General features: G+C 37.7%; 3 protein-coding genes across 3 annotated transcripts; 2 read left to right on the top strand and 1 right to left on the bottom strand.

The window, feature by feature from the left end:
- Positions 1 to 14700: 14700 nt before the first annotated feature.
- Positions 14701 to 17227, top strand: LOC144701807 (purine permease 1-like). The gene is made up of 2 exons (XM_078573575.1): positions 14701 to 15393; positions 16895 to 17227. The coding sequence occupies exons 1-2, from the start codon at positions 14704 to 14706 to the stop codon at positions 17225 to 17227; spliced, it is 1023 nt and encodes a 340-aa protein (XP_078429701.1). The 5' UTR covers positions 14701 to 14703.
- A 3211-nt stretch (positions 17228 to 20438) lies between these two features.
- Positions 20439 to 21635, top strand: LOC144701806 (E3 ubiquitin-protein ligase ATL31-like). Its single transcript, XM_078573574.1, has one exon. The coding sequence runs from the start codon at positions 20555 to 20557 to the stop codon at positions 21518 to 21520; it is 966 nt and encodes a 321-aa protein (XP_078429700.1). The 5' UTR covers positions 20439 to 20554; the 3' UTR covers positions 21521 to 21635.
- Positions 21636 to 31171: 9536 nt separating this feature from the next.
- LOC144701805 (LMBR1-like membrane protein) lies at positions 31172 to 36923 on the bottom strand. The gene is made up of 14 exons (XM_078573572.1): positions 36616 to 36923; positions 34773 to 34849; positions 34262 to 34420; positions 33954 to 34167; positions 33768 to 33854; positions 33548 to 33687; positions 33392 to 33472; positions 33239 to 33303; positions 32952 to 33127; positions 32731 to 32861; positions 32559 to 32643; positions 32263 to 32476; positions 32039 to 32142; positions 31172 to 31970 (listed from the first exon to the last, which is right to left on the bottom strand). The coding sequence occupies exons 1-14, from the start codon at positions 36781 to 36783 to the stop codon at positions 31542 to 31544; spliced, it is 2130 nt and encodes a 709-aa protein (XP_078429698.1). The 5' UTR covers positions 36784 to 36923; the 3' UTR covers positions 31172 to 31541.
- Positions 36924 to 53824: the final 16901 nt, after the last annotated feature.

Genomic DNA, 53824 nt, shown 5'->3' with positions numbered 1-53824 from the left:
TGTTGATGAAAACCATCCTACAGATCGGCTCCCTTCCACCAGGGGCGTGAGAGACCACCGCGATGGGAGGGGTCTCGTTCATGGGTGGCTGTCATGCCGCCGTGATCAATCGGAGCTGCATAGGCCGATGCAGACTTCTTGATCTGGTGCACAACGCGGACCGTCCACGTTCCAGGCACTAGTAGAGGTCAGCGATGGGGCTCTTGGCTGGGCGTAGAGACTCCTTGACAGGGGGGGAACTGTCGGATGACTGGGGAAGTGGGAGGCCTCCCCAGGCTTCAGGCGTCACCCCTCTACCTCCTCTCGTCCTCCCCTCTTCTCCTCTTGTTCTTCCTTTTCTACAAAGGGGAGGTGAGACCAAGAGAGAGGATGCAACATAGGGATTTCTTCTTCTTCCTGGTCTAAACCCTTAGGGCGCCCCCCTCTTCCCTTATAAAGGGGGAGGTCAATTGGGTCCCCCCTTAGTGGGTCAACAAACAGAGAAATCTGGGTCCTTCCATTACCAAGTAAAAGGGGAAATTTTAAACATAAAGAAAAAGACAAAGGGTATGAAGGGAGGGGAGTCCAAATTGCTAAGGACCCCCTCCCACACCTCCACAAAGACACACGGTGTAGACGGGACACGTCGTTGTGCGACGAAAACAAAACAAAACCACAAAATATGACAAAGAAACGGTGAAAATCAAAAACGATAAGTGAGCAGCTTCACCCGGCTGCTGATGACGTTGGCGGGCGGCGCAGATGATGTCATTGATGATCCTTGATGGCGTGCGCCATCAAGTAGTTACTAAATTTGGATACCCAGTTCCCTCAAAACAACTAAAATCAAATTTTCTTCTTAATCTCTCTACTTGCCTCCTTTGATCCATTTTATTGGATCAAAGAAATCAATTTAGAGATCTCTGATTCTTCTAGTCTTCCCATCTCTCCTACCCTCCTTTCTAAGATCTTCATCTAATTAGGGTCATTTGTTCTTCATTGAAGATTAAATTAACTTTAACTAGGGTCAAATTATTCAAGTAGATCACTAATTGAATTACCTTACTTGCTTCCCTTGGATGATACCTTTATTTATCACTATACATCTTAAGTTAGGGTTTTATAAATTTTATTATTTAAGCTAAAATTAACATCGACAAGGGATTATAAAATTGCCTAGTTCGCCCCTATTTTTGGCTATCAATCATCTTCACATGGAGTAGAGATGAGTAATTTAACATTTTTATATGGTCATTATAAAAATGACACGAGATGATTACAAACTATGTAATAGTGAGATCAGGCAACTGATGAGGTAGGGAGGTGGTAAATAATACTTATAAAATATTAATTCGGTTAACAAGGTAAATAATGATAGTAGATAATGATGCAAAGGAAGGTGCAAAATATTAGTAAGAAAAACAATGTAAAGTGACAATGATGAGATAAGAAGGTAGATGAAGAGACTGATAAATATGGACGATGATGAAACACGATAGTGAAACATGAATCTATATCAATAGGTGTGTGACTATTAAGGTAGGTGATAGTAAAGAGAGAGAGAGATGCACAAAAAGTGAAGTGACAATGGTGGGATAAGGTGGATCGAGAGCTAGATGTATATGTGTATATATATTTATGTGGGTATGATAGTGGCATCATGATATGAAAAGGTGATGGAGGACCATCCATTTGAGCAAGTCCAGACTCGTCATCAGCCACGTCACGAAGCCCGAGCCGACATTAAGAACCCGAGTTTTTGTTACCAGGTTTGAGGAATCACCCTTCAAATTTTTTTATTCTGTATTTGTGTCTTCTTTGGTTTTATGGAGGCCCTTCCCCATTTACGGGCCCCCTCGAAGCGTCGTTTTGGTCTTACCTTGTCATCTCTTTTGACTGTAGGGAGGCCCCCTCCTGCGTGTGTACGGGACTCCCCAATATGAAATTTTGTGTCTTTATGTGTTATTTTTTACACCCTTTGGGGGAAGCCCATGCTTGGCTTCTCCCGCTCAAGGAGCCTATTAGGACACCCATAAGCCCCCCCTTTTCTTTTTACTATAAAAGAGAGGGGGAGGCTCACGATAGAGTAGACACTTTGAAAGAGAAACTTTGAACATGAGGAATGGTTTCGTTATGTTTTTTTCTTTGAAAATTTCTATTGTCCTTGAACCCTAGTCGACCCCAGTTCACTCTCGTCATACGAGAGAGGAAGAGGAAGGCTTCCCATGCAGCTACTTTGACCACCGGCGTGAGAAGAAGAAGGCGCCACAACATCGTCATCAGGGGACTCCCGCAACACCTCCATTGGTGAATGAATACTATCTGTTAATTTTAGATCAACACCTTCCTTGGAGCGCTCCGTCCAGGTCCGATGCATTCACCACCTTCTGTGAGTCCCCGTTGGTCTCCTTATACCCGCCGCGAGGTGGTCGAGCTCCTTCGCCAACCAAGCACGCCGCCGTGGCAACCGTCCAACTTGTACCTCCGACGACGGACACGTTTGTGACATCCAGGCATCAAAGGCACCCGATGGCCCTTGACGCCCAGTTTCTGCCCCAGCAAACACCTGTCACGTTACATGGTCTCGTCCCTTGTATTAAGGAGTTTTACTCGTCTCGCCATCCGCCGAGTCAAAGCTGATGGAGTCAGCGAACTCGGCGCCTCAATGCAGTCAGTGAACTCGGCGATCTTCTGTTAAGGACTTAAATCAAGATTAGTGATGGGGACCATCTCACCATCAACCGACGCCAACAACCTCACCAAGCCGCTCGAGCCGACGCCGTCGATGTGTCATTCAAGTACTCCGCAAGAGGATGGAGCCGCACGTGTTTTCATTATTTATTTTCTATTGTAATTTCTTTGCTGAATTGTGGACAAGGCTTATCATGTTTTGGGCCTCGTCCTTTTCATTTTATTTTTCATCATTTTGAGAGAACCGCTCGTCTCGAGATGGTTCCCTCCAGTTACGGCCAATTGGGCATTCCTTCGACCCTATATAAGGGTCGGCATGCCCAAGAGGACAGATGGATTGGACTCTCATAATCAAGTGAGTTTATTTTCTTTTTTCTTTAGTTTCCTCTAGACGTAGATAGTCCGTAGAGAGAGTTCGTGGGACACGTGGCCTCCCATCCACGACGCACTACCGTGGAGAGAGTCGCCAGCCCAGTTCCCTTGCTGTGGTATTCACCATCTGCACCAAGACCCCGTCCTTGTTTGTTCTTGCTCAAGATTCGTCAAATATATTCAATCTTGGAGAAGTCTTGGAGCTTTGCCCATTTTTCTGCGCCGACAGACTCGCCATCATTGGTGGATCAGTTGCTAGGACGGGTTATCATCGCCAGTTCATCATCCTCCTGTTGTCGTACACCGACCATTCTGCCCGCCACTCGTTTGGCGTTTGTGCAAGAACGTCCAAGATTCATCACTTCTGGGACCGCCCTGCGCAAGCTTTGCCCACCGCCATTCTTAATCATCTTCGGGCATTGAGCGACTAAGCATTCCGCCATCCCTCGAAGATTCCTGCGTGTGTTTGGGATCTTGGACCTGCCGCCTCACCGCGACTCTCTTGCTGCAGGTCGCCCTCGCATCCGCGGTTCCATCGTGCACTGGCTGCCCAGCCGCACACTCGCTCCACCGCGTACGCGCACGCCAACACCGCTGCCAGGCTGTGCGCACACCCTCCGCGGCACTCGCGCGCGCGCGTCCCCGCCGCCGCACGCCACTCTGCACGGCGCACACATGCACTCGCGCGCGCCTAGCGCCCTGCTGGCGGCCGTTCTACGCTGTTCACACGCGCACGGTCTCTACTCCAGCCGATTAGGTTCATCGTGCTCTTGCCCGAGCTGAACGTCATACCCACCTTGCTGGGCTGACGTGCCGAACCTGTTCGAAATTGAACATTCTGCTCTGCCCCGATATCGACGGGTATCTACCCTTAGGTTCTGTCGTCTCCTCTGTCTACGCAGTTCTTTATTTCCTTTCAGTATTTGTCAATTTACTTCCGTGCCTGAGAATTAGGAACCTCTTGTTGACTCATCTTAACACAATTTTGCGAGGGGATAGGTTTAATTATTGCGGTAAAACTCTAATAGCTTATCGACGGAGATTGGATGCCGACGGGTAGTACGACTATCCCTAATCTTACACGTCGAATTTGGTCCAAAGGGACGTTGGGAAGTCGATTTTGATCTAAATAGAACTTCGCCAATTTAATTGATTGTTGGACTCTGTTAGTTACTTCTTCGTACTTGTCGTTGTTTTCCAAAACTGACATCATATCATTTAAGATAATTCGTTGCATTTGTCAATCCCTGTGGTGTAATACGCACCGATCGATCCCGGCTGACAGCGTATTACATCAATTAGTTAGTAAAATAAAATATATAATATATACTCATTAAAGATCTAGAAAATAGGATTAAATATAATTTCAAAGATACAATAGGATTAAATATAGATGGTCAGGATCAAACCATAGGTAGTTATAACGGTCCGGATTAAGTCTGGATATATCCGTTATATAGGATGGGTCTATGGCACCGATCAATGGCTGTGATCGGTGCACCCAAGTCATTATAACGGTCAGGATTAAACACATACAAGATGGGTATGCGGCACCGATCAATGGTTGTGATCGGTGCACCCAAAATGTTATAACGATCAAGATTAAAACATATTTTCAAAACTATATATCCGTTGTAAACTGTTACAATAGATGTAAACGGAAATTACTATTTTTAACTATACTTACGCGTATAAATACACAACCAATGTTACATTAATTCCTTGCGGGTTAATACAACGATCTTGATCTACATATGTGTCTTCTTGCCATCTTCTTCTCCACTTCTCTTCCTTCTCTTCTCTTCTTCTCTCGTTTCTACATTCTGTTCTTCCGTCTCCGGATATGACCATTCGAGAAGATCAAACATGGTATCAGAGCCGTCGGTCATCAAGGCAGAAGAAACGATCGTTGCTGCACCATCCTCAATCGTCACGTCCTCAATGAGGAGCATTGTCACCGCTAGACAAGTCCCGGTGAATATCCTGCCAGAAGCGACTATCTTAGTCAAGCTCAATGATGAGAATTACCAGTTATGGAAGACTTCGGTTCTTCCCATTCTCAACGGGTACCAGATATGGCTCTTTCTCATCATGATTTAAATAAATTTATAAAATTTAAGTGATTAGGATAGAGATATATAGAAACTGGGAGAAAACATTATTTGAGAGTGATTTTAAATAAATATTGGACCTGGGAAATGTAGAATGGGTTTTATAACAGTTCATAGATATTTTTGAAATTTAGGAGAATGAGAACGAAATTCATATTAATCTGTCTTATACTAAGACAGATTGATTTTAAGATTGAAGTTAAATTGGTTTGTAATTGCGAAAGAAGGTGTAAGATTACGGGAAGATTTGAGATTATGTGAGAGATTTATTTGACGTATAAAATAAGTTAAATATAAATTGAAGGAGACTCACCTAAAAACTGAGAGAGTAGGAGTTTGCGGTATTGGGATGAATAGAAACTGGGACAAAATAGATTGATGTTAATATAAAGTGGCTATATATATTTAAGGAAAGGAAATTGTGTTTATTAAGATTTTATATTGTTAGTTTACATGTATAAGGTATGACGTAAGTGATAGGTCAATTAAGTTCTTTAAATTTTATTCAATCCAATTTAATTAACTTTGTGAGATATGTGGTCTACCTATATAGGGAATGATATAGAGAATTGGGTAGACTCATTTTTTTTAGACAGCTTATGCTACTGCTTAATGATGTTTTGGGGATATCCAACAAGGGTGGTAATAAGTCATCACTGATTTTGTGTGAATTACCCCCAAGAAAAACAATTCGAAATAAGGCATAACAAGGAAACATGTAAAAATATGGTCAAGCTCTATTGTCTTCAAATCCTATAGTCGTCCACATAATTACAATGCTTGACCTCCTTCAATTGAGCCCCCAAAACCTTCACCTAGTTGACCCCAAAAGGTAACTAGGATCCACCTAAAATATGTTTATGGGATTTAATCCAAAAAAAAATCACAGATGCAGATAAAATAATCCAGATAGATATTCAAAGATATTCAATGAGAAGTAACCATGGTATATATTTCATAGTTCTAACTTAGTGATGTGGCCCATTGACCGAATGGGAGAATCATATGAGAAAGGTGTTCATCCAATGCATGCGTGAATTGCATAAGTTTGAACCATATGAAGTCAGTTATGTTCATATGCATGCTTCCTGTTATGAATAAACATGTATGATCTGATATCAAATCCATTGACTGAGAGTTGACTTGGCATACTCCACTTTGATGATTCATAAAAAAAAATTTTGGGCACTAAAATTCAGTTAGCCTAAATATTCCTATCTCTAATGCCAAATGTTTTAGCAGAGATAATTTTGAGAAAACAAAAAATAACTTGGTGAAGAAAGTAATAACTAGAGGATTTCAATTAAAGGTTGCTAGACGACAGTCTGAACGTGTTGATCATCTCTCTCAATAAACGACGAAAGTAATAACTGAACGTGTATATCATTGCATCAAATATTCACATTGTCTCTCTCAGAATGAAATATTCCAGTTTTGCTTCTAGGAAATTACCAACCTGATCGAACGTAAACTTCATCAAACAATGATGATGAAACCAATGAAAAACAATTTGGTGCAGTTAAAAGTTCCTTGGAATGATTGAAAATAAACGCCACATTGGGTGCCTGTTGTAGAGATTATTCGGATTTCTCAAACTAAGAAGAAGTAGAAGAAAGAAAGAGAGAGAGAGATGGGAGGAGGAGGAGGGAACACAGAAGAACAAGAGAGATGACCGTTAAGATCGTTATATTCCACAAGTTTGAAAATACATGTTGGTTCTTATTTATAGTAGCTTATGTTATAACAATACATGTTATAATTTGTTCGAACAATCCTAGCCATTATAACAAGCTTTAATGGATACATTGGATTATATCCTAACCGTCTATCTGTTATCCTATCTATGTTGAATCCTAGCCGTCTATCTGTAATCCTATTTATGTTGAATCCTAGCCGTCAATATTTTTCTATATTTAATCCTATTTTCTAAATCTCTTAATGAGCCAGGAGTAAAAGTCCTCAATACCTGCAGTGCCATCTAGGGAAGATCCAAATGTGCGAGGTGAATATTTTCTTTGCGTTTGTGCTCTGAGAATATGTGCGAATGTGCGGCTATCATAATTTGAATGATACTTGACTATAAATGCAGTTCTATCATAATTTGAATTCGTTTGAACTGTTCTATCATTTCTATCTGAGTTTGTTTTCCGCTCAGTTATTCACGATTACACGATTATTTATTTCAACTACGTCTACTCGTCCCTTTTCTCATCTCAGGGTTACGTTCTGGGAACTAATTGGGGGATTTATAATCTTGCAAGAGTTTTCTTTCCAAGTCAGGCTCATCATCACTAATGGGTTCCTTCATTTAAATGTAGAATTTTGCTAACACTAGTTAGAAAAATAATGATCAAATCAAAGAAATTTTTCTCTCAAACTTGTGTTCTGTTCTAGATGTACGTAAAGTTTTTAAACTTCCATAGATTGTTCCTCTTCTTCTACTTCTTCTTCTTCTTCTTGTTCTTCTTGTTCTTGTTCTACTTCTTGTTCTTGTTCTTGTTCTTTCTGTTGTTGTTCTTGTTGTTGCTGTAGTAGTAGTAGTAGCAGTAGCAGTAGTAGCAGTAGTAGTAGTAGCAGCAGCAGCAGCAGCAGCAGCAGTAGTAGTAGTAGTAGTAGTAGCAGTAGCAGCAGCAGTAGTAGTAGTGATGTGGTAGTAGGTGTGGTGGGGTGGATAGTAGCAGTGTGATGGTAGTGGTAGTAGTAGTAGTGGTAGTAGTGGTAGTAGTGTAGTAGTAGTGGTGGTGGTGGTAGTAGTAGTGGTGGTAGTGGTGGTAGAAGGAGTGGTAGTAGCGGTGGTAGTAGTGGTGGTGGTAGTGGTAGTGGTAGTGGTGGGAGTGGTGTGAGTGGTGGTAGTGGTGGTAGTGGTGGTGGTAGTGGTGGTGGTGGTGGTAGTGGCACTGGTGGCACTGGTGGCAGTAGCACTAGTAGCACTAGTAGCACTAGTAGCACTAGTAGCACTAGTAGCACTAGTAGCACTAGTAGCACTAGTAGCACTAGTAGCACTAGTGGCGCTGGTGGCACTGGTGGCACTGGTAGTGGCAGTGGTGGTGGTGGTGGTGGTGGGGGTGGTGGTAGTGGTGGTGGTGGTGGTGGTGGTGGTGGTGGTGGTGGTGGTGGTGGCGGTGGTGGTGGTGGTGGTGGTGGTGGTGGTGGTGGTGGCGGTGGTAGTGGTGGTGGTGGTGGTGGTGGTGGTGGTGGCGGTGGTGGCCGTGGTGGTGGTGGTGGTAGTAGCAATGGTGGTGGTAGTGGTAGTGGTAGCAGTGTGAGTGGTAGTGGCAATGGTAGTGGTGGTGGCGGTGGTAGTGGTGGTAGTGGTGGTGTAGTAGCAGTAGTAGCAGTAGTAGTAGTAGTAAGTAGCAGTAGTAAGTAGCAGTAGTAGTAGTAGTAAGTAGCAGTAGTAAGTAGCAGCAGTAGTAGTAGTAAGTAGCAGTAGCAGTAGTAGGAGCAGTAGTAAGTAGCAGTAGCAATAGCAGTAGCAGTAGTAGTAGGAGTAGTAGTTGATGGAAATATATGTGGCCGGCAAGCCAATCACACATTCCGCATCTCGTTCCATATTCATTAATAGAACATATTCATTATAGTGCACGTGTGATGCTCATAATGAAGTCCATGAATACATGATCGGACTTAGTGAATTATGATGAGATCGTAATACGGAGATCACTAGTCTTTAAGCATGTGTTCTAAACATTCCTATTCAAAGGATACGCGAGAAGGACATCAAAGTATCCTGATAGAATAACACTATCTAGCCTCACTCATATGATGAGTATGGCCGGTCCTGTAGCCATTAGTGTGGCGACACTAAGGATAGATAGTGGAAAGAGTTCACTGAACTGATGATGAACACTGAATTGATCCGTACGAATCCCTGAATGGTATTATACCGAACTGTCAATCAGGTTGATTCACGTCACGGTTGTGTAAGTGGTCCTTAGACCTGAGACACCAAAGACGTCTTGTGGACGGACGATTGTACTTTGGCTATGGCCAACGAGTCTCTAATCATGGGATTCTAAACGGTCTTAGTTCGGGTGCATCAAAAAGTACACGAAGGCGATTGAGTGGTCAAGATGGGATCGTCCCCCCTCGGTATAAGAGGTGACAGCTCGAGGAAGACGATGCAATAAAGTCCTTGGCCAAGGCAGTGAAATATCGGAGAAGAGTTCTCCGATGATTTCCGAATGCATCAGTACTAACTCGGATGACCGATTAGGGTTTGACAGTTGACCATACCCTAAGTCGTCCAAGGAGCGTCAAGTGGATGAGGGATTATACATACATGGTAACTGATGATGAACAGGTTCCATGAGTGAGTCGATACACACTCCTTTGTATCTTCTAGGACAAGAGGTGTAGCTTGGCACCCCACGTGCTGGAGTCTCGACCTATCGATTGGGTTAAATCGATCCGACGTTAATTAATCTATATGATGATGTAGTTAATTAATTTGGAAGGCCAATAAAGGTTATTGGGCCGTTGGAGTCGTTAACTAGACTGATACATGGGCCTAGAGGGTCACACGCAAATGGTCTTTTACACGTTGGAAGATATACTTAAGTTTTGGGGGTTTTTATGAAAATACCCACTTAGTATAAATAGGGGAAGGCCCTGAACGAAATTCACCCAGGCCAGAATTGTTCAGGGGCCTTTCCCCTTCTTCTCCACTCTCCCACACCCCTCTCCATCCCTGATGTGATCGGGACGGCGTAACGGCGTCGGCGGGCTCGAGGCTCGTCAATGAGAAGGAGATCCGGCGCCGAGGACCGCGTGGATACGTCTAGAGGCTGCACACTTGAGCAGCTCGACTCGTCTCGCTCCGGGATCGAAGAAATCACGAATGAGATTCGTGCAAGGTATGTCGTTTCAATGTTTTTGTTGATGCCGTTCGATTTGCAAAGAGTCTTCCGCTGCGCATCGTTTTGATTTGTTCATCTAGATCTAGGCCTCTAGAACCCAACAGTGGTATCAGAGGCCTAGATCTGGATAAACAAATCAAAACGATGCGCAACGAAAGACTCTTTGCGAATTGAACGGCATCAACAAAAACATTGAAACGACGTACCTTGCACGAATTTCATTCATGATATCTTCAATCCCGGAGCGCGACGAGTCAAGCTGCTCAAGTGTGAAGCCTCTGGCGTGAGCGTGTGGCTGGCGCCACGTAAACGCCTGCGCGTGGCGGTGCGATGCGATATCGATGGTAGGGCGGCGATAGCGTGAGCAGCGTGCGAGGCGTGGCAGTAGCGATAGCGATGGCGATAGCGATGCGATAGCAGTAGCATCAGCATTAGCAGTAGCAGTAGTAGTAGGAGCAGTAGTAGCAGTAGTAGGAGTAGGAGTAGTAGCAGTAGCAGTAACAGTAGTAGTAGTAGAAGTAGTAGCAGTAGTAGTAGTAGTAGTAGTAGTAGTAGTAGTAGTAGTAGTAGCAGTAGTAGCAGTAGCAGTAGCGATGCAGGAGCGATAGTAGCGATGGCAGCAGTAGCGATGCTTGAGTAGTAGCAGTAGTAGTAGTAGTAGTAAGTAGCAGTGGCAGCAGCGATAGCGATAGCAATAGCAGCAGCAACGATAGCGATGGCGATGGCGATGGCGATGGTAGTAGCAGCGATGTGGCAGCAAGTAGCAGTAGCGAGTGGTAGTAGTATGATGGTAGTGGTAGTAGTAGTAGTAATAGTAGTAGTAGTGGTAGTAGTAGTAGTAGTAGCGATGCGATGTGATGATAGAAGTAGCAGTAGTAGGAGTAGTAGTAGTAGTAGTAGTAGTGGAGTAGTAGCAGTAGCAGCAGCAGGAGTAGTAGTAGTAGTAGTAGTAGTAGTAGTAGTAGTAGTAGTAGTAGTGAAGAACATGGCCCATGCAATGAATGCATCAGAAGAAGAGAAGGAAGAAGAAGAAGAAGAGGAAGAAGATGATAAATAAAAGAAAAAGAAGAAGAAGTAGTAGTTGTAGTAATATTAATACTACTACTACTACTACTGCTGCTACTGCCACTACTATTGCTACTGCTATTGCTTTTGTTACTACTTCTTCTTCTTTTTCTTTTATTTATCCTCTTCTTCCTCTTCTTCTTCTTCTTCTTCTTCTTGTTCCTATTCTTCTGATGCATTCGTCGCATGGGCCATGTTCTCCATTGCTGATCTTATATTTAAAAGTTTTTTACTTATAAAGATTTGAAATCCTTTAAAAAAGTTTGACAAATAGTTTAAACTTATAATGATTTTTTTAATTTTTTTTGTTCCTTTCCTTTTGCTTCTTCTTCCTCTTCTTCTTCTTCTTCTTCTTCTTCTTCTTCTTCTGCTTCATCTTCTTCTTCTTTTCTTCTTCCTCTTCTTTTTTTTCTTCTTCTTCTTCCTTTTCTTCCACTTTAATCTTCTCCATTCACTTTTTTTGTTGAAATCAACTTTTGTGGGAACTGCTGTCATATTCTGATGATGCATTGGCATGATGATAAAAACTGTGATGATCACATTGTGTGACGATTTTGATTAGTATGTCCATAGTACTGTTATCTTAATATTTATTGATTTCTTGCAAGTTATTTGTTATTATTATCTTTAAATATTCTTTGATTATTTTTCTTTTTACGAATGCTTACGTCTACATGTCCACATTTTGACAAATACTTTTTATAATTCCAGCTAAAACTTAGACTGCTTGTCATATGTATATATATGTTTAAATTGCTTGATGATTGCCTCAATTTAAAAACAATATGGATGTCTAGCGTCATTCAATGTATGATTATTTGTGCCAACTTCTTAGGGTGTTGTTAATGTCATTCTGTGTGCACCATCCATTTATGAGTTCAATTCCTCATGAATTTCTATTCTTCCTTACCATCCACATTATGATCCTGCAAATTTTAGGATGGAAGTTGGTATGCCTTCACATGTTATGAAGGTTGCAGACATGTCTGCAGAAGAAGAATCTCACAGTAGCCCAAACACCAAAAAAGAAAAAGCCTCACATTAATGCATGTGATGCGCTAAGGCACTACACAGATTTGGGTGGGAAAAAATTTAAATGCAACTTGTGTGGCGGCACTGTAGACTGTAACAAGTATCAAAGCAGGACTCCTTTGTGGAGGCATTTGGAAAAGTTCCATCGTAAAACCTTTCAATCTTTGAAAGCAAAGCCAAGTTGAGCTACACAAGAGAGGTCAATAATAGACATGTTTGACGTTGGAGATACTAAGAAACAAAATTATACCAGTCGTACTGCAAAAAAGACCAAAGAAGAGTTGGTGCGGTTCATATGTCTGTCTTATTCGCCATGTGTTATGTGTTATTCGCCATCAGAGTGATTGATTATAGATGAGGATGATATGGCCAGTATGAATGATATAGAACATCGCATCACACTTGCTGCATTCACTACAGCTACACCGGGTGATGTCATACTCTGGCTCCGCGAGATAGTCACAGAAATAGCAATTTAACACAATGTGAAGAATACTATGCAGTGTTATGCAAACAATTTGGCCTACCTTACCATAGAAAGGTTCCCTTGGACTGCCCAAAAAGATGGAATTCTACTTATGCCATGTTAGTAGCTGCTGTCGACAAAAGGGATGTTATAGATATCATTGCATTGAACGTTTTAAAGAAACAAGTTTTATGTGATGAGGAATGGGTAATAATCAAGGAGTTTGCAAGTATATTGCAACCCTTTCAGTTGGCTATTACAGTCGCATGCTGATCAAAAGCCACATCAAATGAGACAATTGTTATCATCAGAGCAATGATGAGACACTTGAATGGTGTAATGGCTGGTATCAGATATGTCCACCCAGTGAAAGATGGTATGGCTTGTATCAAACACTTGAAGGAAGGATGTTACGAGTCAACAGTGTTATGTCCACCCAGCAACGGATATCAATGTACAAGGCTTGTGAGGCCATGAAGACCAAGATGAGAAGATATGCATCAATCCTCACTCACAACCTGACCTTCACTGTTGCTACTCTCGTTGATCTCTCCATGAAGCTACAGTTATTGGACTACGACCTACGGGACGAAACAATTGCATATGTGCAACACTTATTGCATTCCCCCCATATCACCAACAACAGAAGCGTCGTTCGTTCAGATTCTTCTGCATGTTTTTGACCGAAGTGGACATCTACAACTTTCTTTAGTGAAGTTGTGACCAGACAATGAGCAGACACCAACCCTTACTCCAGGGCATAAGCTACAAGTGTACATGAGCTCACCTCCTCTCAAGGGGACATAACCATTGCACTAGTGGAAAGTAACAGGAGAACATCCATATCCAAGGTTGGCAATGGTTGCGAAGGAATTCCAATCAGTCTCCGTGATGAGTGCGCCCTCCGACTTCTCTGCCGGTCGTGCCGTCATCAACTACAATCGATCCGGGTTGACGACAAAGAGCGTTGAAATACTAATGACACTAAAGTATTGGTGGCAAGCAGATGAGGATGATGACACTGATATCAAGTAAACAGACGAAGATAGCGATGAAGATCCCAGTGTTCATTAAGCTCATTTCTTCTCCCTTCAATTTTTTGAAGCACTTATACATTTATTGATGTGTTGAAACTAGCTGTGGCATACTAATTTTATATTTGCAAACCCATAACGGAGTAGATTTATGGGTCATTTCTTCTTTATTCACATCATAGAGTATCATCATTTTATAAAGAAAATGGTGTTAAATAATTGAAAGTTTTCTTGTTTCTTAGGGTTTATAGGATTCGAGCAACCAATTCCAGCAATTGTATTAGTCATCTTAAGATTCATATACGTCAACCATGAATTGTGCCATGAAACAAATAATAAAAACTCATGTTCTAAGTTTTTGGATTTTCATAGTGTCTGAGATATATATCTTTGAAGTATGAGTTGAACCATACTAATTAGAATGAAAAGTTGAACCATACTAATTAGAATGAAAAGTTTATATATTTACGTTCCATTTATTATTCCAAGTGAATGTCTGATTTTTCACTATTCCTTGTGAATTCACCAATTATACGAAATTATTTAAGCCTGGAATAACTATGTTTAGAAGAAATTGGCTGGTTTATATACTTAGTTTAATAATGATAATTAATATGGAGATGAAGTTATGAATTTTCTGAAATTTTATCGATTTTTCTTGGAGTTTATCGGAGGAAGGAATGATTTTTTTAAATACAAAAATAAAAGAAAAAGATACAACTATAAGTAAAATAGGATTTCCACGCCATTTCAAAATTCAGAGGGAAATTTATTAAATTTTCCTCGCATAAATACCATTAAAGAAGCTATATATACCCTGTGTGAATTTTCGCATATCACAGCACGCCCTTCTCTAGTGCCACCAAATACAAAGCCGCGCCGCACCGTTCTTTCATAACTTCTCCGAGCCCACGTCGCTCCCCCCACAAAACACCGCCACCGTTTTGTCCTTCTCCTCCGGCTGTTATACATCGCGACGAATTCCCTCACAAGAACCTAAGCCTCCCACTCTCCAATCGTACTCCTCCCTCTAACTATTAAACCCCACGAGACAAAGAAAGAAAGAAAGAAAGCAAAGGTCTAAAGAAGAAACGATGGTCTCATCTCAAGAACACGGTGGAAATACCAAACAAGCGCTTCTCGCGATCAACTGCACCCTCATCGTCGCCGGGGCATCCGCGCCGTTGCTCCTCCGCCTTTACTTTCTCAACGGCGGAGATCTCCTCTGGCTGTCGAGCCTGGTGCAAGTCGGAGGCTGGCCTCTTCTCCTAATACCCATCACTATATCTACTCTCTCGGGCGACAGCTCCACTTCCATAAGCTTACCTCTGTTCGCTGCGGCGTCAGGAATCGGCTTACTTATCGGCCTCGATAGCTATCTCTTCGCTGTGAGCTCCTCCGCCTTGCCGGCCACGACCAACGCGATTCTCAACACTACCCAGTTGGCCTTCGTCGCAGTCTTCTCCTTTCTTATTGTTCGGCAGAAGTTCACGCCCTTCTCTGTTAATGCGGTGGTGGTGCTGACGCTCGGCGCGGTTGTTCTGGCTGCGCCGGCGGCGGCGGACAGGCCGGCGGGGGAGACGAAGGGAAAGTATTTTTTGGGGTTCGCAGCGTCGCTCGGGTCGGCTGCGCTTTACGCGCTGACGTTGCCATTGACGGAGCTTGTGTTCAGGAGAGTGAGAGGGCCGGTGACCCATCGAATGGTGCTGGAGGTGCAGGTGGTGGTCTCCGCGTTTGCCTCTGTTGTATGCGTCGTGGGAATGCTTGTGAAGGGCGATTTTCAGGTCTCAGCATCATCATCTTCTTCTTCTTAATCATCATCGTATCCATCTTCATCATCTAAATCATCAGTCGCCATTATCCTCTTCTTCTTCATCATATCAACCATCGTCATCTATATCATCAATCACCGTCATCCTCTTCTTCTTCATCATATCAATCGTCATCATCTATATCATCAATCACCATCATCCTCTTCTTCTTCTTCTTCATCATATCAATCGTCATCATCTGAATCATCAATCACCATTATCCTCTTCTTCTTCATCTTATCAATCGTCATCATCTGAATTATCAATCACCATCATCCTCTTCTTCTTCATCGTATCAACCATCATCATCACCATCATTCTCTTCTCCTTCATCATATCAATCGTCATCATCTGAATCATCAATCAGCATCTTCTTCTTCCTCATCATATCAATCATCATCATCATCATCATCATCCATCTAAATCATGATCATTATCATATTCTTCATCATCATCATAATCATCATATTCTCCTTCATCGTTATATTCATCTTCTTCATGATAATCATCATATTCTCCATCATTATATTCTTCTTCTTCATCATAATAATATTCTTATTCATCATCAGGATCATTATATTCATCATAATATTCTCCTTCATCATCAGCATCATCATACTCTACTTCATCGTAATCATCACATTCTCTTTCATCATTATCTTCATCGTCAACATTACCATCATCTTATTATTCTTCTTCATCATAATCATCATAATTATCTCCATCATCAACATCATCTTATTATCCTTCTTCATCATAATCATCAGCATCATTATCTTCATCATCAACATCATCTTCATCATCGACATCATCTTATTATTCTTCTTCATCATAATCATCAGCATCATTATCTTCATCATCAACATCATCTTCATCATCGACATCATCTTATTATTCTTCTTCATCATAATCATCATTATCTTCATCGTCATCATCAACATCATCTTATTATTCTTCTTCATCATAATCATCATCATCATCATTATCTTCATCATCAACATCATCTTATTATTCTTCTTCATCATAATCATCATCATCATCATTATCTTCATCATCAACAGCATCTTATTATTCTTGTTCATCATAATCAGTATCATCATCATTATATTCATCGTCATCATCAACATCATCTTATTATTCTTCTTCATCATAATCATTATCTTCATCATCAACATCATCTTATTTTTCTTCTTAATCATAATCATCATCATTATCTTCATCATCGACATCATCCTATTATTCTTCTTCATCATAATCATTATCATCATCATTATCTTCATCATCCACATCATCTTATTTTTCTTCTCAATCATAATCATCATCATCATCGACAGAATCTTATTATTCTTCTTCATCATAATCATCATTATCTTCATCGTCATCATTATCTTCTTCTTGTTCTTCAATTCTTTCTGCAATCTCTCTCTCCCTCTCTCACTGTCTGTGATTAATCCTACATCGGATCTGGTCCCAGGAGGTGGCGAGAGAGTCAGGAGAACCGGATATAGGGAAGGTGAAATACTACCTCGTGCTGGTGGGCGGGGCAGTGGCTTGGCAGGCGTTCAGCTTGGGCTTAATGGGCACCATAGCCTGCTCCTCCTCTCTGTTCGCCGGAGTCGTCGTAGCGGTGTTGCTTCCCGTCTCTGAAGTCACTGCCGTTGTCCTCTTCCGCGAGCGTTTCGACGTCCGTAAGGGAGTCGCCATGGCCCTCTCTCTCTGGGGCTTCGCTTCCTACTGCTATGGCGATCTCTCTCAACCTCGTCCTTTCCTCCGCCGATCCACTCTCTTGGAGCTTCCATCCCCCTAAAAGAAACCAGCTCCAGACATTCCAGAGTCCACTTACAATCTCTCTCTCTCTCTCTCTCTCTCTCTCTCTCTCTCTCTCTCTCTCTCTCTCTCTCTCTCTCGCTCTCCCTCTCTCGCTCTCTCTCTCTCTCTCTCTCTCTCTCTCTCACACACACACACAGCATCTATCCCATCTCTGTATCTGTCTCCCTCTGTCTCTGTCTCCATCTTTCCGTCTCTATCACCATTCTTTTCCCCCGCCGGGCAACCCTCTTGGAGCTTCCATCCATCCCCCTTAAAGAATCCAGCTCCAGGCTTCCCAGAGTTTACTTAGAGTCTCTCTCTCTCTCTCTCTCTCTCTCTCTGTCTCCATCTTTCCATCTCTCTCTCCATTCCTTTCTTTATATCTACGTCTTAGAGTCTGTCTCCATCTTTCCATCTCTACCTCTATTTCTCTCTTGATGTCTACCTCCACTAGTCTCTGTCTCCATGTCTATCCCTATCTCTCTTTATCTATATCTTCCTCTATCTCTATATCCATCTGTCTCTATGGATTATCTATATCCCTATATTTATCATTAGCTCTAACATCTCTCTCTCTCTCTCTCTCTATATATATATATATATATCTTAAAGTTTTTCTGTATCTAGGTGTAACGGTCAATGCATCAATCTATATTTGAATTTAGTTCTCAATATCTAGCCTCCAGCAGTCCCTGTCTCCATCTCTATCTCTTCCTCTATATTTCGAGTGCCTCTACACTATGTCTCTCTCCATCCCTAGACCTAACCTCTGCCTCTACATTTCTTTCTCATATCCAGACCATTCCATTTCTCTATCTGTATATAGAGACATGGAACTTCTAAAATTTTGATCCCTATATCGTACTGTCTCCTCAACAGCAGGGATAAAGCATCCCCTTTCCATAATTACATACTGAAGTTGAATTCCAATCCGCCGGAATTCATTTCTCGCTCTTGATTTAAGAAGGAAAGTATTATTTTGACCAGGCTCCTTGCATTGTTTAAAGATTTTATCACTCGGGCTGTCACGCCGGTTCATTTTCATCTCTCTTTCTCTCATCCCTTATCTCTATATTTGTATCAATCTCCATCTCTTATCTCCATCGCTATCACAGCCACTATCTTTACATCTACAGCTTATCTATCACAAATACCACAAACTCTATCTCAATGACGGCCTCGGGCTTTATCCATTGGTCGATATCCATCTCTATGCTTCTCTCGTATCCATTAATAATTCGTTTCCTCTATCACAAATTAGTAACCACATATTGAGCCCCACGGTGCACTTTCCCCTCTCTATTACCTGCTTGAACCATCAATCTTGCATATCTACGAGCAAAATGTAGAACTACCACCTTTTCATCTCGCTCTACATCGCGAAGGCTAAATACTGGGCTGGTCTCTGGTAGATGACTAAATAGTAAATCTAATTCTAAGGTACGGGTTTTTACATCAGATGAGTAACAAAATAATAATTTTTTTATAGTTTTGTGTTTACCCACAATCTCCTCTCTCTCCATCTATCTATCTATCTATCTATCTATCTATCTATCTCTATCGATCTATCTATCCATCCATCGATATCTATCTATCTATCCATCCATCGATATCTATCTATCTATCTATCCATCCATCCAAATCTATCTATCCATCGATATCTATCTATCTATCCATCGATATCTATCTATCTATCCATCCATCGATATCTATCTATCTATCCATCGATATCTATCTATCTATCCATCGATATCTATCTATCTATCCATCCATCGATATCTATCTATCTATCCATCGATATCTATCTATCCATCGATATCTATCTATCTATCTATCTATCTGTCTGTCTATCTATCTATCTATCTATCTATCTATCTATCTATATATCTATCTATCTATCTATCTATCTATATATCTATCTATCTATCTATCTATCTATCTATCTATCTATGTATCTATCCATCCATCGATATCTTTCTATCCATCCATCGATATCTATCTATCTGTCCATCGATATCTATCTATCTATCCATCCATCGATATCTATCTATCCATCGATACCTATCTATCCATCCATCGATATCTATCTATCCATCCATCGATATCTATCTATCTATCCATCCATCGATATCTATCTATCTATCCATCCATCGATATCTATCTACCATCCATCCATCGATATCTATCTATCTATCCATCGATATCTATCTATCTATCCATCGATATCTATCTATCTATCCATCCATCGATATCTATCTATCCATCGATATCTATCTATCCATCCATCGATATCTATCTATCCATCCATCGATATCTATCTACCATCCATCCATCGATATCTATCTATCTATCCATCTATCTATCTCTATCTATCTATCTTTCTATCTATCTATCCATCCATCGATATCTATCTATCTATCGATCCATCCATATCTATCTATCCATCGATATCTATATATCTATCTAGCTATCCATCCATCCATATCTATCTATCTGTACATCCATCGATATCCATCCATCCATATATATATCTATCTAGCCATCGATATCATCTATCCATCGATATCTATCTATCTATTTATCTATCTATCTATCTATTTATCTATCTGTCAATCAATCTATCTGTCTATCTATCTCAGACTGATCATCTCGTCATAACTCCATTAGCCACGTTTTGTCATTCCCCGCCACCAACTATTAAAAAACATTCCTACGAACTCATAACTATAAAATTGTCGTCACCATGCTCGTATAATCTTGCTTTCACATTAATAAACTATACTTACCCGGATACACAAAATCAACGGAGGGAGACTAGGCGAGTCATATCGAACACGTATTATAAAACAGCCGTCGCATTTGAAGACGTCACGCCACGCGGAAACAGCCCAGTCTACGATGACTTCTATCGAGAGGGAGAAATCGAGTGCGACAGATGCCCGTTGACGTTCCATCGCCGCCTGCGCCAATCCACTCGTTTTTGGTCCCGCGGCTGTACTTTGAACAGGCCATAAGCTAAGGTTTCTTCAGAACCTTCCTCGAAAGTCCATTCCACGATAATTTCTTTTTTTTTTTATACTCTCTCGCACCCAGCCGAGAGCCTTCTAGACTTCACAAAACGGTAGAATATACTCCCGAAAAGGAAACAAAGAAACGAGAGTTTGATTTATCAGGAGGCCATCTGATAATTAAACTGACTTGGAGACCTGTGGAAGTACTTGTTAAACTTCTTGGGGGGTCGTGCGATAATTGAACTCCAGGATAAATAAAACTCTCCAAGCGGAGGGGTGAGTTCACCAGTTGGAATTCTTCAAACCGGGGAGCGATGACGACGGCGGTGCAGACCAGGCGGCGTCGCCATGGGCTTCCGGCTCTCTCCTTCTTCTTCTTCTTCTTCATCGCCTCTCTTCTGGGTTTCGCCAGGGGCCAAAACCCGACCTTTGGCCCGCCGGCGAACCCATACGACGCATGGAGAGGAAGCTTCAACCCAGCCATGGCGGTGATCGTGGTGATACTGCTGGTCACCTTCTTCTTCACGGCCTTCTTCTCCATCTACATAAGGAGCAGAAGAGAGAGAGCAGAGATGGAGAGAATGATAGCGGCAGCGGGGCTAGCCCGGGCCGCCGCGCCCCGCGGCGGCCCCGCCGTGGGCGGGCTCTCCGAAGAAGCGATCGATGCCCTTCCCTCCTTCGTTTACTCCCAAGTGAAGGAACACAAGCTCGGCAAAGGCGCGTTGGAGTGCGCTGTCTGTCTCAGCGAGTTCGAAGACGAGGATACTCTCAGACTGCTTCCCAAGTGCGACCACGTATTCCATTCTGGGTGTATCGATGCTTGGCTGGCTGCCCACAAGACTTGCCCCGTCTGCCGGACCAATCTCGAGGCCGTCGCTGCGCCTCCGCAAGAGGTGGCGATAACGGTGGAGGCTGAAGAAGAAGTTTCGGCGGTGCCACCGCCGAGGCGGTGGTTTCCGAGGTCGAACACGACTGGGCACTCTGTGGAGGAACGAGAGCGGTACAGGCTGAGACTGCCGGAGACGGTGAGAGAGGAGGTGATGGCCGGGAGGTTTAGAAGAGCGGCGAGCTGCGTGGCTAGCGGGGCCGCTGAGAGGAGCTCGTTCAAGATGAGGACGAAGGACAGGTGGGCTTCGTTCAAGAGGAGCTTCTCTTTGAAGATCTCGAGAGGGGACGGGGCCAGTACCAGCGCCGGTGCTTCGGATGGGGTTGGCCTGTCTTCTTTCAAGATGAAGGCTCTGCCCAAAGGTGGGAGCTCGGGGGAGAGCGCAGGGCATTGATTTTTTTTCGTTTTTTGTTGTTGTTGTTGTGTGATCTGTGCGTCTTGTAAATAACTGGGAGACGCCGTGGAGAAACCCATTCTTTCTTCGGTTAATGAGAAGAGTTTTATTGCCACGGACGGGTTCAAAACATGGCCTTGGACTTGAGAATTGAGATCAGATCGACGTTGGAGAGGTCGATTTATTGGAATTCATCGGTTGGTCTGTCTATCATCTTGCAGGATGGAGATCTGACTGACCGAGGGGATCGGTTGATTGGATCTGGTGGAGCCATTGAGTGGAATGGGCTTGTAGGTCTAATCAGGCCCATAAGTGGATTGACCTTCATTGGATTTAGATGGCTAGCCTGATAAATGGGCGAGAGAGAGAGAGAGAGAGAGAGAGAGAGAGAGAGAGAGAGAGAGAGAGAGAGAGAGAGAGAGAGAGAGAGAGAGAGAGAGAGAGAGAGAGAGAGAGAGAGAGTAGTTAAATGTAATAAAATATCTTTTACAGAGGAGAACATATTGAGAGAAAATTTTATTGATTGACGTGAGAACCAATAAAAGATTTTTTATTTTAGTAATAAGTACCAAGGAGATTTCTTCGGCAAAATTCAAATAGTTATTTAGTTTATTTACCCCATATAAAGTATTTATTGAATGTATCTATACAGTCCTATTGAATGTAAATTTGAGGGACATGATGACATGTAGATACATTCAATAGGACTGTATAGATACATTCAATAAATAATTTATATGGGGTAAATAAACCCAAAAAAATTTCTAATAAATAAAGTATATCAAAACAACTTCTAATAAATAAAGTTTATCAAAACAACTTCTAATAACGAAATGACACAAAAGGGGTTCATCGATCATATAATGGAGACTAATATTGAACCCCCAATTTAACTGCCATTTCTCTCAACAATTGGCTTCACCAACATCTGGTTTCATGGCCAACTTCTTGCACAATAATTGTCCACAAAAATGTATCTCATAGGGATGAAAAAAATGCTTTGGGTTTACTCAGTATTCTCTCTCCTATATGAAATAATGTATCTTCCACTAAATTCTAGTTTCATTTTAGATTTAAAATGTTGGCAACTTCAAATTATTTTTTTCTTGAAATATTTAGAACCTGTAGGATCCATGTTTGTGGTTTTTTTTGGGATAGAGATAAAATAAGAGGACATCAACATTATGTTGGGATTGAGCTAAAGTCACTTTATCAGATGTTTTGATTTGAGTGTATATGATATTTGGTAATATCTAATATGTTGGAATCAAAATAGTCTAAAGTAATGGAGGAGATGTTAGAATTGGATCGTTAAAAGAAACAAAAAGAAAGAGGCACCTGTTGAGGTAATTATACTTTGGACTGAGGAAACATCAAGCAAAAAAGTAATTAGTCTATTGGAAATATTTACTGAATTATTCATAGAATGAATAATTATTGAATTTGGAAATATTTTAGCTTCCTATTAAGCCTACAATTCATTTAGTTAATGTAAATTAAGTATCATAGATAGGATTGAGGTTATTTAATGCAGATTATATTCATATAATGAACAAGAAATAAGAACTACATTAAGTTGGGACTTTAGGAAAAGAGGTTGAGGAAAACAATAAGAAATTTGAATAGAGATAGAAAGCACGTGATTAAAATTTAAATTCAGAGGTTGAGAGTGACAGGCTGATATTGAGATACTGGCTTAAATAGATTAGATACAATCTTCATAAATTTACATATTTTGATAAGCTATGAATAATGATATTTTTATTTTGATAAATTGTCTAACTTAAGTAGATAGACATAGTAGGTACACATTCTTGTTATTTATGAATAAACATATTGATTCTTATTTTTATATCATTTTAGAAAAAGTAAATAAAAATATGAAACATGAAAATAAACCCACAAAGTTACATTGGATTTTCCCTAAGGAGTCCTGAAATTTCTAAAATTTTACGAAATTTGTGAAGTTTAAAGTATTTATTTGAGAAATAAATAATTGATATAAGCAAATTATTAATTATTTTTTTTCTGGAGAAATGGATTTATCAAATCAGTGGAGAAGATTTTGAAGTGTGTTTAGGTATGCAAGCAGGAGTGAGCCAATAGAAAAGCTAGAGGGGGTGACTCTTTCTAAATGCACTAGTTTGTTGCAAAGTGGGATTAACAATGTGGATTAGCAAGGTTGACTCAGCCTGATATCAGTCATTATAGACTTATTATATTCTAACGCTACATCACTCTGCAAGATCAATAAATGCATTTCAACATCCATTCCCTTCATTTATAGAAAAACTGATAGACTAAATTTTATGTTTGCTATGCGAAAAAAATATGCCATTGTAGTGTGTATATTTTTACTCACCGTAACGATGATATTAAAGTCTTTCTTTTTGTCAACTTTTGTCAAATGTAAGGATGGAGAAAATTGACCATGAATCAAGTTTCTGAAGAGGAATACATGGGAAGTTAAGATCCAGCTTTGATTCATCAGTTTTTCATATTCAATAAATATAGCTTTTTTAATCATTCACCTATGATAAACTTTGGTCTGTAATCTCATTCTTTTTGTTTAGTCCAGTAGTATCTTATCTTAGATTTTTTTTAGGAAAAAAGAAAAAAAGAAGACATCATTACCAGTTTTTTTATTGTACTTTTTCCCACTACTAGGAGTCATGTCCTCAATAGACATGATCCCAACTTGATTTTTCGGTGTAATATCGAATTGAATATGATTCTGAAGACCAAAGATATTGATCCAGAAAAAAAATACCTTTACACAGATCGATTGTGATTCAGGTAAGTGTGATTTGTTCAAGATTCTCAGATGTCCAGCCACTACAAATATACTTGCAAGCCTCAAAACATTAAATATCCTCTTCATTTGATTATAGTGTGCTACCATGGATCTGATGTCCTCGCCATTCAATGTCAGTGGAAGCATCACCTGGGAAGAGGAAGAGAAAGGGGGGAAGGGGGCGCACTCAAAATGACACATGGGTATCAATCGAGGGTGCCCCTCTTATTACACTGTTCAGGGAATTTTCATAAAGGACCTTGAAAAAACTTCATAAAAGTCCCAATCCATAGAAAATTATAGTTAATAATGTGACACTCTAGGCCCATCTATCATCGTAGGTTATAAATTTAGTGGCCCAATAACATTTATTACACTGAACTAATTAATTAACTATGTAAAAATATTAATTAGTTAATCAAGGAATGATTTAACCAAATCTATTTGTTAAGTCATCTGTCTATGGGGTGTCAAACTATACCTCCTGTCCTAGAAGATACAAATGAGTATGTCAAGTCTCTCATGGAAGCTTATTGTCATCAGTTATGGAATATGTATAATCCTTCATCTACCTTGACTCTCAAATGACTTGAACTATGGTCGATCGCCAAATCCTTATTGGTCAATCTAGTTCGTAAGAATATAAGGCAAAATAATAAGATAAAACCTTCTCTGATATTCCACCACCCTGGACAAGTATTTAACTACATCTTCTTCCGTGAGTCAATCTCAAGAAAGAATTTTAGGCAGGCGATTCCATATTGACAACACAATCACCTTCTTAGACTTATTGTTGAACCTGAGGTAGGACATTTTGGAATCTCATGAATATAATCTCATAAGTCATAGTCAAAATACATCCATCCATCTATAACGTAACTTTAGTGTCTCAGGTATAAGGACCACTTATAAAATCGTGATATGAATCATCATGCTACACCTTAGATATAAAACCACTCAGGGATCATATAGACCAATTGAGTTAACTCTTTTCCCAAAATGCACCCATTATCTGTCCTTAGCATCTCCACACTAATAGCTATGGGATCAACTGACCTCGTCATATGAGCTGGACTCAAATTTATTTTTCTCCCTGAATATTTGAAAGATCCATCTCGAGTATCATTCAAATTGGAATATTTAGAGCACATGTTTAAAGACTAGTGATCACTATATTTATGATATTATTTTGATTCACTTAGTCATTACATGTATTCATGGAGTTAAATTTTAATAATCACAAGTGCATTATAATTAATATATTGTACTTATCAGATGTAGAATGTGTGATTGGCTTTCAAAACACATACAATATACCTCAAACTAAAAAATATCCATATAGGGGTAAATTTAAAACATAGTTAGTTTAGGGAAAATATAGATTCCAAACAAAGTATAAAGATACACATGAATCTATATAAAGCCATCTGTTTTCAATTTATCATACATCATTATTAATGTGTTAGTATAGTTAAAATATCTATGCATACCATCTTATTATAGTTATTACATTTTTTATTTTAAAACCATGTTTCATTCAATCAGTCAGTCTTCACTCTTCAACTTCCTTATCACTATACTTTAGGCATAGTGATAAGGAAGTTGATCTGGTAATTTGCTTAACCCCACCCATCAGTCACATAAAAACGAAGAACTTTCTAGTGTAATCCCATTTAAGTTCAGTGAGAAGCCAAAAATATGATACCCTTATTGTTAATGGGTTACAAAGTATAACCTATCCACGAGGTAAAAATATAAATACATAAATAAATGTTTTTTGAATTATTTAACTATTAGGTTTTCCCTAACATAAGAAAAATTTTAAACCAGAATGAAACTAATAATACTGAGACAAACACAACAATTAATGTAAGAAGATTGAAATGTGATTATTGAATTGTCCTGCAAGTCTACAAAAATTGATTGACATTTTCCTAGTAATTATTTTCAAAAGTGTATATAAAGTTTTACAAATAATATATTTATTCCTTATCATCTCCTTAGAATTTTATGAGTACTACATTCATGATCACATTCCTTATGGAGATGATCATTATTGTCTACTAACTAACTATATTCAGTGATTATAAATATTATTGACTAAAATCAAATATCAAAGACAATATTACATATTATTTAAACCCTAATTTCATTTTCATCTGTAAACTATGAAATGTGTTATTAACTTGTCGGACATATAATGATGGAAATATTTAAGGCCGACAAGCCAATCACCCATTGCATGACTCTTTCAATGTTCATTGATGTAAGATGTTCATTATAATGAAGTCCATAAATACATGATCTGACTTGTGAATTATGATGAGATCATAATGCATATATCACTATACTTTAGGCATGTGCTTTAAATATTCTTATTCAAATGATACTTAATAAGGACATGAAAGTATATGTATAGAATAACACTATATTGTCCCACTCATATGATGCATATGGCTGATCCCATAGCCATTAGTGTGGATATACTAAGGATAGATAATGGGTTCTGTTTATCAAAAAGAGTTCACTGAATTGATTTGTATGAGTCCCTAAATTATTATGCCAAACCCTTAATCATTTTGATTCACATCACAATTGTGTAAGGGCTTAGACCTGAGACACCAAAAACATCTTTTTGTAATCGATGGTTATACATGGTACATGTAGAACATGTACATGGTAACAGATGATGGAGACTCATCATACTTCTTTGTACCTTTTTGACTACGAGGTGTAACGTGGCACCCCACGAACAGTATACTACACTTATTGATTGGGTTAAACTGATTCATGGTGAAGCCACAAAGGATACATGGACCTAGGGGGCCACATTCAAATGATCTTTTGGATGTTGGAAGATATACTAAAAGTTAGGAATTTTACAAAAAAAATATTGTAAAGTCTAAATAGGGGAAGTCCCTGAATAAAATTTACCTCGGCCAATATTCGTCAAGTGTCCAACCTTCTTTTCCCTTATCTTCTAGGCTCCACTCTGACATTATTTTATGTGAAATAGGAATAAAAATTCTCTCACCAAAGTGATAAATCTATTTTATGTGAAATAGAGTGGAGACCATGATCTCCACTCTATTTCCCATGTATAAATTACGATACTCATCAAACTTTGGTGGAGAAATAAACATGGTTAAAAGGTTAAATGAGATAAGATAGTGAAGAATATTATTTTCAATCAACTCTTATGATAATTTCCATTATTTCTATATTGGGTGGCAAGTCCTCTTTTAACACCCTATTTTCCAGTTATTTCATATTTTCTTGTCAATAATAGACTCTAAAAATAAAAAGAGTAAAAATATACTCCCATCATGATATTGTATCGGTTACCAGTATAAATTTATTTTAAATGTGAAGATTTTTCATTCAAAAAAATTTGAATAAATGTCCTTATTTTTTTTTTTAAAAGTCATGTAAGCAGTTCGATCTAGTGTAAACTGTACAATAAAACAGATAATCAAGTTTATTTAGGTATACTCTATGATTTCTGACCAATTTATTTATATTATTTTTTTACTAATTAATCAAACACTAAATATTTTGAGACTTTACCTTTCACCATATTCTTTACGTTCCCTTTGCATTTGGATTTATTTTATTTTATAGTTCTTAATCATCTTACTGCTGATTTTACATACATAGAAAATAAAACTATCCCTACAATTGAAAGTATGTCTAACGTAACCCTCCATATAGATAAATCTCTTTCTAGTTTCAATTCTAGAAAACTAAACTTAAAAGGGGGAAATGGGGATTGGTAGAACAATTTGATCTCTTATTTTTTGTATTTCAGTATCCAATGAGATAACTTGAAACTTTCTTTATTAAAATTTATTTTTTATTAATTTTTATGATTCAAACATTTTTTTTTAAAATTATCATAAATAAAATCCTGATTTATATTTTTTTAAAAAAATATTTAAAAATATTATAAAAAAATTATAAATAAAGAATAGGTACTGGTAACAACAGTGAAGAACAAATAATGATCACTAAGCAGAATAGTTACAAAATGTTAAAAATAATAACTTGACTTGAAATCAGAAGATAAATATAGTCTTTCACATTTTTCATAAGACAAGCGTATCCAAACAGATAGAGAAACTTATTCTGCTACAATCATCAAGGATTTGACAGCTATATATTAACAGGATAATAATATTTAATGATCATATGTAGTGGAAAGAAATCTGTATTTATCTTCAGTAATTTGAGGACCCAAATAGGTAAATATTGCTTTTGATTAAGGACTTCACAAATGGATACATATATAACTCCATGCATATAAAAAGGGAATAGGGTCACCCAACAGACAAGAATGAGATATTGATAGATCTATCTGATCTTCAGATTCAATCCAGGAACATCCCAATTAAGCTGAATGGTAAACTCCCCAATTTGAGAAAGAAACATATATTTCTCCTACTCAGTAATTTTATGATACAAACAGCTAAATCACCTGTTTGAGCTCTGGTTCTTCCTTTATTTTTATGTATTTCAAAATTAATTTGCTTGGTTCGATGTCTATTGCTTGAAGTTAACATTTTTTTGGTCCCCAATTTGAGAGCATTAATCAAATGATAATATTGGGTCACTTTGAGGACAAATTTTTCATAAAATAAATAATTGAGGTAAGGTTCATCGTTTATTATCTGAATTTTATTTTCATCTTCAGGGATGTAGTGATCCATTTTGCCTGAATCTAATTATCAATAATGAGAAAAAATCCCTTATCCTTATCTTAATTTCACTTGATCTCACACAATATATATTCTTAGATAAAGATCCTTATTCTTAATACTTTGACATTTTGACATATCTTAATTTACCAATTAGTTTAAAATTATTTGTCATATATTCATTAAAATATTTTATTATTTACATTGATATATTTGTATCTGTGTATATTATATATTTTATACCATCCTGATATTTTATATTTATCCTTATCATTCTATATTTTATGTATACAATGTTTTTATATATCTTCATAATCAGATCCCATATATCCTAAGTATATGAGTATATATTTCTACTCTTATTTATACCTATAAATGATTTCTAATTTTATTTCTACATCTTATACTTGTTCTCTGATACTTTGACATTTACAGTCCTTAATTATTTATTTTAATTACCCATTCTACTATGTAGAAACCAGACTATTCTAATACTGTAAACTAGCATACCTACATTATATTATCTTATTAGCTATTATATTCTTACCACTACATCATTACCTCTTGTATTTATAATACTACCTCTAGTTTTAGTATATATAATACTAGTATTTTATCATTCTTAGTATATATCCCTATTGATTCGTCTTACATATTACTCACTAGTTTAAACTCTATAGATTTTGAATGATTAGATGTAATAATGTACTAACATGTATCCTTTTAACAATGCTATAATTTTCCATTCATTGTAATTTATCTAATAAAATTATATTATACTACTCATTAATTACTCTGATAATACTTTAGGCATAGACCTTGTATTCCTTGTTTATTATATCAAATATTTTATATTTATTCCTATTATTATTCTTACCTTTTTTTACTATTATTGTTGGTATGTATTAATTATTCAACTTCTTTCACATTTGATTCTAATTCAATGTGATTTGATTTTATTTAATTATCTCTATATTGTGTCTGATACTATTTGGATCATTAGTCTGATATTATTTTGCATAATTGAGAGCCAATATTTAACTAAATTCAAGTAAAGTTGTAATATCACTCAATTGAAATATGATTTTGAAGTCCACTATCAATTTCTAAGTAGGTAAATTAAACTTCTGGGTGGTTAAAATATGACTGTCTACAGTTGTAGCAATGGATGATGCCATTATGACGGATGTTGTCGTGGGGGTTATTAAATGTAATTGACTATGGCAGTGTGTGGGGTTCACCTAATGCAGCTAAAGTAGTCATGGAATAGAAACAATGGCTGCAGTAAAAGGCAAAGTAGTGGGTGGTGTTTTGAGATTGTTGGTGGACAATTGTGTGGCCAAATTCATCTATTGTCAAGAGGGTTGTGCCTCCCTCAAGATCCCAGACAAATTCCCTCTCAAAAATACCAATCTCCAAGAAGACTTTTACATTTCATAGTGTTTAAGATCCAAATTTAATCCACAATTTTCGAAAATTTTCTGCTTCATCCACATCTTCTTTTTAAATTCTTATAAGGTCATTTCTTTGCAAACACTGATCATTTTATTATTCATTTCCATCAAGGATATAGCTTCAATCGAAATTAATTCAACTCAGTGAGCATCATGTTGCCAAAATCTTGGCTGTGATACCATTGGTATGATTTCTGACAAGGATGTTGCCAAAAATAACAGCGAATGCAAGATGAGAGAGAGAGGGTTGGAGAAAGGGGAAAAACTGATTGATTCCCCCAGATTCATTGCATTCTGGGATATTTGTACCCTTGTTAATCCTAGAAACAGTTGTTACCATTTCTCACCCAAAGAGGACTATATCAGATACATGCCAGATCAACCCTTGTGTAATATTACTAATGTGGTCAGAAAAAGCGAAGCGGTCTAAATACAAGTTTGAACAAAATTGGAGTAACAAATATTTTTCCCCCTCTCAGTACTTGTCCTTAATTAAACTCTGCAGATAGCTACACTGCAGAATAATGGTGCATGTGCTTAACAGCAGAAGGTCAATCTCAGGCCATGTATTTGGAGGTGTGAGAGAATTCACATATTAAGCTAGATTGCTCTAATGTAGCCACAGCGTGGGAAAAAAAACAAAAAAAAATAGCCCTGATCTCCTCAAATTTCTAAAAGCAGCCTTAGAAAAAAAGGAGACAAAATATGATGAAGCAAGAAAATAATTCTTCATAGAATAAGAAAAGGAAAATGAGATTGGAAATTAATTAATCTCATTTGAATTCTACAATATGCCACATTCTTTTAAATATTTTTTGCATAATAAGTTTATCTTGAACAACAACATATGTTTAAACCAAAGTGAGGTCCATAGCTCTACCCCCAACATCTATATCTTACATAGACCATGCTCATGTATATTTGGCAGTTGTACTATTCATATCATAAACATTTCCTTCTCCTGTACAATATGCCAATGTGTACCCTTTTCTAAAAGGGAAAACTTCCCCATCTCTTTATCCATCAAGGATCCCAGCCAACCAATCAATGACGACCCAACTCCTTTACCATCTCTCCCTCTATCTTCTCATTCCTACCCTATCATCACCATCAATATCATTATCATCATCATCATCATCATCGAGACCCACTCTGTGATGGACGTTGGGCCGCCTCTGGAGCCTCTGAAATATCTCATCCAGGGAAGCAGATGACGATGCCGAGGATGGCGTCTCTTCTGGCATACGGCGCAGAGGGAGGAACTTGTTGTTGCCCACATTGGCTGTGAAGTTCTGGAACCCACTTTTCATGGATGCCCACGTGGCGGCGATGCCCGTTGACTGCCCAGCTGCATTCTCTGAGTCAACGGTTGTTTCTAGAAGTGAGACTGCTACCGGCGACACCGGCAGTTTCTGATGTACTTTCTGTTCCTTCATAGCCAAATACTTGCCTGCAACTATCTCACTGCTGGCCCTGTTCTTTCTCTCTCTATCTGACATGGACTCTACCTGGAGAATGCGGTGAAATGTTAGGGAAAAAGATAGAGATCATGGAAGAACATGGGAAGTGGGTTTACCTTCGCCGGTATGGCAGATTCCTCATCAATTGCTCCATTGAAGTTCCTCGCTAGTGGGATGACTTGTTCCCCAACCTTGCGACCTTGCTCCAGCCATTGTCTCTCTGAAAGAAAGAGAGATGAGGGGAGGCACTAGTGCATCCAGAGAACGGATGGATGGATGGATGGATGAATATATAAAAAGATCGACAGATGGATAGATGAATACAGAGAGAGATTTTTACCCTTCTGAAGAATGATGACGCCGGAAGGATCAAACCCATTCATATCATCATCCTGATCTTGAAACTTGAACCTCTTCCAGTTTCCAAGGAATTCGATCACACGGCCAAAGAAGTTGCTGGCGACCAGGATCGTGTAGACAACCATGATTAGTGGGTAGATCTTGTTGAACCCACGACCAAAGAAGGGCACTGCGTCATCAATATTCCCCATTCTCTGCAAGGTAAACCAGCATCAACCACATCAAAATCATAAAAAATAGCTTCTTGTGTGCAGCAAGATGTCGCTCAATTGTCACCTTCTCGAAAATGGTCTTTGCGCCCCCGAGACGAATGAGATTGAGAAAATTGTAGGAAATAGGAGCAGCATACCGAGCAACCATCCTGAGTGTGCAGCAATATCAGATAATGGATTCACCGTCTGGCCAAAATTGAATCTTGGAATTCCGAGGGAAGATGAAGAAAACTTACGAGCAAATCATAAGCAAGCTCACTGAGCTGGTCTGCTTCGGGGTCAGAGAATAAAACATCAGCATGCCTATCTTGAACAGCGAGTAATATGTACAGATACACATGTACATCAGTGGAACGAACGCGGCTATCTGAAATGCAAAATAAATAATAATAGTTTAGGTCGTGATAGAACTTATAGACAAATATATGGTCAACTTATTAGTCTCGAGATGGTTTACCTGCACAAGCATCTCCCGTTTGCCCACTGCTTTTATAAGGATGGAGAAAAGAGACAAGTCAACGCCGCTAGGGAGCAGTGTTGCCTCAGCCAGGAGAATGGCAGCTGACATGGACCCAAGTGCAATGGCGAGGAGCTTCTCCACTTGTTTTCGTAGAATGCAACGCCAAACCAATTCTGCCAAATCGATTAAAATAGAAAATAAATATATAATAAAAGTAATGATAACAGCAAATTGAAAATTAAGAGGATAACGACAATCAGAAGTTAAAATAAAATAGTATTCACCTAGTGTGTCTAGCAAGCTTCCCAGCGACCCAGTCCGAGTGGGTCTGAAACTTGAGATGTATTTCCTAACATTGTCACCCATTTTTTAATGAACACGAATGCTGTGACATGGCATTAGGTCAGAAATTAAAAAAAATAATAGGAAGAACATACCATCCCGTGGAATCTCGACGCTCATAGTTCTTTATGGTATCCTCCAATTCAAGAGCCTCCATCACATAATTCATGTATGCACTGGAGAATTTGGATAATAATTAATTTATATTAACTATCTAAGAGAAAAAAATAGAAAATGGAACGAAAAAAAACCTTTTGTATCGGTAATACTCCTCCCTAGCTCTCCGAAGTTGGCGGCGTAGAGTAGCCATAGATTTCTCATCCGTGTCATAATCCATATCATTTTCACCTAGTCTCCCTCCTGATGGTTTGAAGGACGGATCTTCTCTTAACTGAAATTGCCTTCCAAAAGTAAAAATCTAGCCTTTCATGATCCTTGATAAAAACTAAAATAATTATGAATTAAATATACCATCTGACGCAACATGTCATCAATAACATCCATATATGGCCTCAAAGGGTCACGCTTGGTCATTTGGTTTGATGTTGCCTGTGTCACCTATTAATGGAAAATTCAAGCCATTATAAAAACAAAATATGAATTAACATATGGAACGAAATAATTCTAATAACTTATGCAAAAGAATGTTGACCTCACCACTATGGCATTTGAAAACTCCTGGTGAGCATCATCAAGGTTTACAGCCATTTTAGCAACCCTATGAGAGAGAACTTTTTGTCGGTTGTCCCAATCAGCGTTCTTCCAGATACTCTTAGGAATCTCGCTTAACCCAAAACCAAGAAGAAATGCACCCGTCACAAGACCAAAAGTATTTGAGCAAGCCATTGCCAAGCCAACGATGCCTCCGCTCCTGAGAACGAGTCAAGAGAGAAGAAATCATTTTCTGGATGGACAAAAACTTCTAAAATTAAAAAATGGACCAGAAATATTGAGAGACTGCTTACCAATCTCTCCGCATTATGATAAGTAAAAGCAGACCAAAAACGCCAATAGAACCCACACTGAGATAGAAAATCAAATTGGCCCTTATGCTTGTTTTCAATCTTTCAGTCACAGTAAAATCTCCTGCGTCTTCGTAGCATTGAATGGTGGGGACCACAGCCCTACACAAATAAGAGTCTCAGATGAAAATTTTTCAACATCATTCAACTATCAATGTATCAAAATTTACAAGAATCTTATCAGATTTAGACAGATATTCTAATAATCCTTTCTTTTCCCCTGTTAACTATAGAATCTTTCATATCCAGCATCATTCTCCTTTTATTCTATTATTGTGTGGTAGATCTATTATCGTGTTCTTGTTCATCATCTGTCTCTATGGATCTCTCTCCACACTCATCTCTCTCTCTAAGTAAATAAACGATAAACTAAATATTTGATCGTTAAATGAATCAGACAAATGGAAAATTTATGTGAGAGATGAAAGTAAACTATGAGAAGGTGGTAACTTACCATGTGAGTGCAAAGGTGCTCCAGTACGACCAGCTCCAAAAAAAACCAATGCCTCCCTGCTCACCGCCAATTATAGTCTGTTGCACAGGAAAAATAAAACGATCAAATATATATATATATATATATATATATATATATATATATATATACTTGAAACAATAAATATATATATATATTGATTGAAAGGATATGAACTACATGGAAAAAATATGAGCAGAGACAGTGATTTACAACTAGATGCAACGATAAAATAATGATACAGCTATATACACAATATTAAATCGTTTGGATGCGCATATGTATTGATTTCTATTCAAGTCACTCCATTTGATGGTTTGAAAAAATTCCTGATCTAAAAATGCAAGGGACAAAAATATATTGATAAGTATGAAGAGTATCATCCACCCAAAACCCATCAGAACCATCATGACAAAGTATGGCACAGTTTTTTTATTAGAATTCATGTTAATTGTAGTCCTCAAAAATCGTATGTGCACTGTGAATATTTAATCAAATGAGAAATTTCCATTCAACTTTCCCCAATACAGTAGACAATAAAATCAAAACGCATTTTATACATAGGAATTCATCGATCAAATCATGCCATGGGGAACGAAGATTAAATTCAATTAAGTTTCCGAAATAAATTCTCATTCCATGCCATATATATCACCCTCTACAAAAAACCATTATAGTTGTGCTAGAACCCCAGTCCGGGCTTACTACAAGAAGGGCCAGAATCGGCAACTAAACAGAGGCGTGGGCTCACGATCCACCAGCGTTGAATGGGGCAACAGAGGAGGTGCTCCACAGCGAATCAATGAATCCTTTGAACCCTTACCTTGCCCTTACATCCCTTCCCTTGACCCACACAAACGCTAACATTATTCTCTTCTTATTCTCGAAGGTGGAGGCTCAACTGGATGGCTCACCAAACGGCGACCCATCTCGTCCTCTTCTTGTGACCATAAACTCTCTCTCTCTCTCTCACCTCCTCATCTCTCTGGATCCGTGAACTGTTGTTTGGGGGAAACTATGGAAGTCGGTTTTAGACCAAGTCGGGTTGGGGTATCATCAAATTTCTGCTAGAAATATATTAAACTTAAGAATCTGATTGAGATCATTTTCCCTAGCAACGTAAATCAGATGTCCCTGCCCCAAACTTTCAGCTCTCCGAACGAATTCTGTACTATTGGGCATCGAATATCTATGGCCTTTGTAGAATCTGTTGTTTTAAATAAATTTCTCTCATAGTTTAGCGCAAGACAAACAGTGTAACATACAGAAATATCAGAATGAAGGAAAATGAAAGAGGGAAAAATAGGAAAATGCAGTCCAATTTCTGAGATCATATAACAAGGTGTTCCTTAAAAAAAAACCGAAGATGGAAAAATCAAATGCCTCATTAGATTGAAGTCTAGGATAATGCATCAGACGACACATCGGACTGCCCAGATATCTGGCAGGAACGAGAATGCTGAAATACGTTAAATTCAAATTTTTGATCAAGTTCCTTTCCGTTGCAACTTTAGGCAGGTGACTCCGTCAATGCCCCAAAATTACGTTCCATTGGAGAGCAACTCTTCCATAATTATCCATAACATCAGTTGAATCCGAGGTTTTACACCCATTTCTCTTTGAGTTTCGTTAGCTAAAATCACAATCCAACGCACGCCATACAGCCTAACATGCAGAAACATCGGAAAAAACGAAAAAACAATAGCAAAAAACAATTCAAAATGAATCCCAATAATGAATAGTCAAACAAAAGAGAAAGGAAACCGAATCAACACAAAATAACAAGCGTCGTCAAGTAAAGGGCACGACGATTGAGAGATCTCACCGTCCAGATATCAGCAGGAACGAGAATGATGATAGAAAGCGAGCAGAACCACGCGTATCCAACCGAGACGAGCACGTATCTGGGAACGTCCGGCCCGGCGAAGTACCGCAGAGTCACCGCCACCATCCCCAAAGTAAGCGGCAGCGATATGAAGTAGAAAACCACCATCTTCTCCCTTCCTTGCTTCAAAATTCTCTCGATCTGCGTCAAATTCTCTCGATCTGCGCCAAATTCTCTTCTCCGACGGCCCGATCTGAGAAGAAACCAAGGAAGAAGAATCGCTCGTCGGGAGAGACTAATACGAGAAGAACGTCGGGCGCGTTTAACTAAACCATCGCGGCGGAGTAGTTTACACGTTGGATTCGCACGTGCGGGGTCTCACAGCCGTCGGATCATCGAGCCCGAAGGTCTTGCATCTGGGTCTATGGATTGGACGGTTGAGATCACACGATGGGGTTGGACTCGGTCTTTTCTAGTTTGATTATAATAGCTAATGTGGTGATGATGCTTTGTGGATTATATTTACTTGAGCATTCAGCCAGTTTAATTGCCATTCTAGATTATAGTTATATTTACTTCGGAATTATATCATGAGATTTCATGGGTGAATTCGTGAACTGGGATGACTTTATGTGAATTCATAATCAACCTCGATTTTTTAGTGGAGTAAAAATTGAGTTGATATTCTTTTCAATTTTCTGTTTTGAAAAGTAATGGGATGTAGCAGATTTTGTGTCAGTTCTTTTTATTGTTTACCTTTTTATTTAGTTTTTAGTCACATCAAGAAGAAGAATATTTACTATTCTGAATCATTTAGATGGATGTTCTATTTTCTTAGGTTTTAGGGGATATTTAAATGGTATTAGGTTGGACATTGAGGACCATGGACCGGTTAGACCGGACAGAACCAGGACCATAGGTTTTCCATGTGAGGTGGATTGGTTGTTCACGTAGGTTTAGGTCCAAGGGTCAAACTTGACCGAAACCGGAAGAAAACTATTGAATAATAATTTAATATTTTTTAAAAAAACTTATAAATATAGAACCCATCATAACCTCTTCTTCAATTCAACTTATCTTTCTTCTGCACTGACTCTGATGATTCTTCATGAAGAAACAGAGGTATGGAGCGAGAAAGACCTAGAGAGGGAGATTGAGAGAGAGAGGGGAAAGAATGAAGGGGGATGAAGGGACATTCTACTAGATGTTATAAAGCTTGTTATGTTGATATTCAACATAACCATAAACATAAATTTTCTACATTGACTTTGACATTGATAAGGCTACCTGACTGGGCCGGTACAGGATCAGACCGGACTTGGACCGAACAAGAATGGACTGGAGGCAGATTGAACTTTAGGTAAGGTTTAGGTCTTTGCCAAAACCCTGCACTGACTGGGACAATCATATTATAAATGGTATCATTTTGTATCTCCAATGAAGTATGCTCCCATGTATTAAGGATGCTTGAACAAAAAGATATGATCATTTTCATTAAAAATTAACATTTTCATTAAAAATGTTAATTTATCATGTTTTATAAAAATTGTTAAGATCGCTTTGTTTTGTTGTGACTGGCATATCAATTCAAAATAAAAACGTTATTGATATGTTCGCTCAAATCACATAAAACATGATTCTACTTTTCATGAAAAACAGAACTTTTCTTTCTACAACTGTTTTTAGCTACAAGAAAAAATGGAGTAACTCTTATTCTACTGTTTTCAGAAGTCTAAGATGAAGTAGAACTATTTTTAATGTTGTGGAGATTTTAAGAGTATAAGCTAATTTTTTTTTATTTTTTATCCTCTCTTCATGTTAAGGTTAAACAAAGCTATTCATCTTGTTTTTTTATTTCCAGTCATAAATTCAAAATATGGTAATATTTTTATGAAATGCACATTACAAAAATCAAAATCTATTCACTAAGACTATAATTTAAAATTTGTGATCTAATCATTTTTTTTCTAAACCAGTTTTTAAAAGTTTGAAACAAAATTTTTTCGAATCAACTGGGAGATTGAATTTTGATTTGAGTATCATAGTACAACATCACTGAGGCATGTCGATGAACTGTTTCAGGATATATTCAATTTCTTTAGTTTTTTCACATTTTGCTTAAAATGTAGATAAAAATATCAAAAATTGTTTATTAAAGATATAAATTAATACACACCACATTATTTTAATGAAATATACCCTTAACCATATTTTATTAATCTTACCCTCTATTATCACATATACTTAACCCTTCTTATTATTACCTATTGTCTTCTGTTTACCTCTTTTCCCATTATATAATATTTTTTCGAAAACTTTAAATCCACTTTCTCCCTATCTCTCTAAATCTTGAACTTCTATCACATAAAATATCTATCCTCACTCACCATTAGACATACTTGAGTGAGTTTAGATGATTACAGATTTAATTTATCAAGGTGAATTAAATTTAAAATGACTTGAAAATAACATTGATAATTGCAATTTCAGGGTTAACATTTGTCGTTGGTGATTGAGATTATTCAATAAAAATATATGTTTAAACGTACTTAAACATACATAGTTAGTGATGAGTAAAGATCGTCTCCACAAGGAATGATGATTTAGGAATTACTTTCTTATACTAGTGATGATCAATGAAAGGATCGACGAGAACAAGATTTGAGGATGTGAGCTAGTGATATCGATTAAAAATACGCAAGCTATAAGTCAACTTAACTTAAATAAAATAGTAAATGCACGTGACGGACATGATGATGGACGATGGTATGAATAACGATAGTGATTGGTACGGTGGCGAGGATGAAGAGATGAGAAAAGAGAGTAAAATGAGAGTGCAAGAGTGATGATAAACCCTAATTACGTTAACTATGGCATTGAGAAAGAGACAATGTAAGGCGAAGATACTTACCTTAGATCCTTACGTTATGCCAAGATCACGGTGATTTACGAGTGCTAGTAAGCTCCCCTCTTCCCCAATGCTTCTCCCCATACACCAAGGACACCAAGAACACTCTTGATAGATCTCAAAACTCACTATCTTTCAATCAGCCCACAAAAGAAGGATGCAAGTTCAAGATGAATTTAACAATTATCCAGGCCTCTATTTATAATATGAGGTTATATGAATTGAAAGAGGAGGGTAAGACTAAGCAACGCTGAAAATTTCAGCTCAATCGGAGTTGTAGATCAAAAGTTATGGCCATTTCAAGTTGGAGCAATCCTAGCCCTTGATTTCATTTTCTCTCCTCGTCAACGTCCTCGGTTTTTGTGCCCGTTAAGAAGTCAAAGCACTTGGTATTCCGTGCGGGTGCCCTTCGTATTCTTTGCCACTTGTACCTGAAAAAAGATAAAGATAAACAAAGAAAAAACATAAAAATCCCCTCTTTCTTGAGGCTGACGTGGCGGCGCGTCAGCGTGACACGTCACCCTCTTTTTTCTTTGTTTGAAATGAGTGGACGTGAGCGTGCCATGTCACCCTTTGCCAAAAAAGCCACAAATACTGAAAAATTCATTTTAAATAAAATAAAACCCAAAAAATACATATAAATATATATTTTTTGACAAAAAAATCATATCTTTCCAAATTTAATGTCAAAAAATTCCAGAAAAACCATATTCTGTCTCAAAAATTATATTATTCTAGAATATACTGTTAGAAAAATGCAAAAAATTCATATTCATTCTAAAGTTAGAGTTAATCATTTTAAGCTTGATAACATGCAAATATGAGTTTAATGCAGATAAACATGTAAATATGATCATATAAGGTGCTAAAAATGCTAGTTATCAAACATCATAATCTGCTGATAAACTCTAAATGCCTCATCAAATGATGTACATTCTAATGCCAATTTTGGGATCATTTTATCTATGTTATCTTCATTTTCATATGGATTTTAATGTCATGCTTTAAAGATAGTAACTGGTTACATCAATAAAGTTTAAGGTAGTTTTTGCATAAATCACAAGTTCAATTAGTTTCAAGCAAAAATAAGCCTTTAAACTATCAACAGAATAATCTATCTCTATTACGTTGGCTTAGATTTTTCAGGAAAACAAATAAAAAATTTTGGTTTTATGAGCCGAGCACCAGAAACACTCAAGCCGGCCACATTCAGGTGAGTGCAGAGGCACTCAAGATGCTGGTGAGCGCCGTTGTGCCTACGGAGCTGCTTCATGTGGGAGGCACGTGCATTCACGTGAGAGGGAAGTGTTTATTTATTAATTCTATTACTTCAAACATGATTCATATAGTTTTACATTTTTAGAATGTTTCAATATGGGATTACTAATGGCCTTTCAAGTTTTAAAATGGCACGGGCCAGGCCGAAAATTTTAAAGGCATATTGCAGCCCAATCGGCTGTGGTAAAAATGAAAGTCAGAAAAGAAAAATAACCAGGGTTCGAACTGAACCAGCCCGAAGACCATGTCATGTCAAGCCGCTTTAAGTGAACATTGATGATCTTAGCCATCCAATATTTTTAAGGAAGATTGGGCAGTCAGATCTACTTCATAGTAATTAATTTTCTTGTTTCTTTTTCAGGCTTTCTGATTGGCTGCAGCAAATGACAAGGATGGAGGGACCCTAAGATGGATGAATCATATAGGAGAACATTGATGAGGCATGTTGACGAGGCCACTAACGTAGCAATGAGGGGTACACAGGTAAAGATGGGTCCATGACTGGAATTTAATAATAGTCATTAACCCATCTTTATGGAGATTGAATGGTTGGGGGGAAAAGATGTACTTTGCCACCCCGTTCTTCATCCTCATTAGCCGACCAATGGTCACTAACGATGAAGGGGACCATTTAGCAGTCCAACGGCTCAGAGAAGTTGTTGGATCTGGAACCACTAAGGTAAGGGTCGAGAGAACTTATTGAGTTTTAACAATATATCTTATCGCAGGAGAAGAAGAATGGCGGGAGGCCAATTCTGGCTGCGGGACGCATGAGAGGAAAAGGGTGACACTTCTTCAACAGCCCCAGTTGCTTGGGACGTCTCTAGAAAGAGCAGAGGGAGACTCGTATCTGCACTACATGTAGAATGATGAGTAAGAACTGATAAAGTGATTTTTAGTAGTAAAGATATACATATTTTAGAATTATTATATGTATCATTTTATTAATTTTATCTTTATGTTACCATAAATTTCCCTCCCATGCATTAACTCTTGAAAAGCTTCAACATGACTATTTCTTCTCACTAAATTCCTATATAGTGCTTGACGACCATTTTTTAATCTCATTTGTAAAATATTTTTCAATTATTATGGCTCTAAGCTTTAAGTGCACGAGAATAAGAAAAAAACAAAAAATGTTTTTGTGGCCAGCTGAAAGTAGGAACATGGCAGCACTCAAGCCAGTCACCAGCAATGAGTGCACAATCCTCAAGCTAGCCAATAGCTTGCAATCACTACCACAGAAGGAGCCTAACTGCTGGCACACTAGCCGCACAGAGAGGCCCACATAGAGGGGTCGTATAGAGGTCCAACTTCAGGCCCATAGAGATCTGCACGCGCTCTAGAGGGAAGTCTTTCATTTTTGATCTATTATATCGTGCAAAACATTAATAGCATCGCTTTTCCTATAATTTTCCGATATGGATTCAATTGGCCTTTCTAAGTTTTGATTACGTATCGGGCCTCACCAAGAAGAAACCATCCAGGACATATTAAGGAATAACATAATAAATTGTGACCGGGCTTTGAGCCAACCTGGACCAAAGCCCATGTCATTTTTGGCCATATTAAATAGACATATATGACATCAACTGAGGGGGAAGTGGACTGAAGATGTTGTGACTTTTGCTAGAAGAGGACTTCTTCAGTGTTTTTTGATGTGTTGGAAAGACTGAAGTCTAGGCTATCCTTTATAATACTTTCCTAAATAAAAAAGTGATAAAATTCAAATAAAATGTTCAGGAAATCATACAAATCTTGTTGTCACTTCTTCCAAGGGCCAAGTGGTGCTCTTTCTCAAAGAATCTTGATTACCCTTGAACTCTCTCTCCCACATTCTTGTAGAAAAAGAATGGATCAAATAAATTTGAGGCACTAGGACTCTAACAATAATTGAGGAGCAGAAATCCTAGATGAGATACAGAGAGAAGGGAGAAGAGAATAAATAGAAGTTCCCTAAGTCTCCCAGCCACACGATTTGATTCCAAGGGTTTGGGGGGCTAGGATTTCTTGATTTCTAGCCTCGACCCATGTTTTCTCCTTCCCATATTTGAAAACAAGCCTTTCCAATTCAAATTGTGGGCTAGTTCTTCAATTATTGCCTTTAGTTGACCACGTCATTAAGAAGGTTTGGATGGGCTTCTAGAGCGGGCTTCTTTTGTATTAGGCCTCCTATTATTATCTATTAGATGCCTTAAGTTTCTACTTTCCTCCTATTTGTATATCAAATTCACCATTCTATTTATCAAAGTCCTGTTTTTCAATAAAATCCAAAAAGATGTGAGAAATCCACTTGACTCTAGGGAGTCAAGTGGGGTTACTCTCAAAAGGCAATAAATATATAAAAATAGATCTTAGGAAAATAAATCATAAATTCTCATTTTATCCTTAAATGGTGAATAATGCTAGAAAAAATGACAAAGCAGATGCTAAAAATTGGATGATTTCATTTTATCCATCTAATTTTTATGATATTTTATTTCTTCTCTTTTTTTGTCTTTGATTTTCTTTGTGTTTTTTTGTTTGTGATTGCAGATGTTCAAATAATAGAGACCTTTTTTGCAGTAGGGATCCACAACTACAAGTAAGTTTAAAAGATGACTGATAAATAATAAGATCGCCTCTCTGTATGCATGCTTAAGATATTTTGATTTTTTTCTCTTGGCATTAAGGACCATGCTTATTTTTTTCTCTTGAAATTTATGTGATATTTTCTTAAAGAGTATTTCACATTCATGCATCATTATTAATTGGGAGAAATTTATTTTTATGGAAAAGATAGATCTTAAGAGAACCTTCTTGATAAATTCATTCCATCTTTGATCAAAATAGAGTGAGTGGAGAAGTTAAACTCCTTGAGTCAACAGGAGCTTTTCACAATGATACCAACCTTGATTTTAGACAGCATGAATGATGCTTCCCAAAGAATAAGGATAACTAGTGAACTAAGTTGGGGTTTAAAAAATCAAAGGGTGGAAATTCTATGGGTACGAGTGATGAGAGTGAATGAAAGTAGTATAGGAACACCTCCACCTCATGTGATGGTTAGTCAAACCTACTTTGAGTGTCTCATTCCTTCATGAAATGGAATCTTGAGTAGGGAAGGGATTGGTACTTCTTCAAGTCCTGAGCACAAAATACATTTTTCTTGATCCACCAAAATCTAACTTCCAAATCTTTATATATATCCTCTTCGCCCATATCCTAGCCTACCGAAAACCTCCCCCATATGATTTTATGACCTATAGGAACCTATTTCTAAAGCTTCCCACTATTATTGATGATATGCTTTTGGTCAAGTCTGTCTTTCTTCCCATTTGAGATATCCTTGTGATATTTTTTTCTTGTTATCCCTCTTTCTAACCTCTCTCTTCATCTTCTCAATCGCACTCTTCTCTCTATTTTTTCTTCTTCATCATTATATTCTCACAAGGAACATATTTTTGATGATCATGCATAAATTAGACGGATTTGCTTAAGACTTCAGGCATTTCTTGAGCAGTTATTTTTTGATGTAACGCTTTGAAAAAAATTAAAAATTATTACAAAAGAATAAAACAAAAAACAAAATAAGAAAGAAAAAGCACCACAAGAGCCTTATTTACATCGAAACCTTATTTGCACTTGATGAACTCTCCATCCAATTCTTGCGACAAGTATGTTGATCATTCCTCAATCATTTTTTCTACCTGGCCGTTTCATTTAAAATCTTAGGACTAAAGCTATCTTAAGTAATATTTCCCTCTACACATGTTACCTATCCCGTTTCTTTTGAGCCATCCATCATTCTCTTCTTTTTTTAACTACAGCTACCACATGTAACCATATCCTCACCAACTCACTTGATTGGCAGCAACTTGAAATTTTGTGCTCAACAGGTGGATAAAAGTATCTTACCCTCAACTACTTTAGAATAAATATATCAAAGGTATCTAGCGCCAAGAAATGACCTATTGAGAGAGTGAGAGTGCCCATAGTCTTGGGAGATGTGAGGGCTACGTATATGTTGAGAATTATAAGGTCACTCTTATCTATAGCATCATACCTATAGAAATAAAGATTCCCTTTCTCATCTTCATCACCTCTTTCCAAGCTACAAGGGGTTGACTTACATGTCTCTTTATGTCTAAATTGTCAACAATGGTATCATAAGTTGACGAGTGATTGATATTTCTAACACTTTGTTTTCAAGGATGATTAAAAAACTCAAGAAAAACTGTATGGACATTTTTAAGGGACTAATAATGATTTGTTTGGGGGGTATTTGCTAACATCAAATTAGATAAATAAAATTATTCTTTTATACTTATTTTTTACCACATATTTTTAGATTTGCATAGCATTATTCACTTTTTAAGTATAAAATGATAAATATGTGATTTATTTTCTTAAGCTCTATTTTTATATATTTTATTTATTTTTGAGATTGATCCCACTTCTCTTTAGTGTCACGTGGATTTCTCATATCTTCTTGGAGTTTTATTTGATAAACAGGACTTAGGTAAATACGATGGTGAATCTGAGATACAAATGGGAGGAAAGTAGAAACCTAAGCCATCTATTGTATAGTTAGAGGAGGCCTAATACACAAGAAGTTCATTCTAGAAGCCAACTCAAACCTCCTTAAAGGCCAGGTCAACTAAATATAAGAATTGTGGAACTAACCAACAATTTGAATTTGAAAGATATATTTTCAAATCTGAGAATGAGATCACATGGTTCCAGGATGTAAATCAAGAAGCCCTATCCCTGCAATCCCTTGGAATTAAATCTAATGGCTGGGAGAGTTAGGACACTTCTATTTATTCTCTTCTCCCCTCTCTTTGTATCTCATCTCGGATTTCTACTCCAAACTTGTTTTTCCAGGCCTAGTGCATCAGATTTCTTTTGATCCATTGTTGTTAGACAAGATTGTGAAGAGAGATTTCAAGAGTGATTAAGAGTCTTGGAGAAAGAGCACCATATGGCTCTTAGGGGAAGTGACAACAAGGTTCGTGTGATCTCCAAAATGTTTGATTTGAATTTTCTGAACATTTTTTCTAGGTAAACATTCCAGAGGATAACCTAGACTTCAATATTTTCAATGCAACAAAAATCACAGAAACATTCCTCATGTAGCAAAAGTGACAGCATTTTTAGTCTACTACCTGCTCGGCTGAGCACTACCGCCTACTAACTGTGGCCAAAGGTTTTTTTTCAACATTAAATATTACTTATTGCCCTAAAATTCTCCTAAAATCTTATTTTATTACTAGAACTTATCTAAAACAAAATAAATATGCTTTTCATTTATGTAAAATAGTTTTGATTAGTTCTAATTTATTTCATTTATTTTCTTATTTAGAGAATACTTAAAAATCCATTTCAAATGCAATTTACTCTCTCATTACCTGCTCCTTGTGGATTCGACCTTTACTTATCCTATTCTAAGTAAGAAAAAATCAATAAGTATTGCTACATGAATTAGAACATTAAAATGACTTATCTAACCCAAATTTTTGTTTATTAGTTCGAAGGCCTTTATTTTGATGAAAATAAAGAGAATCCAGCAGCAAAAGACTTTTAACAGAATCATATTGACATACAAAACCTATTGATCGTATCCATGATTTATTAATTCCTCTATTGATATGTGTTTACCCACTCAAGTGTTCAGCCTCTAGGTGTATCCACATATTCCCAAGAATGTTGAATCTCCTCCGTATTGACAACCATAGTGAATTTCATTTATAAGTGAGAATTTTCATAAGAACTCTTAAACTTGAACAATAAAGTTTGGGTGCTACTTTCTAGACCATGGATCCAAGGGCCCAATTACCTTTATTGTCATTCTAAATTAATTAACCATATAGAAATATAAATTAATTAATGATGATCCATTGACCTCAATAGGTAGGCAAATGGATCATCATTAATTATTATAAATAATTAATGTGTCCAAGAGCCCAATAACCTTTATTATCATTATAAATTAATTAATAATATAATATATATTAATTAATGATGATCCATTTACCTCCATAGATAGGTCGAGTTTCTAGCCCATGGAGTGTTAAGCTACACCTCATGGTCTAGAAGGTACAAAGGACTTGATTGACTCGCTCATGGAACCTGTTTTTCAATGGTAACCATGGATTTATAATTCCCCATCCACTTGATGCTCTTATAAAAATTTAAGGTATGATCAACTATGAAACCCTAATTGATCATCTTGAGTTATTATTGATGCATGCAAAAATCATCAGATAACAATTTTTTAACATTCTATTACCTTGGACAAGGATTTTATCGTATTGTCTTCCTTAAGTAATCTCTAGTTATACCAAGAGTGGACACTCCCGACCACTTGATCATCTCCGTAAACTTCCTTTTGCACCCAAAACTAAAATTGTTTAGAACTACATGATTCAAAACTTACAAGCCATTTTCAATGTACAATAGTTTTTCCACAAGACAACTTTGTTGTCTCAATTCTAAGGATCACTTACACAAGCGTGATGGTAATCAACCCAATTAATAGTTTAGCGCAATACATTTAGGAATGCATGCAGATCAATTAAGTGAGCTCTTTTTGTTGAACAGCACTTCCGATCTATCCTTAGCATCACTACACTAATGGCTACATGATTGAACATATTTATCATATAAGTGGGACTGTAAAGTATTATCCTATCCACATACTTTGATTTCCTTATCGAGTATTTATCAAATGTGAATATTTGAAACAAATACTTAAAGATGAGTGATATTTGTATTATGATCTTATCATAATACACTGAGTCAGATCATGTATTCATCAACTTCATCATAAGCATTAGACATGCAATAAAATTTGTTAATAAGTAATGAATATGTAGAATGTGTGATTGGCTTTCAGCCACATACATTTCTACCAAAGGCATTCCTTTATAAATTAATGAAAATCCTAAACAAGATACAAACAAAGCCGCCATCACTATTGTGAAGAATAATCCAAAATCTCTGGTAAATAAAAATTCCTAGTTTCTTATATTAGATCCTCAAGATATGAATATGAGAAGGTCTCAACACCCATATAACTATGAGAAGGGATATTACTCCACATAAAACAACTGAACGTGAACTTTACTATAGATTTTAAATTTATGTTTCACTACCATTATATATATTGCATTTTTTACAACCCAAAATCTTATTCTAGGATGAAAGTTATACATACTAGTTGTATTAGATGATTTCTCCATATTAACATGATTAATTTCTCCAAATCCAAACAAATGAGACATTTGAGATATTTATAAGGTTATATAATACCCTTTCCAATAAATTTAAGCTTAAAGTTATAATAAATAAAAAGTATCATAAGGTAGTTGATGATAGTGGAGAATTTACATAATTATTATATTAAAATATTATGATATCATAAACTTTTAGGTCCCACAATAAAGCGAATGCTAATATAATTATTCTAGGGAATATTTTTCAAGGTTCATTCAATACACTACAAGAGTATTTTGTGTTATTTATTGAACAATAAACTGAGATGGAACCATGCAGGTAGAAGGAAATATGTATTGAATGCACCTTTTGTTGGGTTCTAGAGGACTTGACATAGATGAACAAAACAAAATGATACGCAGTGGAAGACTTTTGCGAATCGAACGGCATCAACAAAAATCATTGAAATGATGTATCTTTACACGGATCGCATCCGTGATTTCTTGGATCCTGGAGTGAGGCGAGTCAAGCTGCTCAAGTGTGCAGCCTCTAGACATATCCACGCGGTCCTCTGCACGTCGGATCTCCTCCTTCTCGTTGACGAGCCCCATTCTTTCTCCGTCGACGTCATTACGTTGTCCCAATCACATCAGGGATGGAGAGGGGTGTGGGGAGAGTGAAGAAGAAGGGGAAGGCCCCTAAACAATTCTGACCTGGGTGAATTTCGTTCAGGGCCTTTCCCTATTTATACTAAGTGGGTATTTTTCATAAGACCCCCAAAACGTAAGTTTATCTTTCGACGTCCAAAAGACCATTTGCGTGTGACCCTCTAAACCCATGTATCAGTCTAGTTAACGACTCTAGTGGCCCAATAACCTTTATTGGCCTTACAAATTAATTAACTATATCATCATATAGATTAATTAATATCGGATCGATTTAACCCAATTGATAGGTCGAGTCTCCGACACGTGGGGTGCCAAGCTACCCCCCGTGTCCTAGAAGATACAAAGGAGTGTGTATCGACTCACTCATGGAACCTATTCGTCATCAATTACCATGTATGCATAATCCCTCATCCACTTGACGCTCCTTGGACGACTAAGGGTATGGTCAACTGTCAAACCCTAATCGATTATCCGAGTTAGTATTGATGCATTCAGAAATCATCGGAGAACTCTTCTCCAATATTTCACTGCCTTGGCCAAGGACTTCATCGCATCATCTTCCTTGAGCTGTCACCTCTTATACCGAGGGTGGACGATCCCATCTTGACCACTCAATTATCTTTGTGAACTTCTTGATGTACCAGAACTAAGACCGTTTAGAATCCCATGATTAGAGACTCATTGGCTATAGCCAAAGTACAATCGTCCATCCACAAGACGTCTTTGGTGTCTCAAGTCTAAGGACCACTTATACAAACGTGACGTGAATCAACCTGATTGACAGTTCGGTATAATACCATTCAAGGATTCGTACACATCAATTCAGTGAACTCTTTTCACTAAAGAGCACCCACTATCTATCCTTAGTGTCTCCACACTAATGGCTACGGGTACGGCCATACTCATAATATGAGTGAGGCTAGATAGTGCTATTCTATTTGGATACTTCGATGCCCTTCTCGCGTATCCTTCGAATAAGAATGTTTAGAACACATGCTTAAAGACTAGTTATCTCCGTATTACGATCTCATCATAATTCACTAAGTTCGATCATGTATTCATGGACTTCATTATAAGCATCACACGTGCACTATAATGAGTATGTTCTATTAATGAACATGGAACGAGATATGGAATGTGTGATTGGCTTGCCAGCCACATATATTTCCATCACCTTTTAATGGACATTTTGTGGCCATCAAGCCAAATCACACCACCATATTTATTTAAGTTCATTGAATAAAATATTACATTCATTATTATTCATATCTAATGTTTATAATGAAGTTTATGCATATCTACAATGACATAATGACATAATGACATACGGATATCACTAGTCTTTAAAAATGAATTTTAAATATTCTTATTCTATGGATAGTTGAGATAGACATCAAATTATCTGGATAGATAACACTAATTGATCCTACTGATACGATAATTATAGCTGATCTTGTGGCTATTAGTGTGGTGACACTAAGGACAAATAGTGCCTGAAGAAAGAGTTCACTGAATTGATCCATATGAATTCCTGAATGGTATTATACCTAAACATCAATCAGGTTGACTTATTTCACGATTGTATAAGTGATCCACTGGCCTGAGACACCAAGGACATCTTGTGAATGGAGAACTATATTTTGACTACGACTTATGAGCCTCTAATCATGGGATTCAAACAGGTCGTACCTTGAATTTATTGAGAAGCTCACTGAGGTCATTAAGTGGTCAAGACAGGATCATCTACCCTATGTATATGAGGAGATTGACTCAAGGAAGACGATGTAGAAAATCCCTAGCCAGTGTAGTGAGGATATTAGAGAAGATATTCTCCAATGATTCCCGTTATGAATCAGTAATGTTCGAATGATGGACTAGGGTTTGACAACCAACCATACCTTAAGTAGTTCGAGAGTCCCCCGTGGATGATGGATTATAAATATAAAGTAATCAATGATGGTAAAGGTTCTATGAGAGAGTTCGACACTATTGGGTATCTCCTAGAGCACGACGTGTAGCTTGGCACCCCACGGGCTGGAAACTTAACCTATCGATTGTGTTAAATTAATTCTTAGTTGATATATTTAATTAATAAGGTTGGCTAATAATTATTATTTGGCCACTAAAGTTATTAACTAGAATGATACATGGGCCTAGAGGGTTACACACGTAAGATCATAGGGGCATTGGTGAATATATTTTACTTTATGGGTTTGTGAGAAAAACTTAAGTAAAACATAGACCATAGAGAGTGTCTTCTCCACTCTGCTCTCTTCTTCACTCAACCATAGAGAGTGTCTTCATTGTGAGAAGATCTTCAAAATTTTCAAGGAGATTTGGAAGAAGAAAAGGTGGAGATTCAAGGCCAACGTGATCGTGTGGATACTTCCAGTGATCAGACTAGTGAAAAACTTCAGAATGATCTCAGAGAGAGAAAGTCAAGGGTGGTACAACTTTCCCACAAGGTACATGTGATGTATGCTTTCAAAGATTGATGTTGTATCAAATAACGTGCTTCCGCATCAAGGAAACCATGTTTTTCCATGGTTGAACAAAGGCATAGAATCCAACATCTTTTAAATTAAAACTCAAACTCATGAATGATTGAATTAACTTGTGGAAAATCAAACCCACTACCATTTTGCGTACTCATGTCCTCTTGAGCTGCACAAAAGTCTAGTCTCTATATGTTTCGACGCTATCCTCAACATGTATAATCTTCTCTACTTTTACTCAAATGCACCACCTCATATCTGGAAGGATCTTATCTCAAATCTAATCACACCACGATGGGAGGGGACCTAAGGAGAGGAGGAGGAGGTGATGGAAATATATGTGGCCGGCAAGCTAATGACACATTCCACATCTCGCTTCATGCTCATTAATAGAATATATTCATTATAGTACATGTTTGATGCTTATAATGAAGTCCATGAATACATGATCTGACTTAGTGAATTATGATTAGATCGTAATACGGAGATCAGTAGTCTTTAAGCATGTGTTCTAAACATTCTTATTCAAAGGATACACGAGAAGGATGTCAAAGTATCTGGATACAAATAGCACTATCTAGCCTCACTCATATGCTGAAGATGGCCGATCCCATAGCCATTAGTGTGGACACACTAAGGATAAAGAGTTCGCTGAATTGATCTGTACGAATCCCTGAATGGTATTATACTAAAACTGTCAATCAGGTTGATACATGTCATGGTTGTGTAAGTGGTCCTTAGACCTAAGACACCAAAAACGTCTTGTGGACGGATGGTTGTACTTTGCTTATGGCCAACGATTCTCTAATCATAGGATTTTAAACGTTCTTAGTTCGGGTGCATCAAGAAGTTCACAAAGACAATTGAGTGGTCAAGATGGGATCGTCCACCCTCAGTATAAGAGGTGACAGCTCAAGGAAGATGATGCGATGAAGTCCTTGGCCAAGGTAGTGAAATATCAGAGAAGAGTTCTCCGATGATTTCTGAATGCATCAGTACTAACTCGGATAATCGATTAGGGTTTGACAATTGACCATACCCTTAGTCGTCCAAGGAGCGTCAAGTGGATGAGGGATTGTACATACATGGTAACTGATGATGGACAGGTTCCATGAGTGAGTTGATACACACTCCTTTGTATCTTCTAGAACGTAAGGTGTAGCTTGGCACCCCACGTGTTTGAGACTCGACCTATCGATTGGATTAAATTGATCTTACATTAATTAATATATACGATGATATATTTAATTAATTTTAGAGGCCAATAAAGGTTATTGGGCCACTGAAGTCACTAACTAAACTGATACATGGGCCTAGAGGGTCACACGCAAATGGTCTTTTGGACGTCAGAATATATACTTAAGTTTTGGAGGTTTTTATGAAAAATACCCACTTAGTTTAAATAGGGCAAGGCCCTGAAGAAAATTCACCCATGCCAGAATTATTCAGGGGCCTTCCCATTCTTTTCCCCTCTCCCCATGACTCCTCTCCACTCCCTATGTGATCGAGACGACATAACGATAATGATGGAGGTAGAACAGGGCCCGTCAATGAGAAGGAGAATATTCCACATGTCGAGGTTCACGTGGATACTTCTAGAGGCTGCACACTTGAGCATCTCGACACGTCTCACTCCCCAATCCAAGAAATCACAGATGTGATATGTGCAAAGGTACTTCATTTCATGATTTCATCAATGCTGTGTGGTTTCTCTTAAGTCTTCCGTTGCGGATCGATTTCATTTCATCATCTAGACGTAGGCCTCATGAATCCAACAAGAGGGTGCACAAAAATAAAATTTCACAAGGCATTAACACTTGTTATGCTTGAAAAAATATAAATTTAAAACACTTCCAACTTAAATACTCCTGTTGTATATCCTCTAACATCAAATATGTGTAACCCTCTAGGGTCATATATTAGTCTAGTCAAATACTCCATTCACCCAATAATCCTTCATTGAATAACTTAATTGAATAAGTCTATTTAAATATATAGAAATCAATCATGCATTGATAGAATCTAATCGACAGCTCTTGATGCAAACACATCAGGTGTTGATCTCAGTACATGTTCTAGAAGGTACAAACAAATTCATCAGCTCTTTCATAGATTATGTATGCTCATAAATTACCATTTACCTATAATCCATCATTCATGTAACACCCTTATAATAACATTGGGTTTGGTTAGCTGTCAAAACCTAATTGGTCAGTCTAGTTAGTACTGATGCACTTAGAAATCATATGAAAGCTTCTTCCTTTAAAAAAAATCACAAGAAAAATTATTTTTAGATACATCCAATTCTTAAGCCAAGAATAACATTACATGATCTTCATTGAGTATTTATCCTCCTCTAATTAGGGAAAACTATCCTATGTTAATAACTCAACCTCCTTTCCAGGTTAGTTGCTGCATCTAAAACCATTAATATTTGGAATCTCATGAGTTTGGTACAATGAAACTATAATCGTCAATCCATAATATGTCCTATGTGTCTAAGGTCTAAATATCACTCACACAACTATGTCAGGAATCAACCTGGTTGACAGTTAGGTATAAAACCCTCGAGGGATTTAAATGGATCAATCAAATGAATTATTTCCCTAAAAATCACCAGCGATCTCTTCCTAGTAGTCCACACACATGGTTCATTACCAAAA

The sequence above is a fragment of the Wolffia australiana genome, chromosome 4 (genome assembly GCF_029677425.1).
Source record: "Wolffia australiana isolate 7733 chromosome 4, ASM2967742v1".
Lineage (NCBI taxonomy): Eukaryota > Viridiplantae > Streptophyta > Magnoliopsida > Alismatales > Araceae > Wolffia > Wolffia australiana.
This window is presented reverse-complemented; position numbering and strand designations above follow the sequence as displayed.

Coding starts and splice junctions, on each gene's coding strand:
- LOC144701806 (XM_078573574.1), top strand. CDS start 20,555: ATGACGACGGCGGTGCAGACCAGGCGGCGTCGCCATGGGCTTCCGGCT.
- LOC144701807 (XM_078573575.1), top strand. CDS start 14,704: ATGGTCTCATCTCAAGAACACGGTGGAAATACCAAACAAGCGCTTCTC. Junction 15,394..16,894: donor TTGTGAAGGGCGATTTTCAG/GTCTCAGCATCA, acceptor ATCTGGTCCCAG/GAGGTGGCGAGAGAGTCAGG.
- LOC144701805 (XM_078573572.1), bottom strand. CDS start 36,783: ATGGTGGTTTTCTACTTCATATCGCTGCCGCTTACTTTGGGGATGGTG. Junction 34,168..34,261: donor ATCATAATGCGGAGAGATTG/GTAAGCAGTCTC, acceptor ACTCGTTCTCAG/GAGCGGAGGCATCGTTGGCT. Junction 33,304..33,391: donor CGTCGAGATTCCACGGGATG/GTATGTTCTTCC, acceptor TGACAATGTTAG/GAAATACATCTCAAGTTTCA.